The sequence below is a fragment of the Salvelinus alpinus genome, chromosome 19 (assembly GCF_045679555.1).
Source record: "Salvelinus alpinus chromosome 19, SLU_Salpinus.1, whole genome shotgun sequence".
Classification (NCBI taxonomy): Eukaryota; Metazoa; Chordata; class Actinopteri; order Salmoniformes; family Salmonidae; genus Salvelinus; species Salvelinus alpinus.
The window spans coordinates 35,207,965-35,266,991 of NC_092104.1; the positions used below are offsets into that span (position 1 = coordinate 35,207,965).

The 59,027-nt window shown below is 41.4% G+C and overlaps 3 protein-coding genes across 6 annotated transcripts; all 3 read right to left on the reverse strand.

The window, feature by feature from the left end:
• Positions 1-7,698: 7,698 nt before the first annotated feature.
• LOC139545853 (ectonucleoside triphosphate diphosphohydrolase 4-like) lies at positions 7,699-18,075 on the reverse strand. The gene is made up of 12 exons (XM_071354061.1): positions 18,068-18,075; positions 17,625-17,819; positions 17,258-17,463; positions 16,685-16,835; positions 16,467-16,570; positions 16,040-16,099; positions 15,756-15,886; positions 13,451-13,617; positions 13,008-13,332; positions 12,775-12,860; positions 12,509-12,670; positions 7,699-12,372 (listed from the first exon to the last, which is right to left on the reverse strand). The coding sequence occupies exons 1-12, from the start codon at positions 18,073-18,075 to the stop codon at positions 12,138-12,140; spliced, it is 1,830 nt and encodes a 609-aa protein (XP_071210162.1). The 3' UTR covers positions 7,699-12,137.
• A 4,122-nt stretch (positions 18,076-22,197) lies between these two features.
• chmp7 (charged multivesicular body protein 7) lies at positions 22,198-26,563 on the reverse strand. 3 transcript variants are annotated; one of them, XM_071353197.1, is made up of 11 exons: positions 25,898-26,563; positions 25,433-25,718; positions 25,149-25,320; positions 24,871-25,056; positions 24,587-24,720; positions 24,422-24,470; positions 24,211-24,330; positions 23,970-24,068; positions 23,815-23,872; positions 23,458-23,694; positions 22,198-23,368 (listed from the first exon to the last, which is right to left on the reverse strand). In XM_071353197.1, exons 2-11 carry the CDS (start codon positions 25,714-25,716, stop codon positions 23,313-23,315), a joined length of 1,395 nt encoding a protein of 464 aa, XP_071209298.1. In that variant the 5' UTR covers positions 25,717-25,718; positions 25,898-26,563; the 3' UTR covers positions 22,198-23,312. The 3 variants fall into 3 exon arrangements, with proteins under 3 accessions (XP_071209298.1, XP_071209297.1, XP_071209296.1); XM_071353196.1 differs by having other exon boundaries at positions 25,894-26,555; XM_071353195.1 differs by having other exon boundaries at positions 25,889-26,549.
• Positions 26,564-32,398: 5,835 nt separating this feature from the next.
• On the reverse strand, positions 32,399-42,953 carry lgi3 (leucine-rich repeat LGI family, member 3). Of its 2 annotated transcripts, XM_071353198.1 has the most exons (10): positions 42,660-42,953; positions 42,343-42,558; positions 40,988-41,059; positions 39,620-39,691; positions 37,776-37,847; positions 37,585-37,656; positions 37,173-37,342; positions 36,912-37,076; positions 36,625-36,715; positions 32,399-36,313 (listed from the first exon to the last, which is right to left on the reverse strand). In XM_071353198.1, exons 2-10 carry the CDS (start codon positions 42,549-42,551, stop codon positions 35,584-35,586), a joined length of 1,653 nt encoding a protein of 550 aa, XP_071209299.1. In that variant the 5' UTR covers positions 42,552-42,558; positions 42,660-42,953; the 3' UTR covers positions 32,399-35,583. The 2 variants fall into 2 exon arrangements, with proteins under 2 accessions (XP_071209299.1, XP_071209300.1); XM_071353199.1 differs by lacking the exon at positions 42,660-42,953 and having other exon boundaries at positions 42,343-42,653.
• Positions 42,954-59,027: the final 16,074 nt, after the last annotated feature.

Consider the following 59,027-nt stretch of genomic DNA (forward strand, 5'->3'; position numbering starts at 1 on the left):
CCCAAATGTGCTGAATTTGTCAATTTATTCATTTTCAAGTACATAACCACAGAGAACATACAAAAATGCTATGGTAATTAAACATTTAAGTTTACACACTCCCAGGAATGTCATACATGATGAATCATTAGCTTCCCTACAGAAAATACACTAACTTTCACACATCTAGATGGCCGGGCGGGGTGGTTGTGGAGCCAGAGACAGTAGTGGGGTCAAATTGTAGACCCCATTTTTATTATTACATTTTTTATTTAACCTTTATTTAACTGGGCAAGTCAGTTGATAACAAATTCTTATTTACAATGACGGCCTACCCCGGCCAAATCTGGACGACGCTGGGCCAATTGTACGCCACTCTATGGGACTCCCAATCACGGCCGGATGTGATACAGCCTGGAATCGAACTAGGGACTGTAGTGACGCCTCTTGCACTGACATGCAGTGCCTTAGACCGCTGCACCACTCGGGAGCCCCAGTTCCTACATTTGAATATAAAAATTGATTTGATCAAATAAAAGTATGCTACATTTTAAATCAGAGCAAGACTAGTGAATTTAAGTGCATTACTTACCTTCAGAGGTGAATGTATCAAACCAGTTGCTGTGAGAAAAGTGTTTTGTTGTTGTGCACCATCCTCAAACAATAGCATGGTATTTTTTTCTGTAATAACTACTGTAAATTGGACACTGCAGTTAGATTAACAAGAATTTAAGCTCTCTGCCCATATAAGACATGTTCAGGAAAGTTGGCTGTTGTATACAGCGGTTTCTAGTCACATTATCGCATATTGAGCAACAACCGTCCCAGTTTAGGGACACCGATCCCGTAGAGATTTTAATCTTGCACTTTACCAGAGAAAAGTAGACTGGCTACACAGAGAAAAGTATAGGCGAAAAGTAGCTAACACACCAGTCAGAGCGCTGTCTGCTGATAGAATGTGCCCATTCAAGAATTTTCATCCAAGTGGAAAAGTGCAACTGAAGCACAAAATTAGTCTGATGCCGAGCAGAAATTACAATAAGGATTTTAGATCTGCATTTACAAAACGCAACAAGATATTTTAGGCGTTTAATATATCTTTTTCCTGTGTAAAAAAACAAAGAATTCTGAGTTAATGCAATCCCTAAATTTAACTTCCTACTTTTCTAAGTGGCTGAATTAATAAGGTGATGGGGCATCATAGTGTGTTAGCTTTCTGCCGTGTTTGAGAAGTCAAAGTCCTTTGGATGAGTTATCTGTACAACTGCCACTGCTATCTTTTGATTTCCTTGCATTTTTTCTCCCTGCTTCTCCCCCATCTTCTCCGAGCAGAGCAGGCAGGCCCGTTCCCATCCAGACACAGCGTGTACACATAGTGCTTCAGAGCCAGTACTGATCTTCCTTCAAACAAGCATGCTTCAATAATTTGTGCATTTCCACAATGTCTCTTGTTCACATTCGTTTGTAATGTCCAAACTCACCAAAAATTACATTCGGTAGCCTCTACCTTATAACCTGATCGTTTATTTCTTTCTTATTTAAATTTTCACGGTGGAGGGCTAAAACATTATTGTTCCCCACAATGAAATTGGAGGGGGGGCTATGTATCTTTTTCAGACACCACTGGACCGATTTTGACTAAACTTGAGTGAATAATGCATGGGAGACAACATGTAATGTGCTGCATTCATGGGGGACAACATGTTTACTGTTGCCTTGATTTTTACATTCTAGGTATTAGAGATTTACATATAGGGTGAATTCAGATAAAGTGGGACATCATATAAATGGGGACAGCTTAATCCTGAGATGTTTATTTCATGGTCTGACAAGAGAAAATCAAAACTAAGCCCTTGCAGAGAAACCACATGATAAAAATCACATCACTTCATTGGTGTGACATTATAGAGGGGGGCATAGCAAGCTTCAAACAGGAAGCTCATCCCGCGAAACACACGGTAAGATCAGTGACATAGGTTTTTTTCCTGTTTTGATGTTAAGGTTATAAAACTGTCATAAATAATGGACTGTGAATTTTGTAGTCAGTTTTTTATTGTGATGTAAATCTACATACTATGTACTGGTGCATAAAAATACACAATATTGCCAATATTATGTTTGCATTTTGGAGTTCAGTCATTTTTTTTACTGACCATACTGTAGCTAGCTAAAATAGGACAGCATGGAGTAGAAAAAGTGTGACAGTCTTATAGCCTTTTCCAATGGAGGAAAGAGACCCAGTTTACAAAAGGGACCACATGTATTTAGGTTAGGCAGGGCTCTGTTTCTTGTAGTACTATACTGTTCATTTTTTCTTGTAGTTTTGTACTGTTAATTGACTGAATTCAGAAAAAGTTTCCTAAATCAGATGTTTCCTAATCACACAATTGAATAGAATTGTCATTGGGGTACAATTACGACTATAATAATGGTTTATTTATCCTGCTGTCGCAGTCTACCAAATGCGAACTGAAAGTGTTACTCTATGGTGCTGACGGAATATTTTAATTTAGACGTTTCTGAAGTGATATTTGTCTGTAAAGGCTAGAATGGGGTACAATAAGTACCTAGCTAGCTAGCCACTACGAGGTTAGTTGAGAAAAGTCAGCTAACATCGTAAGCTACCTAGGTATAACTAACTAGCTAGCTACTAGCTCGTTCAATTTCTCTCACAATTATAAATACAACAAAATGCTAATAAAACAGAATATTATTGACCTAAAAGGTTATCTGTGATAGCCCAGTGTCTAGCTTATCAAGGGTCAGGGATACATAGAGCTACCGTGTGCTGTCCATCTATGGGAACAAATAAAATAATAGTATTTGTCACATGCACCGAATACAACAGATGCAGACCTTACAGTGAAATGCTTACTTACAAGCCCTTACATGCTGACCAGACCGGACACGTCGCGTGGGCGAGCATTGCAAAATACATTTAGAAATCCATGTTATTCAATTATTGCGCCAACGAGCGTCTGCGTTGCCAAGGGCTAAAATAGAAGTCATTCCTATTTCTGACGCAGATCACGCTGCAAGTCCTGCCTCTCCCATCTCATTGGTTTATAGAAGCAGGTACCCACGTGCCATCTCCTCATTGGTTATACTCACGTGGGTGATTGAAAGAAAAACTGATTTGCCGGTTGTCGTGGTAATACTATGAAAGTGTAGATGCCAATCACCATATAAGTTCAAAGATGAAAAAGCCTGGAAGGAGGAGAGACGACTAGAATCGATTGACCGTTTTATGTGTGGATTAATTGTCGGAGTAGAGGACCTTGTGCATTTCAGGTAAAATAACAACTCAATGTTTATATTCCAGGACAAATTAGCTAGTAACAGCAAGCTAGCTAAATAGGACAAATTATCTAGCAAGTGCAAGCTAACTAGCCATACATGTTTAATGCTTTTCAACCTGTCCCCAAATTAATGTAATTGGTTCAGAGTTTGTTTTGATATTTTAACCTGCGTGTCGTGATTGCGTTTGTAGGGGGACAAAATAAAAGTATGCACGATAGCGCATGCGCACAGCCGGTTTGGGTTCCGTGTTAACCAACAATGCAGTTAAGAAAATCCCTAAAAGAAAGTAAGAGATAAGAATAACAAATCATTGAAGAGCAACAGTAAATAACAATAGCGGGGCTATATACAGGGGGTACCGGTACAGAGTCAATGTGCGGGGGGCACCGGTGTTGAGGTAATTATGTACATGTAGGTAGAGTTATTAAAGTGACTATGCATAGATAATAACAGAGAGTAGGAGCAATATGGGGGGGGGGGGGGGCAATGCAAGTAGTCTGGGTAGCTATTTGATTAGCTGTTCAGGAGTCTTATGGCTTGGGGTTAGAAGCTGTTTAGAAGCCTCTTGGACCTAGACTTGGCGCTCCGATACCACTTGCCGTGTGGTAGCAGAGAGAACAGTCTATGACTAGGGAGGCTGGAGTCTGACAATTTTTAGTACCTTCCTCTGACACCACCTGGTATAGAGGTCCTGGATGGCAGGAAGCTTGACCCTGGGACGTACGCACTACCCTCTGTAGTGCCTTGCGGTCGGAGGCCGAGCAGTTGCCATTCCAGGCAGTGATGCAACCCGTCAGGATGCTCTCAATGGTGCAGCTGTAAAACCTTTTGAGGATCTGAGGACCCATGCCAAATCTTTTCAGTCTCCTGAGGTGCAATCGGTTTTGTCGTGCCCTTTTCACGACTGTCTTGGTGTGCTTGGACCATGTTAGTTTGTTGGTGATGTGAACGCCAAGGAACTTGAAGCTCTCAACCTGCTCCACTACAGCCCCGTCGATGAGGGGGGGTGCTCGGTCCTCCTTTTCCTGTAGTCCACAATCATCTCCTTTGTCTTGATCATGTTGAGGGAGAGGTTGTTGTCCTTGCACCACACGGTCAGGTCTCTGACCTCATCCCTATAGGCTGTCTCATCGTTGTTGGTGATCAGGCCTACCACTGTTGTGTCATCAGCAAACATAATGATGGTGTTGGAGTCGTGCCTGGCTGTGCAGTCATGAGTGAACAGGGAGTACAGGAGGGGACTGAGCACGCACCCGAGGGGCCCGTGTTGAGGATCAGCGTGGCGGATGTACCTACAACTGCAATCATTGCTAAAATGACTGAACTAAAATAAAATTTACCTCATAAAATGTAACCTGTAATTGTCATCTCATTATTTTCATACTGTACTTAAATTACAAGGGTTGGATTTGCACTAAATGTTTTAAGTCACCACTTCAAAGGCATGTACACAATCTGGTATATGGTTTACCTGAAATACAGTATCTACTGGTATCATTTTAAATTAAGAACATATAGCTCAACATGTAAACAATGTGAGGTTAGCTATTATCTGCTTCAGATGACAGATGCCCATAAGGCCAGTAGCATCATTGTACTGTTATCCTATGGCAGCATTGGCCATGAATGCCATATAAGCTGCAAAATAGATTCACATAGCTGATATACTGAGAGAGAGAGAGAGTGACAATAAAATAAAACAGATTGGAGATAGACAAAAAGGAAATGTTCATTTGAGAATACAACATTGACACTAGTTCATTTTGAATAACAATTAAACACTTAACTTCAGAGAATCAACACTTCACAAGGTACAAATAACCTAACTCGTAAGTAAAGATTAGACATTTTAGTCTAAACAACAATCTGGGTGGTTCGAGTCCTGAATGCTGATTGGCTGACAGCAGACTGTATACAGACTGTATACCACAGGTATGACAAAACGTTTATTTTTACTGCTCTAATTACGTTGGTAAGCAGTTTATAATAGAAATTGGGGGTTTGTGGTATATGGCCAATATACCACGGCTAAGGGCTGTATTCAGGCCCTCTGCATTGTGTCGTGCATAAGAACAGCCCTTAGCCGTGGTATACTGGCCATATACCACACCACCTCGTGCCTTATTGCTTTAATAGATAATTGAGTAGTAACATTGCGAGCTCACAGAACAGGGCTCCGGGCAGCCGAGCGGAAATGGAGGAAAACTCGCCTCCCTGCGGACCTGGCATCCTTTCACTCCCTCCTCTCTACATTCTCCTCTTCTGTCTCTGCTGCTAAAGCCAATTTCTACCACTCTAAATTCCAAGCATCTGCCTCTAACCCTAGGAAGCTCTTTGCCACCTTCTCCTCCCTCCTGAATCCTCCTCCCCCTCCTCCCCCCTCCTCCCTCTCTGCTGATGACTTCGTCAACCATTTTGAAAAGAAGGTCGACGACATCCGATCCTCGTTTGCTAAGTCAAACGACACCGCTGGTTCTGCTCACACTGCCCTACCCTGTGCTTTGACCTCTTTCTCCCCTCTCTCTCCAGATGAAATCTCGCGTCTTGTGACGGCCGGCCGCCCAACAACCTGCCCGCTTGACCCTATCCCCTCCTCTCTTCTCCAGACCATTTCCGGAGACCTTCTCCCTTACCTCACCTCGCTCATCAACTCATCCTTGACCGCTGGCTACGTCCCTTCCGTCTTCAAGAGAGCGAGAGTTGCACCCCTTCTGAAAAAACCTACACTCGATCCCTCTGATGTCAACAACTACAGACCAGTATCCCTTCTTTCTTTTCTCTCCAAAACTCTTGAACGTGCCGTCCTTGGCCAGCTCTCCTGCTATCTCTCTCAGAATGACCTTCTTGATCCAAATCAGTCAGGTTTCAAGACTAGTCATTCAACTGAGACTGCTCTTCTCTGTGTCACGGAGGCGCTCCGCACTGCTAAAGCTAACTCTCTCTCCTCTGCTCTCATCCTTCTAGACCTATCGGCTGCCTTTGATACTGTGAACCATCAGATCCTCCTCTCCACCCTCTCCGAGCTGGGCATCTCCGGCGCGGCCCACGCTTGGATTGCGTCCTACCTGACAGGTCGCTCCTACCAGGTGGCGTGGCGAGAATCTGTCTCCGCACCACGTGCTCTCACCACTGGTGTCCCCCGGGGCTCTGTTCTAGGCCCTCTCCTATTCTCGCTATACACCAAGTCACTTGGCTCTGTCATATCCTCACATGGTCTCTCCTATCATTGCTATGCAGACGACACACAATTAATCTTCTCCTTTCCCCCCTCTGATAACCAGGTGGTGAATCGCATCTCTGCATGTCTGGCAGACATATCAGTGTGGATGACGGATCACCACCTCAAGCTGAACCTCGGCAAGACGGAGCTGCTCTTCCTCCCGGGGAAGGACTGCCCGTTCCATGATCTCGCCATCACGGTTGACAACTCCATTGTGTCCTCCTCCCAGAGTGCTAAGAACCTTGGCGTGATCCTGGACAACACCCTGTCGTTCTCAACTAACATCAAGGCGGTGACCCGTTCCTGTAGGTTCATGCTCTACAACATTCGCAGAGTACGACCCTGCCTCACGCAGGAAGCGGCGCAGGTCCTAATCCAGGCACTTGTCATCTCCCGTCTGGATTACTGCAACTCGCTGTTGGCTGGGCTCCCTGCCTGTGCCATTAAACCCCTACAACTCATCCAGAATGCCGCAGCCCGTCTGGTGTTCAACTTTCCCAAGTTCTCTCACGTCACCCCGCTCCTCCGCTCTCTCCACTGGCTTCCAGTTGAAGCTCGCATCCGTTACAAGACCATGGTGCTTGCCTACGGAGCTGTGAGGGGAACGGCACCTCCGTACCTTCAGGCTCTGATCAGGCCCTACACCCAAACAAGGGCACTGCGTTCATCCACCTCTGGCCTGCTCGCCTCCCTACCTCTGAGGAAGTACAGTTCCCGCTCAGCCCAGTCAAAACTGTTCGCTGCTCTGGCACCCCAATGGTGGAACAAACTCCCTCACGACGCCAGGTCAGCGGAGTCAATCACCACCTTCCGGAGACACCTGAAACCCCACCTCTTTAAGGAATACCTAGGATAGGATAAAGTAATCCTTCTAACCCCCCCCCCCCCCCTTAAAAGAGTTAGATGCACTATTGTAAAGTGGTTGTTCCACTGGATATCATAAGGTGAATGCACCAATTTGTAAGTCGCTCTGGATAAGAGCGTCTGCTAAATGACTTAAATGTAAATGTAAATGTAACAAGTAGGCTATTATTACTAAAGTATATTTTCAGGCAAACAAAAAAACTCAACCTTGCTCCACTGATCCCTGGTCTATCTACTGGGTGAGCAGATATCTATTCCAGCCCAGCAATCGCACACTTGATTGCAATCACAAGACAATACAAAAAAATCAAGTGACCAAAGAGATACAAGGACAATTCAATGGTAAAATCTGTCAAATGTATTGCATATAATCTGTTCAATCCAGTGTTTACATTACCCATCCTAAATGGCCAACCTGGCTTAACCTAACTCCTCTTCAGACTCATCCATTACCAGCTGGGTCAGACCTGAAATGTAACACAGGGGAGAGGAGTGAAAACAAACCCCCACAGTGCAGTCTCTCAAACCAGGCCACCCAGACACTCAGACAGGCCGGCTACAACAACATGGCCTCTAATGGGCAACTTGTGCTTGGGTGAGGGGGTCATTAGTAGCTGTCTGCAGTTTAGTAGTCTTGATTGATATCCTTGTGCTACACTCCTGCTCATCCCATGCAGATTGCATTTGATTGTATACAAATGGATTGTTGATAACATTTGTTTCCTGCGCAAACCGTACATTGATCTCTGTACACCTACATATAAATATATATATACACACACATACATACTGTACCAGTCAAAAGTTGACACACCTACTCATTCAAAGGTCTTTCTTAATGTTTTACTATTTTCTACATTGAAAATAACACAACTATGAAATAACACACATAGAATCATGTAGTCATCAAAAAAGTGTTAAACAATCAAAATAAATGGTATATTTGAGATCGTTCAAAGTAGCCACCCCTTGCCTTGATGACAGCTTTGCACACTCTTGGTATTCTCTACCAGCTTCATGAGGTAGTCACCTGGAATGCATTTCAATTAACAGGTGTGCCTTAACAGTTAATGTGTGGAATTTCTTTCCTTCTTCATGCATTTGAGCCAATCAGTTGTGTTGTGACAAGGTAGGGGTGGTAATACAGAAGATTACCATATTTGGTAAAAGACCAAGTCCATATTATGACAAGAACAGCTCAAATAAGCAAAGAGAAACACCAGTCCATCATTACTTTAAGACATGAAGGTCAGTCAATACAGAACATTTCAAGAACTTTGAAAGTTTCTTCAAGTGCAGTCGCAAAAACCATCAAGTGCTACGATGAAACTGGCTCTCAGGAGGACTGCCACAGGAAAGGAAGACCCAGAGTTATCTCTGCCGCAGAGGATACATTCATTAGTTAGCCTCAGAAATTGCATCCCAAATAAATGCTTCACAGAGTTCAAGTAACAGACATCTCAACATCAACTGTTCAGAGGAGACTGCTAGAATCAGGCCTTCATATTCAAATTGCTGCAAATAAATCACTACTGAAGGATACCAATAAGAAGAAGAGACTTGCTTGGGCCAAGAAACACGAGCAAGTGACATTAGATCGGTGGAAACCTGTCCTTTGGTCTGATGAGTCCAAATGTTAGATTTCTGGTTCCAACCGCTGTGTCTTTATGAGACGCAGAGTAGGTGAATGGATGATCTCTGCATGTGTGGTTCCCACCTTGAAGCACGGAGGAGGTGTGATGGTGCTTTGCTGGTGACAATGTCAGTGATTTATTTAGAATTCAAGGCACACTTAAGCAGCATGGCTACCACAGCTTTCTGCAGCGATACGCCATCCCATGTGGTTTGCGCTTAGTGGGACTATCATTTGTTTTTCAACAGGACAATGACCCAACACACCTCCACGCTGTGTAAGGGCTATTTGACCAAGACGGAGAGTGATGGAGTGGTGCATCAGATGACCTGGCCTCCACAATCACCCAACCTCAACCCAATTGAGTTGGTTTGGGATAAGTTGGACAGCAGAGTGAAGGAAAAACAGCCAACAAGTGCTCAGCATGTGGGAACTTCTTCAAGACTGTTGGAAAAGCATTCCAGGTGAAGCTGGTTGAGAGAATGCAGAGTGTGCAAAGCTGTCATCAGGGCAAAGGGTGGCTATTTGAAGAATTTGTTTATCACTTTTTGGGTTATAACATGATTCCATGTGTTATTTCATACAAATGTAGAAAATAGTAAAATAAAGAAACCCTGGAATGAGTAGTTGTGTCCAAACTTTGGGGTCACTTAGCTTTTCTTTCAAAAACAAAGACATTTCAATTTTTTTGTCCATTAAAATAACATCAAATTGATCAGAAATACAGTGTAGACAGTCATTTACAACATTGACAATTGTAGCTGGAAGCGGCAGATTTTTTATGGAATATCTACATAGGCGTAGAGGCCCATTATCAGCAACCATCACTCCTGTGTTCCAGTGGCACATTGTGTTAGCTAATCCAAGTTTATAATTTTAAAAAGGCTAACTGATCATTAGAAAACCCCTTTGCAATTATGTTAGCACAGCTGAAAACTGTTCTGATTAAAGCAGCAATAAAACTGGCCTTCTTTAGACTAATTGAGTATCTGGAGCATCAGCATTTGTGGGTTCGATTACAGGCTCAAAATGGCCAGAAACAAAGCACTTTCTTCTGAAACTCGTCAGTCTATTCTTGTTCTGAGAAATTAAGGCTATTCCATGCGAGAAATTGTCAAGAAACTGAAGATTTCGTACAACGCTGTGTACTACTCTCTTCACAGAACAGCGCAAACTGGCTGTAACCAGAATAGAAAGAGGAGTGGGAGGCCCCGGTGCACAACTGAGCAAGAGGACAAGTACATTAGTGTGTCTAGTTTGAGAAGCAGACGCCTCACAAGTCCTCAACTGGCAGCTTCATTAAATAGTACCCGCAAAACACCAATTTCAACGTATACAATGAAGAGGCGACTCCGGGATGCTGGCCTTCTAAGCAGAGTTGCAAAGAAAATATTAAGATGGTCAAAAGAACACACACTGGACAGAGGAAGATTGGAAAAAACGTGTTATGGACAGACAAATCTAAGTTTGAGGTGTTCGGATCACAAAGAACATTCGTGAGATGCAGAAAAAATGAATTGATGCCATCTGTCAAGCATGGTGGAGGCAATGTGATGGTCTGGGGGTGCTTTGGTGGTAAATTGGGAGATTTGTACAGAGTAAAAGGGATCATGAAGAAAGGCTATCACTCCATTTTGCAACACGATGCCATACCCTGTGGACGGCGTTTAATTGGAGCCAATTTCCTCCTACAACAGGACAATGACCCACAGCACAGCTCCAAACTATGCAAGAACCATTTAGGGAAGAAGCAATCAGCTGGTATTCTGTCTATAATGGAGTGGCCAGCACAGTCACCGGATCTCAACCCTATTAATCCGTTGTGGGAGCAGCTTGACCGTATGGTACGTAAGAAGTGCTCCTCAACCCAATCCAACTTGTGGGAGATGCTTCAGGAAGCATGGGGTGAAATGTTATGTGCTTTGATAAACTATCCCCTTTACAGCAGTGAAATAACAGCTTCTAAAAACAAAGCCCAGTGAGTTTGACAGTATATGAAGGGATTCCCAAATTAAATTATCTTCACCCTGTCACTTCATTGAACTGAGGAAACAGCAAAGTTTTACTCTACTGTAGCTCTGAGCCCTCGATGTGAATTCAGCTGATGTGGACTGGAGCATCTCTCCAGTGATAATACATGAATAAATATTGCGCCATTGCAGCTTCGATAAACGCTACCTGTTCTGCAATAGGGTTGGAGGAAAGTGAGGGAAAAAAGGACCTAGTGTAACAAAAGTCTACTACAATAGATCAAAACAAACTTAGAACAGTGGTTTCTGAAGAGCTGTAAGTAGTTAGCCTGAATTCGTACAAGGTACTATTGTGCACTGAGATGTATAGCCTTAGTTTTCTTCTGTGGCGCAGCAGTCTAAGTAAAAAATAAGCTGTAAATCAAAGTATGACAGGTGCCCGTCAGAGCAATAAACTTTAAGGGTGAACAGAGGTGCCCACAACCAATAAACATTCACTGATCATGCACCCAAAATGCAAACAGAGACGCTAGAAACAATGACACTGAAATTAAATTGCATCAGGATAATGTGACAGATAGGTGAAACTCTACTCAAGAACCGTGAATCTATAAATATGTACTGTAAAACAGTAACTGTTTCATCATCGTCCTCATACCCCTACTATTGTCTTGTCACATTCATTCAATGATGTGCTCCTATATTGGGAAAAACAGCAGTTTAGGGGCGTTCTTTCACAATATGCCGTTTTAGGAATGACTAATTAGGGTAAGTTGTAAGGCAGCTGCCATTGGAACCTTACAGGAAGCTTGAACAAGCCTGCCTAACTGGACCAAGTACGGATGGGACCTCACAAACTTCAGGCAAGGATAGTTACGCTCTTTGTACCTCGTTCACATTTCCAGAAACATAAAAAAGGCTGATATTTTGATATCATAAAAAACACATTCACAAAGAATTTCATGGATGGTGCAAACTCAACATGCAATATCTCCCACACCAGTTCATCCCAATGCTGTCTGATGTCTGTTCATTGGACTCATTCAAAATCGATCTAAGTTCTAGTCTTGTTCATTTCCAGCTAAGAAATGAAGACCTTAACATAAAGGTGCAGGCAAATGGATTCCAGCTGGGAAAGAAAAGGCTGATTTTGGAGTGACAGATGTGAAGTCTACAGGGTGATAGGGAGCGGGTGGGATCGGAGACCCTCCTCTAGCCACTCAACAGTAGAGTGGGTGCAGCGTTGCGTGGTACAGCTGTGGATACGTCGGAGGCGCAGCAAGTAGAGCAGGATGGATAGGAGGACAACCAGGAAGCAGGCCAAGAACAAGTAGTGGTTGTTGACAAAGGAGAACCTGTGACGCCAGTGGGAGTAGACTCCTTTCAGGCTCTCCTGCTGAATATCCCTTGGAGAGGAAGGTAAAAGTGTGAGTGAAGGACATTAACTATTTTTCAACGTCTCCATAACCTAATCAGCTAAAATATATTGGCTATCACAACGTACAAGCATAATAAAGTGTGACAGAGCAAGAGTTCTCTTACCTCAAAGGCAAAAAACGGGTTCTGTAAAGGATGGCTCCAAGAGTCCATTGTACCTCTTTATCATAGACCAAAAGGGCAGTCCTCAGGTTTTTGTAGTCCGTAGGGAAGGAGAAGCCTGTGTGGAATACCTCATACATCCAGGCTGATTTAAAACACTGGTACCTGCACACAATACATACATTTTAACATGAACTCTCCTTGACAACCATTTACCATTACTGGACTCAAGTCTTACTAAAATAGCCAGAGCCAGTGGTGGGACTTACTTGAGCCTGTGAACATCAGCGTGAGAGGCATACAAGCCTGAGTCAAATCGCTCTTTCAGAGTTCTCCACTGGGTGGCGCAGTAACTCTGCAGATGAAGCGCAAAGTAATTGGTAAACACAGCCACACTAACTGCAATTATCCTAATCTTTGGTGAAATATATGCATTTTACATGCAGTTAGAGGACTGCCATCTACATTGAAGAGATGCTGCTTTGCTGTGGTATGGGCACACCTTGGCAGCACTGGCATACTTTGAGGAGTTAAAATCCCCGCCCATGCGCAACACATCCTCTGTGCAGTAGTAGAACTCAGAGAACCCATAGAACTGGCTGTTGGGGTAGTCAATGGGAGGCTGGTAGATGCCATTGAGGGAGGAGTGAGTCTCATTGGTGTGGTTGAGGAAGGGCTGAAGCAGCTGTCTACAGTGATCAAAATCCCCCGTGCCAAGCAGGTGGAGTTTCTGTGTGACTGGCCCCACCTCATCCTGCAGGTCTGAGGGTAGACATGGGTCCAGGAGGGGGGACTCTCCTGTCTCACCTACATGCTGACCCAGGAGCCTGGACAAACCAACTCAAATGAGCTCTCCATAAAGACAAGCAACAGCAGCACTGAACAATGTCAAAACTAGTACACTCTTTATCAGTCTCATAATAAGCAAGTGTTGAAGGTTCTTACTTGTTTTTAGTGAGAGTGTTCATGACAATGCTCTCCTTGTATCTTTGTCGAGCAGCATTTCCTCCAAAGCCCAGGAAGGTGGACACATAGACCCGGTAGACATGCTCTGTCCGGTGGGCATCGCAACCCAGGTTGAACTCTGCAAGCAAATTTTTGGCCACTTCCTCCTACAAAATATAATAACATTCAATATCAGACAGGAAATGGTTCTCTATTATCTAAGACTAAGTCTACACTAATATCAAACATTGAATAATGCTACATATATACAGTGCATTCGAAAACTATTCAGACCCCTTGACTTTTCCACATTTTGTTCCGTTACAGCCTTATTCTAAAATGGTTAAGTAAAATGTTGTCCTCAATCTACACACAATCCTCCCTAAATGACAAAGCAAAAACATACCAAAATTTTAGCAAATTTATACAAAAAGAAAATAAGGTATTTTTTTATAAAGTATTCAGACCCTTTGCTATGAGACTTGAAACTTAGCTGAGGTGCATCCTGTTTCCATTGATCATCCTTGATGATTCTACAACTTGGAGTCCACCTCTGGTAAACTCAATTGATTGGACATGATTTGGAAAGGCACACACACTTGTCCCACAGTTGACAGTGCATATCAGAGCAAAACCAATCCATGAGGTTGAAAGAATTGTCCATTGAGCTTCGAGACAGGATTGTAACGAGGCACAGGTCTGGGTAAGGGTCACAAAACATTTCTACAGCATTGAAGGTCCCCAAGAAGACAGTGGCCTCCACTATTCTTAAAATGGAAGTTGAGAAGCACCAAGACGCTTCCTAGAGCTGGCAGCCCAGGCCAAACTGAGCAATCAGGAGCAATCAGTAACCAATGGTTACTCTGACAGAGCTCCAGAGTTCCTCTGTGTAGATGGGAGAAACTTCCAGAAGGACAACCATCTCTGCAGCACTCCACCAATCAGGCCTTTATGGTAGAGTGAACAGAATTAATCAACTATTCAGTAAAAGGCAGATGACAAGCCACTTGGAGTTTGCCAAAAGGCACCTAAAGGACTCTCAGACCATGAGAAACAAGATTCTCTGGTCTGATGAAACCAAGATTGAACTTTTTGGCCTGAATGCCAAGCGTCATGTCTGGAGGAAACCTGGCACCATCCCCTACGGTGAAGAAAGGTGGTGGCAGCATCATGCTTGGGGATATTTTCAGCGGCAGGGACTGGGAGCTTAGTCAGGATCAAGTGAATGATGAACAGAGTACAGTACAAAGAGATCCTGGATAAAAACCTGTTCCAGATCACTCAGGACCTCAGACTGGGATGAAGGTTCACCTTCCAACAGGACAACAATCCTAAGCACACAGCCAAGACAATGCAGGAGTGGCTTTAGGACAAGTCTCTGACTGTCCTTGAATGCCCTAGCGAGAGCCAGGACTTGAAGCCGATCGAACATCTCTGGAGAGACCTGAAAATAGCTGTGCAGCAACGCTCCCCATCCAACCTGACTGAGCTTGAGAGAATCTGCAGAGAAGAATGGGAGAAACTCCCCAAATACAGGTGTGCAAAGCCTGTAGCGTCATACCCATGAAGACTCGAGGCTGTAGTCGCTCCTAAATGTGCTTCAACAAAGTACTGAGTAAAGTGTCTGAATTACTTAGGTAAATGTGGTATCAGTTTATTTAAAACATTTGCTAAAATGTCTAAACCTGTTTTTGCTTTGTCATTATGGGGTATTGTGTGTAGATTGATGAGGGAAAAAAACAATTTAATCCATTTTAGAATAAGACTAACAATAAATGTGGGAAAATTTAAGGGGTCTGAACACTTTCAGAATGCACTTTAAAAACCATTTACTTAAAGAAACTTGGACCAAGACAGTTCCGCATATAGCAAAAGCTCCAGGTGAATTACGTTCAGTGGAGAGCAAAAACAATGAGAAGAGAAGGTAAGCATGCAAATTGTCAGAGTAAATTAAAAACCATAGACATAAACCGGTCATAGATGTTTTGCATGCTGGCTCTCATGCATTATCTTTGATCTTCATTCCAGTTTCAAAGTAACACATTGTGTCTAGTATTCTAATGCTAAAGCACAAATCCGGTTATGAAGCCATGCAGCAGGCTTATCTTTACAGCAGACCTCCAATAGTCTACTCGGAATGGAGAGGACTTCATCTCCAGAGGACAAACATGATGTTTACAGGTTTAACCAGGGAATGAGTGGTGGGGCTGAAGAGAAAATGGGTGAGTGACAAATCCCCAAAAAGAGAGCACAAAAAGGCTAAATTGTTGTTTATAATAACCTGTTGTGGAGAAGCAAAGCTTACAGTTTTGGGCACTTCGTACGCTATCTGTGTGGAGACGCCACCCATGTCCAGAACACCGGCGGTCCGTGTCCTCACCAGCGCCTCCTGCTGGTCACCTCCTGGGACCTGCACCTCTACTACTGCATCCCTCTCTATAGGAAGGATAGAAGAGCAGAAGGTCCCATTGAAGAAGGGAAAGGGAGACAGAGGAGTGTCAGAGGTAAGTAAAACAAGGGAAAGAGGAAATTACAGTCTTCAACGTGAATATATGCAGGTCTCTTAAGGAAAGTTCTTTAGATACTTACCACTATCCACATGATTAAACTTTCCAAGGACAAAGTTGATTCCAATCCATGCATACACACCTGTCCAAACACAAGAAAGGACAATTCATACAGGGCTCTACGCTGACTTTAAAAAAATATATATCATATTTACAAGGAGCATGTGTAAAAATGTAGGTGTACAAACAATGAAAAATATTTGAGCTAATAAAGCTAGAATTCTTACATTTTTCTAGACGCACTGGTGCTCCTAAATTACAATTCTAGGTCACACAGCAAAATATTTAGCCGCATATGAGAGTAAAATGGTCACACTGTAGAGCCCGGTCACATATATTCCAGAATTTTTACTGTTATGTTACAAATTTTCAACACTGAGCATGATGACATTCTCCATCAGAATGGTCAGTGTTTAGCTTGCCAGCTTCTATAAAACAGGTTAGCTCACCTTCCTGCTTGCCAGAAATGACCTCCACATGGGAATCAGAGAAGAAGAAGTTGAAACGGACAGGGACGTCAGTCCTTAGATCCTCAAGAAGTGCCTCCTGTTGACTGAAAAAAAGTATACAAGCCAATTTCAGCATGGTCATAGTGGTGTAAAAAAAAAAATTTTACAACTTCCATCTCAAGATGAGAAATACTCTCAGGTGTGGTGGGTAACTGTACCCGTCAGGCAGCACCCTCATTCCAGCTGTGCAAAATATGTACAGAGGGGTCTCCTGGTGCTTGTGTTTAGGAATGTGCCGGGCAGCAAAGCTCAGCAGGGGGTGGATGTAATCACTGGCCTTCTCTGGTGTTTTTGCTAGAGCCGAGATACCTTAAAAAAAACACCAGAAAGTCATGACCATGGCTCAGTCTTTCTTGGATGGAATGGATGAGTTCTTTAAACTATTTTTAAAAACATGTTTTTTTTATTGAATTTAACTAGGCAAGTCAGTTAAGAACAAATTCTTATTTACAATGACAGCCTACCCGGCCAAACCCGGATGACGCTGGGCTAATTGTGCGCCGCCCTATAGGACTCCCAATCATGTCCAAATGCGATTCAGCCTGGATTCAAAACAGGGACTGAAGTGTCGCCTTTTGCACTGAGATGCACTGCCTTAGACCGCTGCTCCACTCAGGAGCCCAATGTCAACTAGAAGCCAATGTCTTCTACATTATGAAAGAACAGTGAGAATGTGTGCATGTGGCTATTCCCTGCATCACACCAGTCATCAGCAACCAGGTATGCCTCACCTGGTATGATCTTCATGACCACTGGCTTCCTGTGCTGATCTCTCATCTGTCGGATGTCAAGCAGGTCATGGGGATTACCATTGTGCCTGGGCCAACAGTACACAAACACCCTGGAGCCACTGCTGCCGCAGTCCACCACCAGACCATAGTTAAGGTTGTGATTGCTAGTGTCTGTGGCCTCCACATCTGTGACCCTCGCCAAGTGTCTTAGTGAAAAGTTGTACATTTTAGGCCAAATTCAGGCAAAAATGTACTTTAAGTTTTTACAGGAATACATAAAGATAAATAAAAGGCATACACTGCATGTGTCCTCTACAAACAACTGGGGGACAAATGTATATCTTCTAATGTGATACAAGTGTCTCACCTGTGGAAATAGTTGTCCTTTCTGTTCCAGCTGTCCTGGCCCTTTCCTGTTACCAGCAACAGGTAAATCAGTCCTAGCAGTCCCACCAGCAGATCAAAGAAGAACAGCTGCCTGAATGAAGGTAGTGGGACACTGGGTAGAACCAGGGACGACAGGCTGAAGTGCCAGGAGGCTGGGAGGCATGATAAGTTGATCCTGTAAGAAGAGAAACCTCAGTATGGTTAAATACACTGACTAGTCTATATAATAGCGATATAGTAATTAAAAGGTTGAGCAAGATGTGAGTTGCTAAACTTTGCCAAAACATGTATTGGTCTTCTAATCAGTCGGCAGAGCCTAACTTTCCATGACGTGAACTGTCTTACTAGTTCACTGGATGGAAATCCAATGGGCCACTGAAGACCGGAAGTGTTGGCTTCGGACCCTCACCAACATTGTCCCACCTGCACATGGTCTTGGTAAAAGAAAATAAACACTTGAGCTACAAGATATGCGGTCATTATTACTGAAACCAACCAATACAACATGGTGACATTTGGCCACCAGCGCATGTACCACTTTTGCCACGTAGCGATCAACGTTAGCGTTTTGCATAGGATGTAACCGGGCTAATGTTTGTTTTGTTGCTAGCGAAAAACAGAACACCAAATTAGCCTAGGCAAGTAACGTTAACGTTACAGTACGCAATTGTACCCACCTACGGTGCATCTAAAACCATTGAGTTTCGAACGACTTCGTTACATAAAACATTAGCTACGGACTATCATTACTAATACTAACTTAGCTAGTAGGAGGAATTGCTGAAAGCACAGTGGCTAGGCTAGATAGCTAACGTTACCTATCCAATACGCAGGTCAGGCAGATGTGAGTGACGTCAATTTTTCACTGGTGTAGCCCGCTTGCAGTAAGTAGCCAGTCAGTCAGTATGTCATTCTTCAAGCACGTGTGCTTTTCTCCATGCATTTTTGGGGTTTGAGTAAATTATTTTCTTGCTCATTTCAATGTCTCAAGAGGCTAATTGGTTCCTGAGTATTCTGATAGCTTTCACGGGTCCAAGGCAAGCCAACTGTGATAGTACAACTCCCAAATTGCCACAATTGAAGAAACATTTGCAAGTTCATTGGAAACAGAAACAAAACTGAACAGTGTGGGATATGACTGCAATACATTTAATACATATTTGGTATATAAACTGATATTGTTATCATAACACCCAACCCATTAGTGGATCTGAAAGTGGCTTTATATCATCTATAAATGCACTTGTCAAATTTATTCTGCCGAGTGTCTGCGGGTTTTCGCTCCTCCTTTGTACTTGATTGATTGAATTAAGGTCACTAATTAGTATGGAACGCCCCTCACCTGGTTGTCTAGGTCTTAATTGAAAGGAAATTAACAAAACCAGCTGACACTAGGCCCTCCATGGAATAAATTTGACGCCCCTGTATAAATGCATTTAAAAAGGAAGTCCCTTTTAATCCAGGGTTTTAAAACAAAGGTGTCATTGTACGCTGATGATTCATGTTTTCTTTTAAATCCACAGCCTCATAGAGGATCTAGATTACAACCAAATTATGATAAATGTACTATATTACGTATTGGATCACAAAAAAATACAACTTTCACATTACCGTGTAGTTTACCAATAAAATGGTCTGCTGGTGAAGTGGATATACCCCGTATACATATCCCGAAATAAATAAATGATCTCACTCCAATGAATTTGAATAGAAAGTCAGCAAAAATAGATAAAAGATCTTGCTACCATGGAAAGGTAAATACCTGTTAATTTGTGGAAAAATCACCCTGATTAACTCTTTAGTCACATCGCAGTTTACCCATTTGCTTATGGTCTTGCCTACACCTAGCGAACAGTTTTTAAATTATGAGAAAAAAAGATAACATTTTATTTGGAACAGCAAGCCAGACAAAATTAAACAGGCCTATCTATATAATTAATATGAATTCGGGGGGCAGAAATGATTAAATATTAAGGCATTAGACCTCTCACTAAAGGCTTCAGTCATACAAAAGTTATACTTAAATCCGAACTGGTTCTCTAGAAAATTTGTAAGAATGTCTCACCCCATGTTCAATAATGGCCCTTTTCCTTTTATTCAGATTACAACCCCACACTTCCGTTATTTGAAAAGGAAATCATCTCCCAAATATCGCTATTTTTAAAACAAGCCATAGAAAGTTGGTTGCAATTTCAATTTAATCCACCAGAAAAGAGAGAACAAATAATACAACAAATATTGTGGTTAAACTCAAATATACCAATTGATTAAAAAAAAATATTTTTAGAATAAAAATTAAAAAAAATTAAAAGGTATACTCTTCATTAACGATATCATAAATAGGACTGGTGGAGTTGTCACACATGCAACTAACAAAAACATAAGGAATGTTCAGCTTCACCCAAAATTACAACCAACTAATTGCAGATTTACCGCAAAAATGGAAGGGGGAAAAGTAAGGAACTTCTGTCGGCCCTGCATTAAAATACCATAATTGGTTAAAGAAAATTGTGATAAATAAAAAGTACACCAGTTTCATTTAAGGACCAACAAAAATGACAGCCGTGACATCAGGGTTGGATAGGTTACTTTCTAAATGTAATCAGTAACGTGATTTTGGGATTACCACAAACTCAGTAACGTAATCCGATTACATTTATTTACTTTTAGATTACTTTCCCCTTAAAAGGCATTAGAATAAGAGAAAAATGTATGTTTCCAATTAAAATACATCTATTGCAGGATAAATCAATGTTAAAGTTTACATAGCTGGCCATATACAGATGTTAAATTTTACTTTCTGGGTTGGTTATGTAGGCTTCTTCTAACCCATCACTTTCTACTACATATAATAATAATATATATACAATAAAAATCAAAGACTCAGAATTCCAGTCATCCAATAAATGTTAAACCCCTTGAATAGGACTTTGAAATATGGAAATATAGATTAGCCAAATTGTTTTACCTGAGCATAACCCCAAAACTAAGGACTTATTAGCCAGCCCTACTCTGTTGTTTATGATTGTTGTCATGGAGGACTGATTGGGCCCATTGATTCGAGTTGAAAAATAAATGCTGCGCTCATGGAATGGCATGCTTAGAGCACTAATGAAAAGTGTATTTACATGTGAAAAATCAATGCCATATGCTGCATTTGCTATATGCCTATTGTTTACCTTTTTGTTGGTGACACTTTGATATCTTGTTAAAGGGCAAATGTTAAAGGGCAAATCCACAGATGAAACAATAACAAAATGCCACCTCGCCTGTTTTGGTAAAAAACTGAGGGATGGGCCTGGAGAAATGTCACCACTCTCAGATTACTAGACAGAGCTATGGATGCAAGGACTGACAATCCATGATATCAAAATGATTGTTTTAACCATGTTATAAGGCTAGTGTGTGTTTACATTTACAATGTTTACAGAGAAAAACAAGCGTATATTTTGGGTTCTCATGGAGTGTGACAGTTGAACTAAGCTCACGAGACATTTATAAGTTATATTCTTCAAGAATCAATGGATATATATATATAAAATGTATAAATACAATAATGGATGTAGCAAGTACAGATTGGCCCTTTAAGTCAATCAAAAGTGTGCGAGTTTGAGCATGTGTCCATTAGGCCTATAGATTTATTTTATCAACATGAATTAGATTGAGCAATAAAAGCCCCACTTTTATTGAAACTGTTGCAAGAGAGCATTTTTCGCTGGCTGTCCACTGGTTTCAAAAACAATGATTGATAGGCAGTTGAAACTTCTTGAATTTAACCATTATGGTTTCAAATACATAGATTTGTGAACAGTCATACACAATCCGTAAGGCTCAAATAGCTACATGAGAGAGCAGCAATATGAGTCACATCAATGCGCTATGTAGATAGCAATAATAGTGATATCCGTATCGCCGTAGACTACACCACTGCGGTCATCCTTACCTCCAAGCGTTTATTAAAATTGTACAATATTTGGATGCCGACAGCAGTCGCACTATTGGAAGACATAGCTTGGACTGTAGCCTACAAAAGCCCATTCTTGCTCTTTTCCCGCGATTGATCAAACACATTTTGTGTGTCATCATAGTGGTCTTTGACTTGTGATCAGACTCGCTCAGGTGGAACAATCGTAAAAACGTACGCATTTTTTCAATGCTGATTTTAATGTCATTGGGAAAACAGAAGTGTCAAAGAATTTTTTTCGCAAACATGCTTTCTGAATTTACAAGTAATCCTCGAAGTAATTTAGTTTTTCAAATGTATCTGTAATCTGAGTACAATATTTTTTGCTTGTAATGTAACGGATTATTTACCGGGATTTGTAATCCGTTACCCCAACCCTGCGTGCCATATAGATTGCAAAATAGTTGGGAAGATATTTTTGACGTACCGATTCCATGGCACATGGTTTATGAACTGATACGCAAAACTCCTTTTTCAATTTAAATTATTATACAAAATTCTTGCAACAAATAGAATGTATTTATATGGGGGATACAACCTTCCCAGCTCTGCAGATTTAGCTGCGAATGGACAATCATTAGATCATATGTTTTGGTACTGTCCATATGTTTATTTTCAATCTGTAGAAACAATGAGAATAAAAGGTTCTGAACTTTTGTGAAACAGTTCAGTTGAAAAATGCATGGCAAATAGAAATCCAATATGGTGGTGTTAAGAGATAGACGGGAGGGGTTGAATGGAGATAACTAATGTAAAACATACTTTGTCCGTAAAACTTACATAGGTTCAGAACTTTTGTGAAAGAGCACAGTTTGAAAGACATGGCAAGTAGAAATCACACCGGATGGACATCAGAAATAGATGGGTTAGGTTGAGGAAGGCCATGAGTAAAAAAAAATATAACTATTGTAAAATAGACTGTGTCCATAAAATGTATATTGTATGTATAAGCTGGAAGTAAGCGTTGTTGTTCACTAGTTTACGCCAATTAGGGGAGGGGTGATAGGGTTAGAAAGCAATAAAGGAAAATATTTTTTTATAAGATATATATATATATACACATACATACACACACTACCGTTCAACAGTTTGGGGTCACTTAGAAATGTCCTTGTCTTTGAAAGAAAAGCACATTTTTTTGTCCATTAAAATAACTAAATTGATCAGGAATACAGTGTAGACATTGTTAATGTTGTAAATGACTATCGTAGCTGGAAACAGCAGATTTTTCAGCTGTGCTAACATAATTGCAAAAGGGTTTTCTAATGATCAATTATCCTTTTAAAATTATAAACTTGGATTAGCTAACGCCATTGGAACACAGGAGTGATGGTTGCTGATAATGGGACTCTAGATATTCCATAAAAAAATAAGCTGTTTCCAGCTACAATAGTCATTTAGAACATTAACAATGTCTACACTATATTTCTGATCAATTTGATGTTATTTTAAAATGGACAATTTTATTTTTTTTGCTTTCAAAAACAAAAAACACAAAAAAAATATATGGCGGATTGGAAGTGATGCTGACAATTACGTTGATGGAAGCTACAATATTAAAGCTGATCTACCCCCTTTAAACAAAAAGTGATCACAGACCTATGTTACAAAAGACATATCATGCAATTATTTTTGATCACCATGCCCAGACACACGTTGAGGGTCAGGGATCGTTAGTGCAGTTTACTTATTTTATTACTGTTGTCACTGTGCAGGCTCAGCCCTCTTCACTGGAGAGGTACGATATTTTTGTTGAAGACCTATAGGGAGTGATGAGTAAACAAAGGTTACTTCAGTAGCCTCTTTTGTGGTAGCATTTGAAAGATAAAGGAACAAGATAGAGGCATACCTGTATCTGCAAGCGTTATGCGACTACGCTCTTTATCCAGTTCATCATCTGTGATATTGAAGTGGCTTTGAGGGACTGAGGGCAAAGCGCTCAGCAGATCATCACAAAAGGAACCAGATTCCCTGACAGGTGTAAGAGGGTGTGACGGTACTTCAGGTAGCGTAGAAGGCTCATCCAGACTAGAGTTCTCCAATAAAAATCTTAGCTCATCCTCCAGCCCGTCTGTGTCTGCATCCGCTAAACACATAGGAATAGGATCATTGATCATTTGCCAGACTCTCTGGACATTGGCCATTTGATTATGAAATTGTTTCAACACTACAACTAAATAGCTGTATAATATGGAATAGGACATACTTGAGTTGAGTGCTCCACCAGCCAGAATTTGGTTCACTTCATCCTGAGTGTCACACAACTGTAATATCAAACAGTGAGAAAATTAATTTAGACTGGTGTGGACATGCAACAGTTCAACAATAGAATCTACACGCAGTCCCGGTGAAGAGTCTGACCTCTTGGATTTGATCCACAAGGCTCTCAGCTCCTTCTACTGTCACATCCTTCAAAGAGAGTCGCAGGGCTGACACTCCAGCCTGATACGCCTGTATCACCTAGAGGCATGCAGAGAGATGTATATAAAGAGATCACAATACCTTAGTTCCTGTATGTGGGACATTGGCCACAAATTACCCACATAAGCTTCCTCTATTTTGGTTAGATTTTTTAATGTTAATGTATCAAGTGCATATTCACCAGTTTGTCAGTCTGTGAGTTTGCTATCTTGTCTAAGATTCCCTTCACATTTTCCAGCTGGGCATATAAGTGGTCTGCTTTCTTCTCGACTCTCTTTCGGCTTCTCAAACACCTTAGAGCCTGGGGGAGAGAAATTAATTGAGGTTTCCCCGACAGGATTTGAGTTGGTGAAAGACAAAGTCAACACAGGATCTGAGGATTGTAAATCGACCTGAGATTTCTTCCCTTCCCGCAGCAACACCCTAGCTTCTTCTTTGTACCTACAGACATAACACAGCACAAATCACACACAATCTTGTAACATCACATATTTGACAACATTAAATGATGGGTCACACTGCACGAGACAATGCTTAATGGTGTGTCAGGGACGCACTTCTCTGCCTCTAGTCCCAATGCCTCCACCCTCTCTTCAAGCAGTCTCTCACTGCGCTGGAGCTGGTAGATGCCTAGGTCTACGTCACTGACAGGAGACACATGATTCTGTCCTGGCTGAGAAAACTTCACAATCTGTACAGACAAAAAAATATACATTGGCTCAATGCTACACTGAGACAGTGACATTATCCTCAAAGAAATCTGTGAAGGCTCAGATAATGGTATGAGTTAACGTACATGTAATAATATGCTCACTTAAATGAATGATTCTATTATCCTCACCTTCTCGCCTCCATGCAGTGATACTGTCACCTGCTTCTCCCTCTGCAGCTGTAGCAGAGCCATACACAAGGTACTCTCGTCAACACAGACATGGGACGACAGTGTACGGAGCTCCTGGAAGGACAGGAGAGAGTGGTTGGCCACTGGGGAACTTCGGTAGACACCAAGCAATTCTGCTGCCTTCTCCTGGAGGAAACATACAGAACATAAGTAAGAGGTTAGTGTTAAATGCTAGTTGCCCCTTACATGTTTTAAAATTAACTAATTATAATACACACCTTTACCAGTTCAATGACCACAAACAACTCCTTCAAAGTAACCCCACTGCTACCAAGAAGAGTTGAAAAGGTCCATTTTAAAGGCTTCACCAGCAACAGGCCAACACCCCAAGACACCCACCCACAGTCTACATTTGCGGCAAACTCTGACTCCCTTTGTATCTTGCCACACCTGCCAGAAATACAAACAAGTACAGTCAGGTAAGGAAAGTGGAACTATGGCACTTTTAGGTAGGCAAAATTTTGCTCACACTTTAGCAGATTGAATTTCATTGACATTATACCTGGCCATGCACTGAATGACAGTAGCCAAACCCAAAGGCATAATTCCTTTTCTCTGAAAAATCTTGTTCAGCTCCTGCAAATTAACACAGACGGTTCCGCGACTCCTGCAGATTTTAAGAATGAGTGATGTCCAGAAATCCATTTTACTGTCCCAATCTGTTGTGCTGACATCTCGGCTTTCTTTAAAGTCAGAGAACAGGAAATTCATCCGTTCATCGTCCTCCCACTCAGGTGGTAACGCTACTTCAGTAGACATTTCTTCCCCAAGATTTGATGGAACCATTTCTGTACAGCAAAAGGCAGACAATGAGAGTGAAATGCTAACGTTAGCTAAGCTAGCAGGTAGTATAACAAACATTAAGTGACCAAGGCTATATCAAACTGAGCTGTTTCACTAGAATATTCTATGATAACATTTCACCCAGATGATCAGCAAGCAACCATCTAACCAATACCTTACTGACTGTGTGCTCCACAACGTATTGTTTTGAAGTTAGCTTCTTCTTCTGCTGCTGCTGCTGCTGCTGCTTCTTCTACTTCTTCTTCAATGAGGTTTAACGGCAGTTGGCATCCGATAAATGTTGCATTACCGCCACCTACTAGACTGGAGTATAACTCCCTTATACTTTGCTTGAAAATAAAACATAAAATCTACAAATACCCTACACTCACTAAAAACCCACTACCCTACTCCACTATTTCAATCTACCTAGTTCTACCTCAGGCCAACAGCATGAAAGGACGAGACACCACCACTCAACACACCCTGAAACTATTCTGACATCAAGTCTCATACACCAAAATACCCCTCTGCAGCTGCCACCACAACCTCAATTTTCTGTGACTTATGTTCCATCCCTGCAGTACAGTTGATAACCATTGCATACATTTCTAAAAATGCAATCTTACTGAAACATATATAACTTGTTGGCCTATCCCTCTGTACTGGTACAGATCTACTACTCACACCACTTCTCTCAGGATCCCTCCCGCTTGACCCATCTTCCTCTACTTTCTTCACTGCCTCGGCATATGACAACTTCTGCTCTACTCTAACCCTGGAAACCTCAACCTGCCTCTCTCGCACTGGACATTTCTGAACCCCAGGCCCATGGGCACCCCTGCAATTGACACATACCCCTAGTTTCCCCAATGCTACACATTCCTTTGTCTCATGCCCTTCTCCACACCTCTCACACCTAGTAACCTCCCTCCTACATACTGCTGCCACATTCCCAGAAGCTTGACACCTGTAACAATGTAATGTATTCAGCACAAATGCTTGTATGGGATAATTTATATATCCTAACATCACTTTGTCAGGCAAAGACTCAACATCAAAACTAAAAGAGAACAGACAACTGGTACGGCAATTGCTCGGCCTCTGACCGCAAGGCACTACAGAGGGTAGTGCGTATGGCCCAGTACATCACTGGGGTTAAGCTGCCTGCCATCCAGGACCTCCACACCAGGCGGTGTCAGAGGAAGGCCCTAAAAATTGTCAAAGACCCCAGCCACCCCAGTCATAGACTGTTCTCTCTACTACCGCATGGCAAGCGGTACCGGAGTGCCAAGTCTAGGACAAAAAGGCTTCTCAACAGCTTTTACCCCCAAGCCATAAGACTCCTGAACAGGTAATCAAATGGCTATTTGCATTGTGTGCCCCCCCCCACCCCCACCCCTCTTTTTACGCTGCTGCTACTCTCTGTTTATCATATATGCATAGTCACTTTAACTATACCTTCATGTACATACTACCTCAATTGGGCCGACCAACCTGTGCTCCCGCACATTGGCTAACCGGGCTATCGGTATTGTGTCCCGCCACCCACCACCCGCCAACCCCTCTTTTACGCTACTGCTACTCTCTGTTCATCATATATGCATAGTCACTTTAACCATATATACATGTACATACTACCTCAATCAGCCTGACTAACCGGTGTCTGTATGTAGCCTCGCTACTTTCATAGCCTCGCTACTGTATATAGCCTGTCTTTTTACTGTTGTTTTATTTCTTTACTTACCTATTGCTCACCTAACACCTTTTTTGCACTATTGGTTAGAGCCTGTAAGTAAGCATTTCACTGTAAGGTCTAAACCTGTTGTATTCGGCTCACGTGACAAATAAACTTTGATTTGATTTGATTTGACAACTCTTGTTCCACCAGTCACGCCACCCTGTCTGCGTTTCACCAAACGACGAGCATTACAAACACCGGGAATCTTCCCCTTCAGTTGGTCAACTTTTCCATTTACCACTACCCCAGTAATCACTCCTTTGAATGGCGCCATTTTCTTGAGAGCAAAACAATTCGCATCTCTTGTCCTTGAAGTTAGCTTGCTAGCAGCTTCTTCTGGTTATTCTTCTTCTTCGGTATATTGGCAATCACAGAATTTAATCTGCGTCTTATGTGGGATGGAAACAGGATTCCCCTCAAAAACTGAACAAACTACCAAATATAACAAAAAATATTAAAAAAAAGAAATAAGATCAAACTAAATCAAACAACTTTCCTGTAAAAAAAATAAAACAGATCTGATACCTACACAGGCTCAAGGGAAACCGGGAAGGGTGGGTCTTTCGGCGCCAGTACCCCTTGCAAGCCTTCAGATGTAAAATCCTTAAATCCCAAAAACTTTTCTGCCGCAGCCACAATTATGTCCAATCTCTTAGAGATTTGCGCTGTACAGTTTATAACGGTGGCAATGAATGCAACAAAATCCACATTTTTAACATACAGGGTATCTTTGGTCTGGCAGAAAACATTTACTACAGGCTGTGGTGTATCCACTACTATACAGTATCTTCACTAGCATCACGTGTTTTCTCAATGCTTTTAAATCGCCTCTGCATAGGAGATTCGATTGACCGTTCTAACTTTTGCCACCTCAATCTCCTTCACCCTTACAGGGCACTCCAGGAACTCAGGGTCATGATCCCCACCACAATTGCAATACCTCGTCGTCCTTCTACACACCGTTCCTCAGTATACACTGTTCGTCTGCACACAATTGAAACATGGTCAAATCCTTTACAATCCTTACACTGCAGTGGTTTGGGGATGAAAGCTTTTATGGCGTATCTTACATAACCAAGTTTCACATGTGTAGGTATTTGCTCTTTATCATAAAAACAATAGGACCGACTTTCTTCTTTTTCCCCATTCACCCAGCAGGTCAGACGCCGGGCACTAACCACACCAGGAATTCTCTTCAGGTGTTCAACCTGAGATTACTCCTTTGACAGGTGTTCTACTCCGAAGTTCAAAACACAAAACTTATGTTGTCCGGATTCTTTTGAGGCCCACTGCAATCTTCCTCTGCTCTTCAGAAATACAATTAATCAAAATAAGACTTCTCCTGGTCACTCTGACAGACTCCACTTTTCGAAGCGCATACTTCCCCATTTCCGACACGTCAAACGGGTTTCCCACATATGCATCCTTACTCAACAAACGCATCCCAACAAGAAGTGATTCATTATCATTCATACATGTATCCTCCACTCCAATTTTAGACCATTCCCTTTATGTTCCAGTTTTCGATGCTACTGTTATCTATTCAGAGCATTCATCTTCACTAAATTAGCTTGATGCGCTGCTTGATTTGAACTCAGCATCCACTTCCGCCATCTTCCCACTTACAATCACCTTGCGGGATGCAACCAACCCTCGCTAGCAGCTGCCAGCTCACTTCCTCAATGTCAGATTTGTGCTGTTTCTGTGCATGTTCACGATGGTTGGAATCAGAGGGCGTGTTCGAGCGGATCACTTTTGTCAAGTCGGTGACCAAAAAGGTGGGTTGCATTATCATTATGGTTATAAAAATTGTCCGACTTCAGACTCATGTGATCAAAGGTCATGCAGTTTTTGATTTAGTCGCCTTCAAGTCACTGCAGTTGCTTCTCACCAACTGCACCATACAACCATCACCTGCCTTATAAAAAAAGATTGAAACTGCATTAAAAGTGCAGTAACTGCAGTCGACAGTGGAATTTTGGATGCAGTTACATTGCAAAATTACTGCAGTAAAAAAACAAACGTATTTTGGACGCAGTATTTGCAGCATACTGCACTCTGACTGCAATCTTTTTTTTTTCGAAAAGGCTGCATTGTGGAAGGCACTATTTGTCAACCTATCATTAGGGTGTTTTTGTTTCACCCATACTAACCTTGTCCCCAGGCTAGTATTGCTGGCGTATATGCCACAATCACGTCCTATCGGAGTTATCAAAAGCTCCTAGTTCTGAAATTTCACTTGAACAATGCTTCCCATTCAAGAATCACATTGAAGTTCCATTCTGAAACAGGAACCAACTTTGCCTTGATTCTAAAGCTACAGAGCAATGCCGGCATTATGGGCGGGGCTTATGGGGCCCGCCCTACTATACCTCCTTGCCCATCCAAATCAAATATTGAAATGTTGATCATTTATTTCACCGAGACACGGCTGACAGAAAGACACATCAATCTAAGATAAAGCATCCGAGCGAGCAAAACAGCGCCCCTCTGTTTCCGTTTGTGTAGACCATGTATCTGATTCTGTCTGGACCAATAGAGTATGGCATGTCATACTATTTCTGACCATACAGCATCAGATACATGGGCTCCATTTAGTAAGACAGAGGGGCGCTGGTTCGCTCACTCATTGGCCTCTGCAGGCTCCAGTGAGAGAGTTTCAGCAGAGAGGAAGAGGTGAAGCGAGCTGTGGCGTGTATTTATTTACCAAGAAAAAAAGAGTATGACATTGTACAATTGTAAAATGTACACACATATGACTTCAGTTTGTGAGTCAGTGATATGGGAGTTGGAGCCATGTTCATTTTGACATTATAAAGAAAAACTTTTATAAACAATTGCAACACTGCCATGTTGATCCTATTAATTAAGCCTTGCTGTTGGAAAACAACTACAGTGTCCAACTTTTTGCTGTTGCAAATGCACCTCTCCGACTTCACCCACCGATTTTCATCTATAGTCGGCTTCATTACTGACCAGACCGCTCGCGCGTGTTGATTTTGTCCTCCCACACCAGACGTGAACAGGATACACAGGTTGAAATATCAAAACAAACTCTGAACCAACTGTATTCATTTGGGGATAGGTCGAAAAGCATTAAACATTTATGGCAATTTAGCTAGTTAGCTTGCTGTTGCTAGCTAATTTGTCCTGGGATATAAACATTGGGTTGTTATAGTCCAACAATTTATCCAGGGCTCCTGTGGCGCAGCGGTCTAAGGCACTGCATCTCAGTGCTAGAGCTGTCACTACAGACCTGGTTTGATTCCAGACTGTATCACAACCGGCCGTGATTGGGAGTCCCATAGGGGGGCTCACAATTGGCCCAGCATCGTCTGGGTTAGGGGTTGGCCGCGGAAGGCCGTCATTGTAAATAAAAATGAGTTTTTAACTGACTTCCCTAGTTAAACAAAGGAAAAATAAAAGGGTAACAGTTTGTTTCCTAGTAATCTCTCCCCCTTCAGGCTTCTTCTTCTTCTTTGGACTTCATATGGCGGTTGGCAACCAACTTTAAGGTGCATTACCACTACCGACTGGAGTGTGGACTTCAGTTCATCTTTCAATCACCCACGTGGGCTCCTAAAAACCAATGAGGAGATGGCACATGGGTATATGCTCCTATAAACAAATGAGGAGATGGGAGAGGCGGGACTTGCAGCACGTTAAGCATCACAAATAGAACCAAGTTCTATTTTAGCACCTGGCTACGCAGACGCTTGTTGACGCGCGCGAGCAATGATCGAATAACATGTATGTGTCAATTTATTTTGCATCGCTCAAGCACACAACGCAAGCGCTGACCATACCATACCGTTTGAGTGGTAAGGCGAAAACAACCAACTGTAGATGAAAGTCAAGTGAAGTAGGAGGGAGAAGTGCATCTGTGACAGCCGAAAGTCGGACACTAATGTGGATTTCCAACAGCAAGGCTCAATAAGATCAACATGGCAGTGTTGCCATTGTTTATAAAAGTTTTCTTTATAATGTCGAAATGAACATGGCTCCAACTCCCATATCACTGGCTCACAAACTGAAATCATACTTGTGTACACTCAATCAGTGAGAGTGAGCATCAAATATCACATTCCTTTGTACATATCCACTGTATACGTGAATTATGGCAAAGTTGGTTCCTGTTTTAGTCATACCTTTGGACACATTCGTGTGTGTCAAACAAAAACACCCTAATGATTGGTTGGCAATAGAGCCTACCACAATGCAGGTGATGGCTGCAGGATGAAATTGGTAAAGAGCAACTGCAGAAACTTGCTGTCGACTGCAGTCAAAACTTCATGACTTTTGATCACATGATTGTTGTAAAGTTCATGCAGTCGACATGTAGGTGCAAGTCAAAAAAAAAATTACCCCATAATGCAACAAACTTTGAAAGGTGGTAACCAATGATGGTCACTGACTTGACAATGGTCACTGACTCACAAAACTGAGTCTTATTTCAATGTGGTCCTTGCTATCCGGGATCCTTGGGATGTCCAAACTCTGACGTTACCCCATTGAAGTTAAACATTTTAAAAGGTTAAGGTTAGGGTAGGGGTAGGGGTTAAGATTTAGGGTTTAGGGTAGGGACGTCCCAAGGATACCAAATAGGAATAACAATTTCACTGGTCGTCTTAGAAGAAAAATTATGTTTGAAAACTGGTTATTGTTTATTTTTTATAAAAAGTACTAATGATGGTTGTACTGTTGCTTCATTAGTTGTATGCATGTGCTTACTGTGACTGTCACCCATATTGACTAGATAGCTGCAGTAGGAAGCACCCATGGAAAATGACAGAGGCCTCTAGTGGCCAAAAGCTCGTATTAGCATGGGTAGCGCCATTGAGAGCTTCCAACATTTTAATGTAGTCAACTGGGTGGGACTTCCAACTTCATTGGCTGATCAAGGAAAACTAAAGTCCAGAATAATGAAGTTCAGAATAGTAAAGCTTAGATGCAGCATTTTTAATAGGACATTTATTACTTCAGATACATACAAGTGGCAACAATTTTCAGGGCAAATATTTTGCTCTCACACTATATCCAATTCCATGGTGGTAAGGGTGAATTAGGCTACACTTTAGTGCACCATACAAACACTATATTAATAATAACCCACATACAATGTGTAGACATGGTAGACAATATAAAGAATAATGTTGAACCTAGTTATTTTATATTTGACATAAAGAGTAACTTTTCTCCATACAAATGCAGTAAAGGCTAATCACAGAATAATGTGTAAATGTCAACTGTGTAAATGAGGATGTTTAAAGTGAGTATTTATTGCAAGTTTTTTAGTTAATGTGGGTGCACTATTACAGTAGATGCATGGATACCTTACATTACGTACAGTGTAAAGCTACATAAAATGCACAGAGGAGAATAACATAAAATGTCTGGAGACAAGCTATAAGTTATGTAGAATCAAAGTGCACAGGGATTTGGCCAGAATTTGGATGTTGACACATTCTCTAGGCAAAATTTTGAACGTTTAGCAAATACAGACATGAGGAGTCAAGCCTGGATTTGAACTGATTCTCAATTGTTAGGCATTCAAACTGGGAATAAAAATGTTTGGGGAATTGACTGCCCGTGTAGTTTAGCCACAACATACAAAGTGTACATATTCATGCATTTTTTCACATATATGACATGAGCTTGACATAACCTTCCAGTACTATTCAGTTAACATTCATTTATGGAAATCTGTGTAGCCTAGCTACATTCTAGTTTAATGAAAATATATTGGTATCAATCATGATCAACAACATAGAGAGATACATGTTATTTATGACAAAACCATTGATAGCTCTTATTACCTGTGAAACATTATAAAACTTATTCAGAATAATCATTATTTTATAAAATATAATTTACTGTAAAGAGACCATTATGGCATGCAGATTACAGTTTATATTGCTTTGAACAAAATATATTAACTAGCATTTCATAGAATGTCCATATCAAACTCTATTTGATGTGAACAGTTATTTTCCTATTGCATGAATGAGATGAGGGCAGGCCCCTAATGGCAGGTAATTCAAGAAAGAAGATGAGTAGGGAGCCAGTAAATTGCAATAAACTTTAGTGAACTATTAACAGAATATATTCTGTTAACTATTCTGTTAATAGTTCACTAAAGTTTATTGCAACGTACTAGCTGTCTTCTCCCTATTGCATGAATAAAATGATTTTATAACAGTCAATAGAAAACCGTTCAGTAGATGCACATGCTTTTCACATAATCTGATGTTACTTATATGTTTTTATTTGTACTATATCTGCACCTCCCATTATATTTCCCATGTAGCATAAATTCATGTTAAATAGAGTAAGTAGTGATGTTGCAAAGTGATTTGACACATACTAATCATGGTGATATGTTTTGTCATTACACATTAATTGATTCAATCAGAGACATCAGAAGATATCATGCATTTCCTGTTTGTTAGTACTCACTCTTCAAAAGTGGTTAGCTAACCTAACAGGCATTTAGTCACATGGCTTAGATGATTTGCTTTTCTCCATGGGCCCGATTCCGACCCGAGTTAACCTTGCTTAAATTGAACATAATTCCCTTTTTATGCACTTTTCCCTCTATGCATATTCTGACCTTAAACTTAACCATGAGAATAGCATGCTATTCACCTGCAATTCGTTGGGGGTGGAGATCTAAGAAATTAAGGTGTGGCAGAGGTGTGTCTACAGATATGCCATATTCTGATTTTGACTTAATTCCTTCATAATTCCACCACCTTTACGCACGAGGACACCATGAATAAGGTCGAGCGAACCTTTCGGTTCCAAGAGGAAAAAGCATCTACTTTATTTTTTTCTGATAGAAATAACAGCATTCGCCATGCACTGTAATTTACAACTTGATAAGAGCTATTGATAACAGCTAGGTAAATGAGTAATCCATTTTTGATAAGGGAATTGTAAATATAAATGACACTTGTGTTAGGTCTATTTTACCTTATAATTGCTGGAGACGTGAAACCAGTCATATGGCAGCAAACTGAAGCATATGAACATTTCCCACAGTAAAGTTGATGAAATACTGTGCCATTATGCAGAATTTAAATTGTACAGTCTTTTTTAACTTGCAGGGATGGGCACTCTCGAATGTCTTGACTACCATGACTTTCTCTGTTTCCTATTTCTATCATGTTAAATATTAGCCACTATCAGTATCGACCGCCAGTAGGCCTAATAACAACACATATTCAATGAACAATTTACTTTTAGTTCCCTTTAGTTGGTATAGCCTTCATTATCATTCCATTTACTTACATTGTTTTGTTTACCTTCATTTGTTTCCTCTGTAAATGCCGTCACGGCTGTGTGGTTGTTGCTGAGGATCATTAGTAACAGTTGATAATATAAAAGACACAATTCAATCATTACGGAGTGAAGCGCAGACCAAGCTGTAATAGTTTGAACCCCATGCATGGCGCAATACTTGGTCGTGTCATCACACAGTTCCATGGTTAGTGCAGGCAATAGATGAGAGGATAGAACACTGTTGTACACTATTCTCCCTGTTATAATTCTATGTACACTAATCTTCCAACATTACCATGGGTTGAAGAACTGAATGTGGCAATTTTCAGAATGAATTAAATCACCATTTTCTTTTGTGCGTAAAGTTTCTCTAAACCTGTTTTTTATGATTCATAAATACTTTCCTAAACCCAAATAATCTGCAAGATCAGAGTATTTTTATATCTAACATCTACCAATTGCTGTTTTCTTTCATTGATCCCTAATATTTTGAACCCGTTCTCTCGAGTCTGTCGACAAAATTAAAACTAAAAGGTGCACCGTATTTAAAGGGATGGCTTAAGATAAGTGTACTGAAAACAATATTGAATGAAGATTCCATGAGAAAATCTGTTGGCTAGCAAGTGGGAGGGTTTTCAGAGGTTGAATGAAATTTATTCAGAGTGTGCAGGGTAGCCACACCTGCAGAGCGCGTTATGCGACTAAATAAGGTAAGTCTGAATACAAAATACTAAGAAATGCGTCGGAAAGACGTGTGTAGGAAAGGCGTAAATTCCTAAGTTGGAATCGGGGCCCCATAAGAACAGAACAGACTCATGAATGGTCTCAGAGATTCTGACTGGATTAGTCTATTTGGCACTGAGATCCACTACTAGGTGCTGGTAGGCCAGGGTGTTGCCTTTGAAGCTGGCTGCCAGCAGGATGTCTTTGTTGTCCACTGACACCAAGCTGAAGGCCCGGGGTGCTCTCATGTTGAGCTCCTGGAAGGGCTGGAAGCGCTGGGTAAGGTCGTCCCACAAGTAAACTCGAGAGAAGGAGAAATCACTCCCTAAGAGGAGATACTGGCGTGGGCCCACGGTGAATGGATACACAGCCATAGAGCCACGTGAGGGCAGGGTCTGAATCTCAACATAGCGCTGCCCCTCCCAGCGTAGAATCTTGGAGTCGCCAATGAAGCGTGTGAGGCAGAGGTAGAGAACTTTGCGCACCCAGAAATGCTTGACCATCTGCACATCAGCAGTCTCAGTGATTTGGGAATGAAAGGCAAACTGGCGCAGGCTGCGGTTCCACTGGTAAACCACTGGGGGCTGGGAGGCACTGGAGAGAATGAGACGCTGCTTCCCCTCCACATCTAGGAACTCCACATGGGTGTCACGATGCCAGGGATGAAGGGATTGGTGGGAGTAGAAACCGTTGCTGCTCCAGCGGTATATGCTCGTAGAGCCTGCCTTGGAACTGTCTGCCACTGCAAAGTACCACTCATCATCCAGCTGGAAGGTCTCAACAAAGTTGGGTTTCCTCACACGTGTGGTGTCAATGTCCTGGATCTTCACAAATCGCTGTGGGTCCTCTTCCCACCTGAAAAGAAGGTGTCAATCAGGTCAGCCATCCCTAAATCATCATTGCAAACATCTAACCTTAAGTAGATATCCACAGACTTCCAGTCATTGAGCTAACGCTAGTTAGCATTGGCTCGCGAAACTACCTCTAACTTCCGTACTGGACATAGAAACATAAAAATGGTATCCACGAGTTCATCTGACTCTGAGAAAGTAGATAAAGGGCCTCATTGCCAAAATCTCGAAGTATCCGTTTAACACAATTTGTGGCTAAGAAAAGGAACAAGTCAATGACACTGTATTGCTTATAGGAATTTGAATAAGTCTCACTTGTAGATGTGGGATCCTCCAAAAAGTTGAGCCACAACCATGTAAAGAGTGTTGTTTATTACCACAGGCTTGCAGTAGACAGCGGAGCGAGCTAGGAGAAACACAGAAGCAGAAAGTAGCAGGTTTAGCTGACTTCAGTATCCTCTGTGTACTTAAAGAAGTAGTTTTCTCCAAGATACAATGTAAATTCCCTTGGTCTATAATTAAGTGATAATAGTTGAATGCATTGACTGTCTTCTGGCATGAATACTTATTTTTAGAAGGCATGAGTCTTGTAAGAAACGTACATGTTATATTATGGTACATCCGGAAGACCATTTCCACATGATCCCATACAAACAGTGTGCAGAACCCAGTATCAGGCTGGGCGAAGGCCACAAACTGATCGTCGTTGAATTCATAGGACTCCACTGACACAGACTGGAAGGGGAAAGTTTCATAAACTGCAAAGTCTACAGGGGAAAAGAGAGATGAAGATTATCAACCTGTAAAATAAGTGCCCTGATGTCCTGTGAAATTAATTATTTTTTAAATAATTGGGGACAAACCTGCGCTGATACAGTTGAAGTCTCGTGGGGTGAGATCATGGATTCTGCGGCCTTGGAACTCAAATGGGCTGGCACAGTAGATTGCAGGGACAGAGGTGTTGGTCTTCTCCATCCAGTCCACAAGCCACTTGATTTTACAGTCACAGCGGAAAGAGTTACCCCGCAGGTCTCTGGGTAACACATAGAAAAATATAATTATGGTCCACCCATGACACAGTTCTTAGAAAACTATCTGTAGTAAGGATTCTCAGTAGCACTTTAAATTACAGCACTTCATAACGTGGGTAATAACATGGTAATAGTATGTTAATACTAATAAGTTATAGTTACTTGTTTTAAAAACATAAAATCACAAGATGAAACCAATGATGATAAGGATACCATGTTCCCTTTTGAAAATATATGTACTTACAAGTCTGTCAGAATGTCAAAATATTTGAAGAGTTCTCGTGGAAGGAGCTGCAGGTTATTATTTGACAGAGAACTACAAAAAACAGATATTAATTTTAAAGACCGTTAATAATGTCATAACATGTCCATGCAATTCATAACTAGTATTCTTCCATTGATATTTACAGAGAAATAGGCAGAAGATATACTCACAGGTGAGTCAAGGATTTAAGCCCTCTGAAGGTGTGCTTTGACAGGGCTTGGATGTCATTGTTCTCTATAAATCTGATGGGCATACAGAGAGAGAGAGGATCACTCAATATACTGTGTCACACATACATGGAGTATACCAAACATTAAGAACACGCCTCCCTTTTGTTCTCAGAACAGCCTCGATTTGTCTGGACATAGACTCTACAAGGTGTCAAATGCGTTCCACAGGGATGCTGACCGATGTTGACGCCAATGCTTCCCACAGTTGTCAAGTTGGTTGGATGTCATTTGGGTGGTGGACCATTTTTGATACACACGGGAAACTGTTGAACGTGGGAAAAACAGCAGCGTTGCAGTTCTTGACAAAGCCAGTGTGCCTGGCACCTTCTACCGGTTCAAAGGCATTTAAATATTGTGTTTTGCTCTCTGAATGGCACACACACACAATTCATGTCTCAATTGTCTCAAGGCTTAAAAATCCTTATTTAACCTATCTCCTCCCCTTCAAATAGTAACATCAATAAGGGATCATAGCTTTCACCTAGATTCACCTGTTCAGTCTATGTCATGGAAAGAGCAGGTGTTCTTAATGTTTGTATACTCAGTGTAGATAGTAGACTTCTGAAAAAATGCAAGCAATCATGACAATCAAGATCAACACAGTGAATGAATGATTCAGACAGACAGCTTTTATTAATAGTGGCATCTCAATTAATGTGTATTCTTATGATAAAAACATGCTTTCTGGTAGAACTCAGGGTCATTTGCCAATATAATACCATCAAGGTAATTTGAATACATTGCCATGTCAATCATGCATAATACACAGCCTTCTTTTTCATATTCAGAGTGTAACATTGGTCTTACTGAACCTTTTATCATAATTGTGTCTCTGTCTGTCCCTCATTTATTTATTTAACTAAAAAGATTGTTACCAAGGGGACCATGTCCTGCTTCCTGAATCTTAAGCAGCTATAATGGGAATGGACCTGGGCCTGGCTGTTGGCTGGAATGTCTGCAGTAAGAGCAGCACTGACCTTGAGGATAAGCCAAGTGTTGAAGAAGAGGGGGGAGGGGATCTAGGAACAGCCATTTACTGGCTGCGGTGAAAAGGGTTCAAAACAAACAAGCCATCATGCCCCCACTCACATTTTTCTAATGAAGTTAACGTAGCAGGTGTATGTTTTGGATATACTTAAAATTGAGAATTGACAGTTGGCAAAAGAGCCCCGTCATCAGATACTTAGTAGGGTGCCTCTACATGGGTTCAGTAATGAATATAAATATTGCCTGAGCCCTGTATCAAAGTTCAGGTGACAATTGACTACAAGTGCATTCTCTGTATTCATTCTGGATCTGTGAAGCATCCCAGAGCTACACAGTGTGAGCTCAGCCAGCCTGCATTCTGTCTCCTATATTGAGCAGCACTGAATATGAAGATATGAGTTCATTAGCATTCACAGTGAGGAGCCACCTTGGGTAGAGCTGGCAGGGCGATGCAGAGCACTGGGGCTGAGCTGCAGCCAGAGCCACACAATCATTTTATGGAGCCTAATGCATTGCTTCCGTGGAAAGCAGCAAATATGATGGTATCAGCAACCTCATATTTCCTGGGGCCCAACTTCTCATCAATTAACAAAATGGTATGCTCAGCTTCATCAGGCCCCACAAAGACAGTAAGGCTCTATGGTAGGAGGAAGATCAATATCCAATGTTATTTAAGCGATCCTTGTCTGGCTGAGAACTGGATCTTTCATTGTAACACCACTACCCCCTCCTCTCAGATAGAACGATTGTTGGGGGTATATCTGTGGTTGAATAAGGGCACAAAGTATGACACTTACAAGTACTGCAGGTGTGACAGACCTGCGAAGGCATCATCAGCCACAACAGTGAAGGTGTTGGAGTTCAGCAGACTGCAGAGAGGGAGAGAAAGAGAGAGAAGGTTTATAACACACTGGAATGAAATCTGTTTCACTTTCCATTTCAAATGTTTGACTTAATAAAATCTCCAGAAAAATACTGCTGGAGAGGTAAAAAAACATGTTAATCAATACCGGCTACTGTAAATGTGTATTTATTTACACAGGATTACACATGGACACAAGTAGTGTACAAAACATCTCCTCCAGTAACAAATAAATCACCTGAATGGTTGTGGAGTGGAAATAGGAAGAGCTATTCAATTTCAAGGAACAGATCAACTGTTCAATATAGTATAGGTCAGCTTTAAAGGCCCAGTGCAGTCAAAAACCTAATTTCCCTGTGTTTTATATATATTTAAACGCTATGTGGTTGGAATAATACTGTGACATTTTTAAAATGATGATAATGCCATTTTACAGTAAGAGCTATTTGAAAATACCTCCTGAAATGTCAGCCTGTTTTGGTGGGATGGAGTTTTGTCCTGCCTGGTGACATCACCAGGTGATTAATTAGTTAATAGACCAATAAGAAAGAGAGTTCCACACCTCTTTGCCAAAAAGCTAGTTTTCAGTTTTCCCCTCCCCACTCAGACCATTCCCAGACAGTCCTAGCGAAATTCTTGCTTGAGAAAATTGCTCTTTGCTAAGAAGCTATTTTTGTTTCCTTATTTACCATTTTAATTGAAAACAATCACAGTAAGGTACTTAATTGTTACCCAGAAATGATTTGATATTGAGATAAAAACAGCTGCATTGGGCCTTTTAATATGAGCTCAAAACCACAAAATGTGAAAACACACACACGCAAACACACAAACACACACACTCCATTGAATCTGCGTAGACAGATAAGCCATTGTTTAAATAGAAGAGAACTGAAGGGAGTCAGTCATTGGCGATGACACTGATACAGAGCCACTTTACTTTCACTACTGCCATGTCACCACTGTTTTCAATAACAGTTTATTTCAAGAGATTTATAGTGCTTGTATTGTCTAACAAATGTTACTTCACGACTTGTGCTTTTTATCTAGTTATCTGTATGTGTATGTTTATCCCTCAAACTTACTACATGTATTATCTTGATTTTGGTCTCCAAAACAACGGGCGAGATTGGTCGAGCTGATGTTTTGTTGTTGTATAGAAGATGATGTCTTGGAGAGAACATGTTTAGCATTTTCATTTGAACCCAAACCACAGAAGTAAAGTTGAGACTGTTTGCTCTAATTCCTCTACCTCAGACAGGAAGGGAGAGAATAGGATGATGGGATATGCATGAATACTCACAGAAACTGCAGAAGGTGCAGGTGGGAGAAGGCTCCCTCTGGGATTGTAGTGAAGGCTGCATTCACCATCGTCCTGAGGAGTACAGACAATCAACGTATCAGCATTCAGGCTCCATCAATTAACATTGAGTCTATTTCATAATCCTTATCCAACCCCTGTTGTGCGAAAGGGCTTGTTGCTCCATGCTTAAAGTGGATGTATGCTGCCAGTCAGCCACAGAGGTTTGTGAATTCTGTATGTTTATTAGCATAACTGTTGGTTAAAAGTTGAAAGGGAAAAATAAGAATCGTTAGGCCCTGATGGATGGTGGTACTGCATCACACCTAATCAATATAAGGGGGTGGGGCCTGCATGGGAATGTTCTCCTCGGTCCCCAGGCATAGTCAATTTATTGACAGAACTGAACATGCAGCATGGGATGTTTTACCAAGAGCTCCCGTGGCTCAATCTGTCTTACTATTTGAATTTCAAGAAGGGCAAAATCTTTTAAAACTAGGACACAGTTTCCTTATTCACAGGTTCATGTGTTCATCACTTTAAAATGAGGCCACCTCCACCTTGCAGTGCTTGTGCTCTTCAATTCCCCAAACTCTTTAAATACAAGAACATAATGCTCAATTACAGAAAGATAATACATTCAGAGTCAATATAGATAAAAATGTAAGTAAACCCAAGATTCTTGTATAAGTAAAATGTATGCAGATAGAGTATGCTATCTACTACGTTATTGGCTTTCCATTTACTGAGTGCGCACTATCTATCTAACCTTCGTACGGTTACTATTCCTTGGAGGACACGCAGGTCTTTTGCTGTGAGATGTGAATCTATTGTAAGTGTCTCTCCCAGGAGGGCTATGGCACATCCCATTGCTCTACTCCAATCAATGTAGTCTCATTTCTGCCAGCTCCCCCTGACTTCTGTCCAAGAATGAGGAGAGACTGAGGCACAGTGCCCATTTGTTATCTTTTATTAGCATTTGTGAACATTATCTTTTCTTTCTCATAATGTCTCTTTAAAATCTTTCAGACACATGTTCTTGAGGAGCACAAACACTGTCTTTCTCTCTTGAGAAACGTAGTATAATATAAAATAATCTGAAACCGTTTAAAAAAGTTGTAGACATGAAGTATAAGCTTTTGGTAACCAGAGTAGACACTGCAGAATATATTGTAAAAGTGTAGCCTATGTTTGCGTGATGTAATGTCACCTGTAAAAACCATGCATGACATCACAGTCTTCATGTACATTATCAACAGCTGGTTTTATCATTTTGGAATGAAATGTAAGGAATAGACCAAAAATCTGAAAGAGTATACATGAACAGACACACACAGAGTGATCAGTGTTGTACTCACAGGGAGATGATCCCAGGGGGAAAGCTCTTGGGGATAGTCTTGGTATCCACACAGAAGGCACTGTCTTTGGTGCAGGAGCAGGTGGTAGGACAGCGGGGGATTTTGGGGACCCTCTTGGCCCCGGTCTCCCCCACCAGGCAGAGAAGCAGACATAGGCCGGCCAACAGCTTCAGCCATCCCGGGACCCTTCTCGATCCGGTATTCAGCATATTTCGTCTACGGATGGACAGAGGCAAAGGGACTGGTGAAAAAGACTGCTGAGCCTCAAGAAGTTGTATTTCCCCTTCAAAAAAGAACAAGATAAAATCTCTGTTTACCTTGTAGCAGCAGCAGCCGCAGCAGTAGAAGTGATGTTGCTGAGCTATCGAACGACTGTGAAGAGTTTGGGAGAGAGAGAGACAGAGAGAGAGAGAGAGAGGGCAGTCGGATGGTATCTTCACTGAATGTGTGTGTGTGCTCTGCAGCTTCCCTGGATGTGTGTGTTCTCCCTAGAGCTGCTGTCAGAGTGCAGAATGCGGGAGCGAGGCTGCAATTCCCCGCACTAGGACCTGTACGCAGCACCACTGACTCTGAATTATTTACTATCGTACACAGAAGACTTAAAAATATGACCAGGGAGGCAGCCAGACAGGGGAGAGGAGGAACAAGGCAGTGTCAGGCCTGGCAGGCTGGGAGGGAATGGAAGGGCGAGGGGGTTCTGGGGTCTTTACACTGCCTCAGACTCTCTCTCTCTCTCTCTCTCTCTCTCTCTCTCTCTCTCTCTCTCTCTCTCTCTCTCTCTCTCTCTCTCTCTCTCTCTCTCTCTCTCTCTCTCTCTCTCTCTCTCTCTCTCTCTCTCTCTCTCTCTCTCTCTCTCTCTCTCTCAATTCAATTCAATTCAAGGGGCTTTATTGGCATGGGAAACATGTGTTAACTCTCTCTCTCTCTCTCTCTCTCTCTCTCTCTCTCTCTCTCTCTGAGCCTGTTATCATCCTGTTATCGGGAGTGGAGTTATGGAGACAATGCGGGAAATACCACTTTTAACATTTAAATGAGTGGAGATAGGCAAGGAAGAAAGCCTCACAAAAAAATAAAGGAAAGAGGAGGCAAAGGAAATGATAATAGATATTAGGATAGGAGAGAAGAGAACAATCTCTTAGATAACATCCACAAGGACAGCAGAGTACTGAGAATCACTGCAGTAGCTACCGCATATCAGAGCTAAGCTGCTGGCCTCATTTCAAACTTTACAGTATACAGACACCAATGTATCAATATGTTCTGGTACTCAACTAGTAATAGTAATACACTTTTTGAAACAATAATATACCAAGTTATATTTTTATATTAAACATTGTATTTGTATAAGTAATTTACTACATATCCCATGAATCAGTAATTGCCAGTAACAACATATATTACCTCTTCTTTTTTATTTACATTTAGGCCAATGGTGTACACATAGGCAGATCTGGAGGATGATTCAGAGCATGAACAACCCAGATTAGATCCTATAGAATTCCATTGAATCCTATATACAGTGCCTTCACAAAGTATTCAGACCCCTTGACTTTTTCCACATTTTGTTACATTACAGCCTTATTCTAAAATATGTATATTTTTAATCCTCAGCAATCTACACACAATACCCCATAATGACAAAGTGAGAACAGGTATTCAGACATTTTTGCTAAATTATGAAAAAAAATAATATATATATATATATTTATTTACATAAGTATTCAGACCCTTTGCTATGAGAATCTAAATTGAGCTTAGGTGGATCCTGTTTCCATTGATCATCCTTTAGATGTTTCTACAACTTGATTGGAGTCCACCTGTGGTAAATTCAATTGAAAGTATATGATTTAGGAAGGCACAAAACCGTCTATATAAGGTCTCACAGTTGACAGTACATGTCAGAGCAAAAACCAAACCATGAGTTCGAAGGAATTGTCAGTAGAGCTCCGAGACATGATTGTGTCGAGGCACAGATCTGGGGAAAGGTACCAAAAAACTTCTGCAACATTGAAGGTCCCCAAGAACACAGTGGCTTCCATCATTCTTAAATGGAAGAAGTTTGGAACCACCAAGACTCTTCCTTTAGCTGGCCGCCCGGGAAAACTGAGCAATCGGGGGAGAAGATGGGAAAACCTTCCAGAAGGACAACCATCTCTGCAGCACTCCACCAATCAGGCCTTTATGATAGAGTGGCCAGACGGAAGCCACTCCTCAGTAAAAGGCACATGACAGCCCGCTTGGAGTTTGCCAAAAGGCACCTAAAGACTCTGAGACCATGAGAAACAATATTCTCTGTTCTGATGAAAGATTGAACTCTTTGGCCTGAATTTCAAACGTCACGTCTGGAGGAAACCTGGCACCATCCCTACGGTGAAGCATGGTGGTGGCAGCATCATGCTGTGGGATGTTTTTCAGCGGCAGGGTCTGGGAGATTAGTCAGGATCGAGGCAAAGATTAACAGAGCAAAGTACAAAGAGATTCTTGATGAAAACCTACTCCAGAGCGCTCAGGACCTCAGACTTGGGGCAAAGGTTCACCTTCCTACAGGACAAAGACCCTAAGCACACAGCCAAGACAATGCAGGAGTGGCTTCGGGACAGGTCTCTGAATGTCCTTGAGTGGCCCAGCCAGAGCCCGGACTTGAACCCGATTCGAACATCTCTGGAGAGACCTGAAAATAGCTGTGCAGCAACGCTCCCCACTCAACCTGACAGAGCTTGAGAAGATTTGAATAGAAGAATGGGAGAAACTCCCCAAATAGAGGTGTGGCAATTTAGTAGCGTCATACCCAAGAAGACTCAAGGCTGTAATTGCTGCCAAAGGTGCTTCAACGAAGTACTGAGTAAGGGTCTGAATACTTATGTAAATGGGATATTTCATTTCATATAACATTTCTATAAACCTGTTTTTGCTTTGTCATTATGGGTTATTGCATGAGGGATGAGGGGAAAAAACTATTTGATCCATTTTAGGATAGTAAAACCTAACAACATGTGAAAAAAATCAAGGGGTCTGAATACTTTCCAAAGGCACTGTAATCTACAGGATATGGAAATAAAAATATGGAAAACTGAGTCGAATCCCCACAAGGAGGAGCTGTTGGCCATATAGTGGAGCTGTGTGGATCCAGAAGACAGTAGTTTGATGGCAGCCAGAGGAGGGGACATGACAAGAGTAGAGCTGCAGTGTCAGGCACAGACAGCTTTCCCACACAACAACAATGTTGTCATGAGCAGAGAGCAAGCACTTTCAGTCTGCTGCCTACTGTCTACCATTATCATGTAGCCTAGGACCCAACACTGTTTTAGTAAAAACAATGGTTTACCTTAATTTAAACAAGGAGTCACCATTGACCTTTCACAAGAGAGCCTCGCATATAAAATTCATGAGACAAAATCTAATCAAAATCATAACAATTGTAAAACTAACTAAAATACAACACAAATATTCAAGAAAAACAGTTACATTCCTCAGTACAAAGGTCCCCAATCAATATTTTAAATTACCAGAGCGGCACCAGAAAATCCAACTCAAATGTATTTTGTAGTTGGTTCCAGCAATGAGGTGCATTAAAACTAAAAGTGGATTTACCTAGTTCAGTGTAGACCCGAGGAACCTCAAGATTTCGCCAACCCTGTGAAAGGGTTTGTATCATGTTTTTATACCTGGAAGCTTGTGTAGTAAAGTTTTGTAAACAAAAAGGGAGTAATGAAGTGATCTACAGGACTTTAATGAGGACCAGCCAACCTTTTGATACAGAATGCAGTGTATTAAAACTGTAACCTGTGATAAAACGAATAGTGCTATGGTAGACGACAACCAAAGATTTATGACTAGTGGCTGCCGCAATCTGGTCAATGGTGTCACCATAGTCAAGAACTGGTAGGAAAGTTGACTGTACAATCTGCTTCCTGCTGTTTAGGGAGAGGCAAGATCTATTTCTAAAAAAGAAGCCCACTTTAAATCTTAGCTTTCTAACTAGCTCATCCGTATATATATTTATTTACATTGAATCCAAATGCCCAGATATTTATAGGCGGGAACCCGATAGATTGGGAGAACCATCCAATGAATAAATATGTAGTCCATCAGAAACATTTTTGCGATAATTAGAGAACAACATGTATTTAGTCTTGCCTACATTAAGTACAAGTTTTAAACCAACCAGGGCTTTCTGTAAGGCAACAAGGTCAGATTGCAGCTCTAAGGTAGCTTGGTCAACAGTTGGGCAAGGGCATACATAACAGTGTTGTCTGCATGCAGATTAATATTAAGTACAAATTAGACTACATTGATTGGAGTAGAGCAATGGGACATGCCATAGCCCTCCTGGGAGAAAAGTTTTAACAGATAGACTAATATTATTTATATAAATAGCAAAGAGAACAGGTTCCAAAACTGACCCCTGCGGTACACCTTTTGTAATATACAGGAAACAAGGCTTAACCATGAGAAATCACACATTGTGTCCTGTCTGACAAATAATTCTCAAACTACTTGCAAGAAGCCTGATCCAGGCCTATTTCAGTCAACCTTTGAATGTGATGGCCAACAGTATCGGAGGCCTTGGAAAGGTCTATAAATAAGACAGCACAATGATGTTATGATCTAAGCAATTTAACAAATAATCTAAAACAAGTATAGCAGCTGAAACAGTCCTATGTCCAGGTCTAAAACTGGAGTGATGCACATTAAGAACAGAGTGAGCAATGTTATTTTCTGAAAGTTGGTCAGAGATTCTTAAACTTTGGAAAGGCAAGATCATTTGGAAATTGAACAGTAGTTATCTAAATCAGAGGGGTCTTCTACTTTATGTAGGGGGAAGACGTTCCAATTTCCAGATATTAGGGATAACACCAGAAACGATTGTCAAGTAAAACATATAGGTAAATGATTCTGCAATAAGTGGGGCAGAGAGCTGCAATAAGAAGGGTCAAATGAATCAACCCCTATGGATTTGTTTACATTATTCTTTAGCAAAGCACTTGGTACATCATAGACATCAAATGGTTGAAATGAAAATAAAGTATGTGAGTCTGCTAGTGCATCATTCTCTACAATCTGTTCGGAGGTGACTAAAGGACTCCCTCTAGTGGAATGAGATGAATTTTCAGAGACTATCCTTCGAACAGGTGGCCCACCTGAAGCAAAATAGTTATTATTTAAAAGCACTACAAATGTTAATTTTGTCACGCCCTGATCTGTTTCACCTGTCCTTGTGATTGTCTCCACCCCCTCCAGGTGTCGCTTATTTTTCCTGGTGTATTCATCCCTCTGTTTCCTGTCTCTCTGTGCCAGTTCGTCTTGTATGTTCAAGTCAACCAGCATGTTTTTCCCGTGCTCCTGCTTTTCTATTCTCTTTTACTAGTCCTCCTGGTTTTGACCTTTGCCTGTTTTTCTGGACTCCATTCCCGCCTGCCTGACCATTCTGCCTTCCCTGACCTCGAGCCTGCCTGCCATTCTGTACCTCTGGAACTCTGAACTTGTTTTGACCTTTTGCCTGTCCACGACCATTCTCTTGCCTTCCCCTTTTGGATTGTTAATAAACATCTTGGACTCTAACCATCTGCCTCCTGTGTCTGCATCTGGGTCTCACCTTGTGCCCTTATCAATTTAGTCTAGTATGGAACCAGAGGCTGTGAAAACCTGCATGGGCAACCTGGGGGTGGAGTATTGTTTCAAAGATTTGACCACTTTCCAGAAGTTGGTTGGATTACCACAGACTTCAAGAAATACAGTATGTTGATTTTGCTTTTATAACCAGGGATAAACATCTATTTCTCGAATGTCTGAAGGACTGCTAATCAGACATAGAATCAGTCAGTCTAGCCTTAGCCCAAGCTACATTTATTTCCTGTAATTTCTCAGAATTAATTCCAGGCAATAATAGAGGGAGAGACTCCATGTGGAGCTCAACAGTGCTCCATTCTATCCCCTTCCCACTCCAGGGACAATATAACTAAAGGGCATCAATATTCAGAGTACATATCAGGGAACATTTACATTGGTAGAAAGAAGACGAGAACCACTGCCATGTCAACTAGCTACAACTGCAGCTAAAACGGCAACTGATCTATATACAGTACATAAGATAGTATACTACCTTAGCTTTCAATGGTATTGTTTGTACGTGTGCTCTCAATTATAGATTTACAAAAAATTCCCGTTTATACCTGGCGCTAACATGCATCCTTTGTCCTGATCTTGTCCACATTCTACACTGTGCACACATTTTTAGACAGGACGATTAAAAAATGCATTGTGATCTGATTGTGATCAGATCTTCCTGACCACCTCAGGAGGTAGTCAGGTATGCGGATCTGGAAAGTGAAACTATTTAAATCATAACTATCCCACCTTCTAAAATCATTGACAGCTGGCACTATGGACTTATGGCATCGATATGTGTGTTAAAATAAATAAATAATATTATTTTGAAAGAATATCATATTTTAATACATGTTTCAGACGCATGTCTGAAAAAATGGGCACAATAAGAATGTGGACAAGATCAGGACAAAGGATCCATGTTAGAGCCAGGTATAAACGCTTAAAAGAAAGAACTCTTTGAGAACTTTCTAATAACATTTTGTTGGAGTCTTACTCTATAAGCAGTTATTACTTTTCAACCAAGGACGATGTGCTCTACTCATTTGAGTGTAAATAGTGCAATACTTTAGACAAAACAAGGGGCTGCCTGCTGTAGAGCACAGCAACAGAAGTGAGGCGAAAACTTGGAGATTAGCACAGCAGCTTCCTCTGTCCAGTCAGCACGTCTCCCACAGGTATAGCATAAACAGCTGTGCTTTTGGAATGGACTTGATTCATTTCAACATTTCGGCTTTCCTGCAAATGAGATCCAAGCCAAAAAGTAGCAACCCCCTCCACCCATTTGAAAAACTTTGGATTAGAAGCAGGTGACAATGTAAAGCCCTCTTTTCTCCTCTACCAGCCTGTGCTCCTCCCCCCACCATTCCCTCTCCTGTGTATCACATGTGTATTCTGAATTAAAGCTAAATTAGAGCCTTTTCAGTTACCTCATTGCCCCGGCCTGTTACCTGTGGCGATCCAACATGTTTGGATAACTGCTACTGTGCGTCACCGGCATGACTCTTACAGTGTTCACAACATTTACTTTTTAAATTCTGATTCTAACCCACATCCCATATCCTGAGCCAGGGTCAAGCAGCCTGAAAAGGGAGCTCTCTGTTTGGCCTATGTGTTCTCAGGGCAATTCATATTATTCTTTATGTAAATCTGTCACACTCCATTTAGTATGATATGTTACGTTATGTTAGGTTACATTATGAATGAAATAGAGGTCGTACAAATTCATACAAATTAGAGGACATATAGTATCATACATCTTACCTGGTCGTACAAGAGCATACGAATTGGATGAAGTACTTTCATGCTCGCTTCGTGGCAAGCAACACTGAAGCATGCACGAGAGCACCAGCTGTTCTGGATGACTGTGTGATAACGCTCTCGGTAGCCGATGTGAACAAAACCTTTAAACAGGTCAACATTCACAAAGACGCTGGGCCAGACGGATTACCAGGACGTGTACACAACGCATGTGTGGACCAACTGTCAAGTGTCTTCACTGACATTTTCAACCTCTCCCTGACCGAGTCTGTAATACCTACATGTTTCAAGCAGACCACCATAGTCCCTGTGCCCAAGGAAGCGAAGGTAACCTGCCTAAATTATTACCGCCCTGTGGCACTAATGTCGGTAGCCATGAAGTACTTTGAAAGGCTGGTCATGGCTCATATCAACAGCATCCTCCCGGACACCCTAGACCCACTCCAATTTGCATACCGCCCCAACAGATCCACAGATGACGCAATCTCAATCGCACTCCACACTGCCCTTTGTCACCTGGACAAAAGCAACACCTATGTGAGAATGCTGTTCATTGACTTCAGCTCAGCATTCAACACCATAGTGCCCACGAAGCTCATCACTAAGCCAAGGACTCTGGGACTAAACACCTCCCTCTGCAACTGGATCCTGGACTTCCTGACGGGCCACCCCCAGGTGGGAAGAGTAGTCTGTAACACGCTGATCCTTAACACTGGGGCCCCTCAGGGGTGTGTACTTAGTCCCCTCCTGTATTCCCTGTTCACCCACGACTGTGTTGCCAAACACGACTCCAACACCATCATTAAGTTCGCTGACGACACAACAGTGGTAGGCCTGATCACCGACAACGACGAGACGGCCTACAGGGAGGAGGTGGCAGTGTGGTGCCAGGACAACAACCTCTCCCTCCATGTGAGCAAGACAAAGGGACTGATCGTGGACTACAGGAAAAGTCGGGCCGAACAGGCCCCCATTAACATTGACGGGGCTGTAGTGGAGCGGGTTGAGAGCTTCAAGTTCCTTGGTGTCCACATCACCACACAAACTATCATGGTCCAAACATACCAAGACAGTCGTGAAGAGGGCACGACAAAACCTTTTCCCCCCCAGGAGACTGAAACAATTTGGCATGGGTCCCCAGATCCTCAAAAGGTTCTACAGCTGCACCATCGAGAGCATCCTGATCGGTTGTATCACCGCCTGGTATGGCAACTGCTCAGCATCTGACTGTAAGGTGCTATAGAGGATAGTGCGAACAGCCCAATACATAACTGGGGCCAAGCTTCCTGCCATCCAGGACCTATATAATAGGCGTGTCAGAGGAAAGCCAATAAAATTGTCAGAGACTCCAGTCACCCAAGTTATAGACTGTTTTCTCTGCTACCGCACGGCAAGCGGAACCGGAGCGCCAAGTCTAGGACCAAAAGGCTCCTCAACAGCTTTTACCCCCAAGCCATAAGACTGCTGAACAATTCATAAAATCGCCACCGGACAATTTGCATTGACCCCCCCTCCCTTTTGTACACTCTCTGTTTGTTTGTTACCTATGCATAGTCACTTCGACCCTACCTACATGTACAGATTACCTCAACTAGCCTGTACCCCCGCACACTGACTCGCTACCGGTGCCCCCTGTATATAGCCTCGTTATTCTTATTGTATTACTTTTGTTATTACTTTTTATTTTAGTCTACTTGGTAAACATTTTCTTCTTCTTAAACTGCACTGTTGGTTAAGGGCTTGTAAATAAGCATTTCATGGTAAAGTCTACACTTGTTGTATTTGGCGCATGTGACAAATAAAATTTGATTTGATTTTGATTTGATTTGAAGTAAGTTATCATATGTCTTGAGGACTTATAGCCAGGCCGGTGTTATGGGCGGGCCAATCCTACCAAACCTCCATGCTCGTCCAAATAAAATATTGATAATTTATTTGACAGAGATGCACACCGACAGAAAGATGCAACAATCTCTGATAAAGCATCCGAGCGAGCAAAATTGCGCTCCTTTGTCTCAGTATGCGTATACCATGTATCTGTTTCTGTCTAGACAAAAAGAGTATGGCATGTCATATTCTTTTTGTCCAGACAGCATCAGATACATGGGCTACATTTCGTAAGAGAGAGGGGCACTGTTTCGCTCGCTGAGATGATTTCTCCGGTAGAGTAGAAAAGATCAAACCAGAGTGTTCACTCTCACCAAAATCTGTCCAGAATGAGCCCAATGTGTTTCTATGGGCTTAATAAGCAGACCTTTGTTCTTGAAAAAAAAAAAACTTTTTTCCTTCAGTTTATTTAGTAAATACTTTTTTAACACTTATTTTTCTTAAAAATGCATTGTTGGTTAAGGGCTTGTAAGTAAGCATTTCAGTGTAAGGTTGTATTCGGCGCATGTGACAAATACAATTTGACTTGATTTAAGACAACAAATCTCATTGTTAGGTTGGAGACATGAGCATCTCGTCATTATATACAGATCTCAAGTATCAGCCAATTCCGAATTGGAAAGAAAAGTTTGTGGGTGCACAGTACACTGTTCGGATGCTGGCTTCACCTAAAATATATATACACAACCAGTCAAACGTTTTAGAACACCTACTCATTGAAGGGTTTTTCTTATTTTTTTAAAATATTTTCGACATTATAGAATAATAGTGAAGACATCAAAACTATGAAATAACACATATGGAATCATGTAGCAACCAAAAAAGTGTTAAACAAATCAAAATATATTTTATATTTGAGATTCTTCATATAGCAACCCTTTGCCTTGATGACAGCTTTGCACACTCTTGGCATTCTCTCGACCAGCGTCATGAGGTAGTCACCTGGAATGCATTTCAATTAACAGGTGTGCCTTCTTAAAAGTTAATTTATGGAATTTCTTTCTTTCTTAATGCATTTGAGCCAATCAATTGTGTTGTGACAAGGTAGGGTGTGTATACAGAAGAAAGCCCTATTTGGTAAAAGACCAAATCCATATTATGGCAAGAACAGCTCAAATAAACAAAGAGAAACGACAGTCCATCATTACTTCAAGAACTTTGAAAGTTTCTTCAAGTGCATTCGCATAAATCATCAAGCGCTATGATGAAACTGGCTCTCATGAGGACCGCCACAGGAATGGAATTTACCTCTGCTGCAGAGGATAAGTTCATTACAGTTACCAGCCTCAGAAATTGCAGCTCAAGTAAATTCATCACAGAGTTCAAGTAACAGACACATCTTGACAACAACAGAGGAGACTGTCTGAATCAGGCCTTCATGGTCGAATTGCTGCAAAGAAACCACTGCTAAAGGACACCAATAATAATAAGAGACTTGCTTGGGCCAAGAAACATGTGCAATGGACATTAGACCAGTGGCAATGTGTCCTTTGGTCTGGAGTCCAAATTGGAGATTTTTGGTTCCAACTTCCGTGTCTTTGTGAGATGTGGTGTGGGTGAACGGATGATCTCTGCATGTGTATTTCCCACCGTAAAGCATGGAGGGGGAGGTTTTATGGTGTGGGGGTGCTTTGCTGGTGACACTGTCTGTGATTTATTAGAATTCAAGGCACACTTAACCACCATGGATACCACAGCATTCTGCAGCGATACGCCATCCCATCTGGTTTGGGTTTAGTGGGACTATCATTCGTTTTTCAACAGGACAATGACCCAACACACTTCCATGCTGTGTAAGGGCTATTTCACCAAGAAGGAGAGTGATGGAGTGCTGCATTAGATGACCTGGGCTCCACAATCCCCCGACCTCAACCAAATTGAGATGGTTTGGGAGGAGTCGGACCGCAGAGCGAAGGAAAAGCAGCCAACAAGTGCTCAGCATATGTGGGAAATCCTTCAAGTCTGTTGGAAAAGCATTTCAGAGGAAGCTGGTTTAGAGAATGCGAAGAGTGTTTGAAGCTGTCATCAAGGCAAAGGGTCGCTATTTGAAGAATCTCAAATACAAAATATATTTATATATAACACTTTTTTGGTTACGAACATGATTCCATATGTATTATTTCATAGTTTTGATGCCTTCACTATTATTCTACAATGTAGAAAATAGTAAAAATAAAAATCCTTGAATGAGTAGGTGGTCTAAAACTTTTGACCGGTAGTGTAATTACTTGTGTCTAAATAAAATGATTCAAAATACTTCACCAGAGAGCATAGGCCTATGCGTAGCTGATTATTGAGTTGCAGCTGTCAGTGAAAAGCAACTAAAATAAGTGTGAAGATAATGTGTCTTGAGTATGATTTAAAATGTTGAGACAAGAAGAAGGAGGGATGTGTGGCTAAGATGGCACATCTCCCTCCAGAATGTATGTACTCTGCTCTCCAGAATGGCTCAGCTGTTTCCCGCCAATTCTTGCGCAGTCGTTGTTTCATTTTTCATCAATTCCTCATTACATACAGTTGAAGTCAGAAGTTTACATACACTTTAGCCAAATACATTTAAACTCAGTTTTCACAATTCCTGACATTTTATCCTAGTAAAAATTGCCAGTCTTAGGTCAGTTAGGATCACCACATTATTTAAAGAATGTGAAATGTCAGAATAATAGTAGAGAGAATGATTTATTTCACCTTTTATTTCTTTCATCGCATTCCCAGTGGGTCAGAAGTTTACATACACTCAATTCATATTTGGTAGTATTGCCTTTAAATTGTTTAACTTGGGTCAAACGCTTCAGGTAGCCTTCCACACGCTTCCCACAATAAGTTGGGTGAACTTTGGCCCATTCCTCCTGACAGAGCTGGTGTAACTGAGTCAGGTTTGTAGGCCCCCTTGCACACACTTTTTCACAAATTTTCTATAGGATTGAGGTCAGGGCTTTGTGATGGCCACCCCAATACCTTGACTTTGTTGTCCTTAAGCCATTTTACCACAACTTTGGAAGTATGCTTGGGGACATTGTCCATTTGGAAGACCCATTTGCGACCAAGCTTTAACTTCCTGACTGATGTCTTGAGATGTTGCTTCAATATATCAACATAATTTTCCTACCTCATGATGCCATCTATTTTGTGAAGTGCACCAGTCCCTCCAGCAGCAAAGCATCCCCACAGCATGATGCTGCCACCCCCATTCTTCACGGTTGGGATGGTGTTCTTCGGCTTGCAAGCCTCCCCTTTTTCCTCCCAACATAACGATGGTCATTATGGTCATCCAGCATCTTCACAAGGTCCTTTGCTGTTGTTCTGGGATTGATTTGCACTTTTCGCACCTAAGTACGTTCATCTCTAGGAGACAGAACGCACCTCCTTCCTGAGCGGTATGACAGCTGCGTGGTCCCATGGTGTTTATACTTGCTTGTTTGTACAGATGAACGCGGTACCTTCAGGCGTTTGGAAATTGCTCCCCAGAATGAACCAGACTCTAAAAAAAAAATTCTGAGGTCTTGGCTGATTTCTTTTGATTTTCCCATGATGTCAAGCAAAGAGGCTGAGTTTGAAGGTAGGCCTTGAAATACATCCACAGGTACACCTCCAATTGACTCAAATGATGTCAATTAGCCTGTCAGAAGCTTCTAAAGCCATGACATAATTTTCTGGAATTTTCCAAGCTGTTTAAAGGCACAGTCAACTTAGTGTATGTAAACTTCTGACCCACTGGAATTGTGATACAGTGAATTATAAGTGAAATAATCTGTCTGTAAACAATTGTTGGAAAAATTACTTGTGTCATGCACAAAGTAGATGTCCTAACCGACTTGCCAAAACTATAGTTTGTTAACAAGAAGTTTGTGGAATGGTTGAAAAACAAGTTTTAATGACTCCAACGTAAGTGTATGTAAACTTCCAACTTCAACTGTACATTGATGGTTAGGCGAACTAACGACAAAGGTTAGGATAATATTCATATTATTCTGTAGGTAAATCTGTGACACTCCATGTAGCGTATGATATGTTACGTTACATTACGGATTGGATGAATTGGATAATGTAAGTTATCATAAGTCTTGGATGAGTTATAATATTATATGAATGGAATAGCATTTGTACAAAATCATACAAATTAGAGGACGTATAGTGTTATACATCTTAACTGGTAGTACAACAGCATACGAATTGGAATATGTATTTTTTTTAAATGTAATTATTTAACCTTTATTTAACTAGGCAAGTCAGTTAAGAACAAATTCTTATTTACAATGATGGCCTACCAAAAGGCAAAAGGCCGCTTGCGGAGGCGGGGGCTGAGATTAAAAATAAAAATTATTTAAATAAAAATATAGGACAAAACACACATCACGACAAGAGAGACAACACAACACTACATAAAGAGAGACCTAAGACAACAACATAGCATGGCAGCAACACATGACAACACAGCATGGTAGCAGCACAACATGATAGTAACACAACATGGCAGCAGCACAACATGGTAACAGCACAAAACAGGGTACAAACATTATTGGGCACAGACAACAGCACAAAGTGCAAGAATGTAGAGACAACAATACATTACGCAAAGCAGCCACAACTGTCAGTAAGAGTGTCCATGATTGAGTTTTTGAATGTAAGTTATCATAAGTCTTGGAGGACTTATAGTATCATGCTTCTTTCTGAGACCAGTTTGCTTCTTGCTTCATAATAACAAAGGAGAATTCTTGGGTGAATTTATGTTGGTTTTTAGGTGAACTAATGACAAGGGTTAATTTAATATTAATATTATTCTGTAAGTAAATCTGTGACACTGAGTTAGTATGATATGTTACATTACGTTAGTTTATATTATGAATGAAATAGCGGTCATACAATATCATAGGAATTAGAGGACTATAGTATAATTTGTCTTACCTCGTCATACAATAGCATACGAATTGGAAGATGTAATTTAAAATGTATCTTGTGGACGTATTTCATTATACCTCTTTCTCTGAGACCAGGTTGCTTGTTGCATAGTAACAACAAAGGAGAATTACGGGGAGAATTTATGTTGTTGGTTAGGTGAACTAACGACAAAGGTTGGGATAATTTATGTGAAAGGTTAGGGGAACTAAAACTACAAAGGTTAAGTGAATTTACGAAGTAGGTGAATTGGGTTAAGTTTAGAATAAGGGGAAGGGTTAGCTAAAATGCTAAAGTTAACTTACCCCCGACGCAACTCGAACACTTAGCAACCTTAGACGTCACTAAGAGCCAAAAGAGCTCAAAGGGACATGGTGACATCAAAGTCCTGGAGGAGCCAGCAGCATGCCCAGTGATTCAGGCTCAAACACATCCAACTACATCGATAAACCATTTGACCAAAATCCAATAAGGTAAGTGTTTGTCACAACAGGTCCCATCCAACACAATTCTGTCACGTTTGATGACTGTCTTTTACAGGCAATCCAAATGTCACAAACATACCAATAAAGCTTCTGATTATTTCATATTAGTCAATAAAAAACGGAGGATAAAACCTTTTTACCTAGGCTACTTGCTGCAGAGCAGATTACATTTTAGGGGTGTAGCAGGTGGGCTAAAATGTTATCTGCTGCTCTGCAGAAAGGCGATATGATATGTTACTGTTTGTTTTGTGACCGACATCATCTAAAAAACAAACCATAAAAGCACAAGTATAATATGTTGTATGTGTTCCCCATGTTGTCATGCTAGGGCTCATAGTTACACATAGGATGGTATGTCAGTCAGGTAATCTCATCACAGACTCAATTTAATTAAAGAGAGTATGAAGAGATATGGCTCAGGGCAGGCCAAGTGATATGATTAGACATTAGAGTCCTGAGGACAATGACCCTGCTTTGATTCATTCCCTCCCCTATCTCGTCACTCACTTTGACTAGTATAGGGAACACTCAAAAGGCTCGCTGCAGCCAGCCGGGAAATAGAACCAAGTTGAGAAAAGCTCTGGGGTAGGCTAGAGTATCCTCCGTGGAACATGTGACACTAGCCACACCAATCTGTCACACCATCAATAACTGGTGTCTTCATCCTTTATACATTACTGGGAAAACATATTACTATTTTCATATACCACTGTTCTAAGCAGACAACCTTGATAAGTCTCTTGTCGGTCCAGATATCAATTCCCACCATTTTCCAAGACAGCGTGATGTCTGTTGAGCAGCATTTTGATGTTGATATTTTGAGAATTACCAGGAGAGCTCAGAAATCTACAACAACCAAGCATGTCTTTATCATAGCTCGCTATCATGCAGTACTATGCAGAGCAACCATCTCCCCGTTTGAGCGGAGCAGTCATAAAAGATAGGTGATATGCCTCTTGGGAGTGGGATGTGTTGAGGAATGCATGTGCAGGTATCCTCCTGCCCGTGGGGACAGGGGAGCAATGGCTTGGCACACCAGTTGATCCTGTTTGATAAAGGCCCTAGCAAGACCAGGTTATATGTCTCAGCCTGGAGGAAGTGTCTGACTCTCATTCCAACGCAGAAGAAAGTTGATCCGGTAGGAAAGAGGAGGGGCCATGCCTGCAGGCAACACTTTTGTGAGGAGGAGGGCAACACACCTTGTCAACCAGACACATCCATCCACTGTTAGCTTTACACCTACCTACACAAAACCACTGTCCTCCATCTCCTCTTCCCCAACCACACCCACACTACCAGACAGACACCATTAATGCTTGAATCAAGTAGCTTCTTGCCACAGTGTCCAGTCCTCCTCTTTCACAGTCATAATCACTCATTTATGGAAAGAATTAGTCACCAAATGTTTTAACACAATATAAACGTGTAGTGGAGACTAGGGGCAATTGTAACAATGTTTGTCTTTTACTCTACTGCTCAGAGATCACTTGAACTAAGCTAGTTATTTTTTATATAAGAAAATCGCATTGCGCTTTATTACGGGCGATAGGTTCAGTACACATCATTGCATTTTGTATCAGAATGTAGGCTGGCCCTCATTGAAGTCTCGTAGATCGATGCATTGCACTCTTTGTCAATAAAGCTCTCTTGTATAAACTTACGCCATACCTTACCTCATTGTTAACCTTCAGACGTATAGGTTACCAGACCTGGACTCAGGGATGGCTAACCCTGGAAATCCCTTCAATCTCTACTGAGTTAGGTAAATCTACTTTTGGTTTTTTTGCGCCTCGTGGAATGATCTCAAAGTGAGCAGGGTTGGTGGAGTTGGTGCCTCTAGGGCAATTCTAGGAATGTTAGAGGGCCTTTTAACTGAATAATGTGTTTGTTTCATATAATTGTGTTTCTTTAATGTGTTTTGTGTTTTCTTTTCATGTAATTTGTAAATGATGTGTATGTAGATATGTATAGTGTAATAGTTGTTTATTGATGTGTTCAATCAGGGCTCATCTGTGAAAGAGGCTGTGGTCTCAGCATGATTCCCTGCTT

What these genes read in the sequence shown, in the direction of transcription:
- LOC139545853 (XM_071354061.1), bottom strand. An exon ending in GGTCATGAAGATCATACCAG is followed by an intron (nt 16,836 to 17,257) that starts GTGAGGCATACC and finishes GTTTTTTTTAAG; the next exon opens with GTATCTCGGCTCTAGCAAAA. An exon ending in ATGAGGGTGCTGCCTGACGG is followed by an intron (nt 16,571 to 16,684) that starts GTACAGTTACCC and finishes ACTTTTTTTCAG; the next exon opens with TCAACAGGAGGCACTTCTTG.
- chmp7 (XM_071353197.1), bottom strand. Translation starts at nt 25,716, where the DNA reads ATGGTTCCATCAAATCTTGGGGAAGAAATGTCTACTGAAGTAGCGTTA. An exon ending in ACTCACAGACTGACAAACTG is followed by an intron (nt 24,069 to 24,210) that starts GTGAATATGCAC and finishes GCATGCCTCTAG; the next exon opens with GTGATACAGGCGTATCAGGC. An exon ending in TGGTGGAGCACTCAACTCAA is followed by an intron (nt 23,695 to 23,814) that starts GTATGTCCTATT and finishes CTATGTGTTTAG; the next exon opens with CGGATGCAGACACAGACGGG.
- lgi3 (XM_071353198.1), bottom strand. Translation starts at nt 42,551, where the DNA reads ATGCTGAATACCGGATCGAGAAGGGTCCCGGGATGGCTGAAGCTGTTG. An exon ending in CCCCCTGGGATCATCTCCCT is followed by an intron (nt 41,060 to 42,342) that starts GTGAGTACAACA and finishes TGTACTCCTCAG; the next exon opens with GACGATGGTGAATGCAGCCT. An exon ending in CTTCAACTGTATCAGCGCAG is followed by an intron (nt 37,077 to 37,172) that starts GTTTGTCCCCAA and finishes TTTCCCCTGTAG; the next exon opens with ACTTTGCAGTTTATGAAACT.